Source organism: Wolffia australiana, chromosome 1 (genome assembly GCF_029677425.1).
Source record: "Wolffia australiana isolate 7733 chromosome 1, ASM2967742v1".
Taxonomy (NCBI): domain Eukaryota; kingdom Viridiplantae; phylum Streptophyta; class Magnoliopsida; order Alismatales; family Araceae; genus Wolffia; species Wolffia australiana.
Genome location: NC_135835.1, coordinates 13,473,707 through 13,543,744, shown reverse-complemented (window position 1 = coordinate 13,543,744; position 70,038 = coordinate 13,473,707). Strand labels below are relative to the sequence as shown.

At 43.2% G+C, this 70,038-nt stretch overlaps 6 protein-coding genes and 1 pseudogene across 14 annotated transcripts; 5 read left to right on the top strand and 2 right to left on the bottom strand.

Moving 5' to 3' along the window:
* Positions 1-17,507: 17,507 nt before the first annotated feature.
* On the bottom strand, positions 17,508-25,368 carry LOC144707643 (uncharacterized). Of its 5 annotated transcripts, XR_013582498.1 has the most exons (14): positions 25,191-25,368; positions 24,945-24,991; positions 24,727-24,874; positions 24,121-24,250; positions 23,647-23,832; positions 23,445-23,556; positions 23,333-23,366; positions 23,045-23,082; positions 22,936-22,967; positions 22,703-22,855; positions 20,522-22,590; positions 20,393-20,440; positions 20,175-20,326; positions 17,508-17,815 (listed from the first exon to the last, which is right to left on the bottom strand). XR_013582498.1 is itself a non-coding variant. In XM_078580863.1 (13 exons), exons 4-13 carry the CDS (start codon positions 24,189-24,191, stop codon positions 20,259-20,261), a joined length of 2,811 nt encoding a protein of 936 aa, XP_078436989.1. In that variant the 5' UTR covers positions 24,192-24,250; positions 24,727-24,874; positions 24,945-24,991; positions 25,191-25,368; the 3' UTR covers positions 20,096-20,258. The 5 variants fall into 5 exon arrangements, 4 of the variants coding, with proteins under 4 accessions (XP_078436989.1, XP_078437001.1, XP_078437008.1 ...); XM_078580863.1 differs by lacking the exon at positions 17,508-17,815 and having other exon boundaries at positions 20,096-20,326; XM_078580875.1 differs by lacking the exon at positions 17,508-17,815 and having other exon boundaries at positions 20,096-20,326; positions 24,727-24,867.
* On the top strand, positions 18,003-20,124 carry LOC144707671 (serine/arginine repetitive matrix protein, putative (DUF936)). The gene is made up of 4 exons (XM_078580896.1): positions 18,003-19,009; positions 19,074-19,223; positions 19,317-19,408; positions 19,481-20,124. Exons 1-4 carry the CDS (start codon positions 18,047-18,049, stop codon positions 20,064-20,066), a joined length of 1,791 nt encoding a protein of 596 aa, XP_078437022.1. The 5' UTR covers positions 18,003-18,046; the 3' UTR covers positions 20,067-20,124.
* A 1,019-nt stretch (positions 25,369-26,387) lies between the features above and the next one.
* LOC144707693 (uncharacterized) lies at positions 26,388-32,252 on the bottom strand. 5 transcript variants are annotated; one of them, XR_013582519.1, is made up of 10 exons: positions 31,795-32,252; positions 31,547-31,694; positions 31,315-31,465; positions 31,101-31,226; positions 30,935-31,015; positions 30,655-30,847; positions 30,312-30,579; positions 28,170-28,324; positions 27,902-28,089; positions 26,553-26,690 (listed from the first exon to the last, which is right to left on the bottom strand). XR_013582519.1 is itself a non-coding variant. In XM_078580912.1 (8 exons), the coding sequence occupies exons 1-8, from the start codon at positions 31,984-31,986 to the stop codon at positions 26,479-26,481; spliced, it is 1,371 nt and encodes a 456-aa protein (XP_078437038.1). In that variant the 5' UTR covers positions 31,987-32,249; the 3' UTR covers positions 26,388-26,478. The 5 variants fall into 5 exon arrangements, 3 of the variants coding, with proteins under 3 accessions (XP_078437038.1, XP_078437059.1, XP_078437051.1); XR_013582522.1 differs by lacking the exon at positions 26,553-26,690 and adding an exon at positions 27,430-27,856 and having other exon boundaries at positions 27,927-28,089; XM_078580912.1 differs by lacking the exons at positions 27,902-28,089; positions 28,170-28,324 and having other exon boundaries at positions 26,388-26,690; positions 31,795-32,249.
* A 192-nt stretch (positions 32,253-32,444) lies between these two features.
* Positions 32,445-35,313, top strand: LOC144707682 (Low temperature viability protein). The gene is made up of 4 exons (XM_078580902.1): positions 32,445-32,564; positions 33,237-34,116; positions 34,202-34,786; positions 35,104-35,313. Exons 2-4 carry the CDS (start codon positions 33,253-33,255, stop codon positions 35,233-35,235), a joined length of 1,581 nt encoding a protein of 526 aa, XP_078437028.1. The 5' UTR covers positions 32,445-32,564; positions 33,237-33,252; the 3' UTR covers positions 35,236-35,313.
* Positions 35,314-40,525: 5,212 nt separating this feature from the next.
* On the top strand, positions 40,526-41,578 carry LOC144701713 (uncharacterized). Its single transcript, XM_078573487.1, has one exon. The coding sequence runs from the start codon at positions 40,526-40,528 to the stop codon at positions 41,576-41,578; it is 1,053 nt and encodes a 350-aa protein (XP_078429613.1).
* A 21,006-nt stretch (positions 41,579-62,584) lies between these two features.
* On the top strand, positions 62,585-63,734 carry LOC144716486 (putative CCR4-associated factor 1 homolog 8). The gene has a single exon (XM_078591610.1). The coding sequence runs from the start codon at positions 62,683-62,685 to the stop codon at positions 63,628-63,630; it is 948 nt and encodes a 315-aa protein (XP_078447736.1). The 5' UTR covers positions 62,585-62,682; the 3' UTR covers positions 63,631-63,734.
* A 4,655-nt stretch (positions 63,735-68,389) lies between these two features.
* LOC144707636 (putative calcium-binding protein CML43 pseudogene) lies at positions 68,390-69,254 on the top strand (annotated as a pseudogene).
* Positions 69,255-70,038: the final 784 nt, after the last annotated feature.

The following is a 70,038-nucleotide window of genomic DNA, read 5'->3' as shown; positions in this document are numbered from 1 at the left end:
TTCGAGTGTTGAGTCCTATCTCTCCGATACGGATGTCGACGTCGAGCCGTGTCTTGGTTTATTTCATTTTGCCTTCTCCGGTCCTATTAATAATATCTTCCAAATTTGTGTCTCCGTCATGGATGCCTCGATTCATGTTTGTCCACTTCCGGATCTGTTATTATGTCTGCCTATTTCCCGATCGAGTGGCGGCTTGTCAGTTCTTCCTTAATTTTCATTGGCGTACATTATACACATCCAAAACTGGATATATCTACTTTCTGGTCTTCCCCTCTCTGGCGGTACCTATCATCTACGTTGAACTATTCTGTCTAATGTTTCTAGAGTCTTTGGGTATCCGATTCCCAAGCCTCCTATTTCACAGGGCCCAAAATCACAATGTAGGGTTGACGTCTTCTGCCTAGTCAGTCCATATCTATTGGATATATCATTGTGATGCTTTCCACTTTTTGATATCAAAGTCCTGGCACGATTTTGTCCTGCTGTATTTAAAACACTTCTCAGGGTTCATATACTTCTGAGATAACACGGGTCTCTCATTCCTCCCGTGTCTTGAGGGCGTGGAGAGTCGTATAAGTATTTTTCACTGTTCCAGAAACTATTCTTATGTAAATCAGTCGGACTCGTTATTATGATGAGATTTCGAGAAATAGTGACAGCATTGAATCGTCTGACAATCGACCTGACTGAATACTGATCTCAACTATCATTCCGAAACACCGCTTTAGTCAACATAACACAAAAGGATAGAACCAGCTGATGTCGTTATGTTACTTCATTCGAGCCAAGATGTGGTCTCGATGGTGATTTATGATGCACCACACAAGTCATGAAAACCGGATCTCACATTTATCGGCTTTCTAGCTCCAACCCTATGCAAGCAGAGTGTCCCTACCAACAGAACCCTTCGACGGGTGGTGTGGCAACCACATGTGTGTACAAAATTATGTCATTTGAAAACACCCGTACAAAAAGTTTGGGGAGTGAGGCCAGCGCAAAATTGAGCCGCAAATCCATCGTATAAGATGACCTTCCTTGATACTACATACCATCTCTACATTCTTACTTGAATTCGCATCTTCATACTCCTCTCACCTCATTTTGTTTTGATAAATCTTTTTATTTTGTTATCTTCCCGTTGGCTTAAAGGGTATTGGGCCGTTATAGTTATTAATTAGAATGCTACATAAGCCCAGGGGGTTACAAACATGATTTTTCGACGCTGGTGAATATGCTCAAAGATACACACTTTTATGAAAAATTCCTGGAGATTATAAACAAGTGAGGGTCACCAATTTTAGGTTCCCATGAAAGCTTGGTATGGACACCAATCCTCCTATATCTTATTTTTTCCTTTCAAAATCTCACCATCTAGAGAGATTATATAATAAGGAGATCCTCAAGGATTTCAAGCAAAGAAGCATGATGAGATCGAATGTTCTAAATATCATATGCATACATCTAAAGGCCTCGCATGAACGACTTGAAGAGACTCACCTAGGGAAACTATTTATAGTGAAATTTTGTTTGCACAAGGTGATAATATAATCTTATAATTTAACTTTAATCCCTTCAATTTGTTGATGGATATTATGTGGCCATCAAGCCAATCACACTACCATGTTTTGTTGAAGTTGATTTAAATAAATATTTATTCATTATTATTTCTATGTGATGTTTTGTAACGACCTAGTGAATCAAGATGAATCATAAAATAGCAATCATGATATATTTGTGTTTGATGATTTACCATACCCCAGTCATTCAGGGGTCTCACAAGGAGAAAGGATTATACATATAGGGTACCAGATGACATTAAAGTTTCTTTGTATCTTCAAGACCAATGGGAGGGTTCATTTGATACTTTTTTATCTTCTAAAGCATGAGCTGTAGCTTGGCAACCAGCGAGGAAGAAATGTAACCTATCGAATGGGTTAGATTAATACTCAGTTAATTAATTTATATGTTACTATAGTTTATTAATAAGATTGACTAATAATTGTTATTGGGACATTTAAGTTATTAACTAAATTGGTACATGGGCCCAGAGGGCCAGACACATAAGACTAAAAGGGCATTGATGCATATGCTTTATTTAGGGAATGATGATTTCAGTCTCGGTATTATCGCTAAACTTAAATACAGTCTCAGTTTGGTCAGAGATTGGTTTGATGCACGTAAAACCTATAAGTTCAGTAAAATTCATATGAAAAGAATCATATTGGAAATTTAAAAATCAAATTCAAAATTAAGGTAAAAATAGTAATTAAAAGAGTCAAATAAAAAACTTCACGGCAAAGATTCTATTTTTGTCATGGACTCACTATAGAATCAAAGGCAAATATGTAAATGCATATTTTCTATATTTAAATTTGAATTTATGTAATTACATACTTATATATTTACATAGTCATAGATTTACATATTTATATGTTTAAATGCATATGTATGTACACTATTACATATTTAGGTGTTTACATTTTCTGTGTAGTTATATATTTGAGTGTTTACTTATTCAATTAATTTGCATATTTATATTATTTGTGTATTTATGTTATTTGCATATTTTATATATATTATTTTTGTAGTTGTGTATTTTTCTTTATGTTATTTGCATATTTTTGTATTTTTGTATGTGTTACTTGCAAATTCATGTTTTTTGTAAGAATTTTGTCTTCATGAGATCTAATCTTTTTTTAGCATTTCTTAAATGATGAAATCTGTAGCACAGTTTGTTTAAATTCCTCGTGATTAGTGTGGGCATCCTGGGATCAAGTCATTGGTGATTCGAATTTCATGAATATGTTTTCCCTCTTGAGTTTCAATCTGGTTTTCAGTTTGGTTTGATCATGACACCAAACCTTGTTCCAAACTTTTGTAAACCTGTGATTCCCAGCTTACGTTATCGGTTTGGTCTGGTTTTACCAAAATTTGGTAAAAGTGGCAAACCCTAACTTTATTTAAGTTACTTTTTGAAAAATGTTTTAATTAAAGTATAAAGAGGGGAGTGGGATCCATTTAGGTGCCCATGCCAGCAAGATCTATCCCCCCTTTTCTTATCGCTTTCTCTTGCAACCAAAAAGACGGTCTTGACGGTGAGAAGTTCAACAAGGTATTCAACTAGTGTTGGATAATTGGAAGTGGAGATCAAAGAGTCCCTTGATTGTGTGGATACTTCTAGAAGCTGAACACATGAACAGCTTCAGAACACTCTCCCAGCGAGAATGTCAATGGTGGAACAAGTTCCTCTAAAGGTGCCAAAGTTTGATTACTTTTAGAGATCTATAGAGATTAATTTTAGTTTCTGCTTCATAGTAAATTGTTTTCCAAGGCTCACTTGATGGCCATAAAACCCAAAATTTGCTTCATTTTTCTGCTTGAACTGATTTAATATTGTAAACGTATCCTACAAAACCTAACAACAAAGATGCCGATGGCATCTATACAGAACACCATCAACGACGGTCATTGACGATGATTATCAAATGCAATGATGGTCATGATGGTGCATCATAAATATTGATGATCATCTTATCACTGACCATGACAATGAAAACATCCAAATACAATGGCAGTGACAAGAATACTATGCCACAAATGAGGATACTGATCACCATCCCTAGTGACGATTTATAACAACAAGAGCTGAGGAAGACACATAACGAACATGACCACAATGATTATTTGAAAATAAGGAACAAAATTTATGACCATGTCAGTGATGTCACATTGGAAAAAATGACAATGACCATCCTTATCAAATACCAATGGTGACAATGATGATCAAACTCGATGGATATATTGAATGTAAATTATTGCTTATTGAAATATCACTCTCTCTCTCTCTGTCCCCCAATCACTCTCTCTCTATCTCTCTCGCCCCAATCACTCTCTCTCTCTGTCCCACAACCACTCTCTCTATCTCTCTCCCCAATCACTCTCTCTCTCTCTGTCCCCAATCACTCTCTCTCTATCTCTCTCGCCCCAATCACTCTCTCTCTCTCTGTCCCCCAATCACTCTCTCTCTATCTCTCTCGCCCCAATCACTCTCTCTCTCTCTGTCCCCCAATCACTCTCTCTCTCTCTCTCTCGCCCCCATCACTCTCTCTCTCTCTCTCCCCCCCTCACTCTCTCTCTCTCTCTCTCGCCCCAATCCCTCTCTCTCTCTCTGTCCCCCAATCACTCTCTCTCTCTGTCCCACAACCACTCTCTCTCGCTCCCGCAATCATTCTCTCCTATGCTTCTTCTAGCCTGCGTTTTCGCTCTCAGTTTCTCTCTCTCTCTCTCTCAGTCTCCCACAATCATTATCTCCTTAGCTCCTTCTAGCCTGCGTTTTCCTTCTCTCTCTATCTCTCGGTCTGTCGTTCCCGTTTCTCTTCCTGTGTTTTGTTCTGTGTTCATCTCATGTTTCCCGTTCTTGCTCCGTCCCGTCCCGTTCTCTTCCCTCTCTCTTTATTACGCTCTATCTCTCTCAATCTTTCTGAGTGTTTTTTCCGCAATGACCGTCCCTTTGATGCAGTCCCGAACTCATCTTTTATCGCTCTCTAGGAGTCGGTGGGTCTGTGTCTGTCTCCGTGTCCCTCGCGCTCAGTCACTCTCAGTCTCTCTGGCTCTGGTTATTCTACGACTCATTCGCCATCCTTCGCTATACCCCTCCCTCTCTTAGTCTCCGCGTCTGCTTTTCTGTCACTCGGGCGTATGCTCAATCTCTCTCTCTCTCTCTCCGTTCTCTCTCGCCCACTGTCGGTCTCTCTTACGCGCTTCATGCGTCTTTTACTTCCTGTTACACTGTGTCTGTCGCCCACCGTTTCTCTCGCTTTCTCTATTACTCTCCCTAATGCGATCAATTTATCTGCGTCCCTCTCTCCCTCTGTCTTTTGCTGCCTCTCTCTCGTTTTCTCTCTCGCGCGCTCTTTCTTTCTCACCCTCGATATCTCTCCCTCACCCACGCTCACGCTCTGTTTTTCTCTCTCCTTCTCTCCCAGCCTCTTGTTTCCGCTGTTTCACTTTCTGTCGGCCTCTCTCGTACTCAGTCTCTCTATTTCTCTGGCTCTCTCCTCCATCGTCTTGTTTTCGCTGTTTCTCGTTCTGTCGGCCTCTCTCATGCTCTGTCTCTCTATTTCTCTCGCTCTCTTACGCAACCTTTTATTTTGCTTCTCTCTATCTCTCGGTGCCTCTGCGGTGTCGTTCTCTCTGCAGCGACAACCACTGGCCGCTGTGGCCGCCGCCACCGGCAGTAAGTCTGTGAGGAGAAAATTGAAAAAGGGGAGAAAGACGGAATTATCGTATGTGTGAGAAAGCGGGAAAGACAGAGGGACAAGGAGAGAGGGAGAGAGGGTTCGAATGCGCTTAAGAGCGAGAGAGACAAAAACAGAGGGAATAAGAAAAAGACAGAGAGAGATAGAGATAGCGACAGACGGAGAGAGAGAGAGAGTGAAGAGAGAGAGAGAGAGAGAGAGAGAGAGAGAAAGAGAGAGTTTTCGAGAGCAAGCCGGACATAGAGAAAAAGAATAAGAGAGAGGGGGAGTGAGAGAGAGAGGGAGGCTTGAGAGCAAGACGGTCAGAAAAAAAGAGGATGTGAGAGAGAGTGAGAGAGACAGAGAGAGAGAGAGAGTGAGAGAGAGAGAGAGAGAGTGGATGTCAGCAAGACGGTCTCACTAATCAGACGGTATTGTGAGAAATAACGGAAACTACGCCATATTCCAAACCTTGAACGAGTCCTATAATTTAATTTAGTCCGTGATTTTAGATATAACGTGTGCTGTCTTATCTCGAATACCCTACGTAAGCCTGCAGGGCAGCATTGGAAAAAGGGACTTGACCGCTCAAGCCTTAACGACCTGACCCATCAGTTTCGAATTCACCATATAAAATTTCATTCTTCGCTTGTTTGCTCAAAGCCTATAATTCTTACGTCAATAAGTCTATGATTCTTAAGTGTCGCTTTGTTTGAACTAATCCTTCAGCAGAATCCATCATCTGAGATGCCTTGCAAAATTCACACAAACTAATATGCCTCCCGCACTCTTCCCCCCGTCTCGAGAGCATATGGAGTCACACAAAATAATACTCCCGCACTCCTCCCCCCGTCTCGAGAGCATATGGAGTCACACAAAATAATACTCCCTCACTCCTCCCCGTTGCCTCGCTCTATTAGAGCCGAGATACACTCTTGCTCCGAATTCATTATGCGCCCCACGACTCATGGAAAACTGGATCTCACATGTCACTGCTCTTTGGCTCTAAACCTAGGTTTAGGGTTTAGGGTTCCCCTATAAGAAGTGGGATGCCCATAGTGAGAGAAAAAACGAAGAAAAAAGAGTAAAAAATGTAGTCTGTTCGGTTTTCCTTATTTTAGGTTTTTTTATTAGTTTTATAGTTTGAGAGACTTTATGAAAATACCCTCAAGAAGGGAAAGTTAGGGTGGGGCTAACACGTGTGTCTACCAAAATATTTTTGCTTTAAAATAACCCAGGAAGTGGTCTGTAGAGGGACATACCCTTTCGATAGTTCCTCTAAAATAAATCTCTATCCCCCGGTAACCCCGTGTTCCAGGATCCAGTTCGACAGTAAATTCAAAGGCGTATGGCTCGCTGGGGATTACACTTTATTTTTCACTCCAAGGCTCCCAACGTTCACAGTGCTCAGTTGGGCTTGTTGATGTGAAACCCTTTGATTCACTGTTCTAAATTACCATCATTAAGGAGGTTTTCGCGACTGCTCGGAGCGGCCATTCACTCGTAATAAACAAGGCACATTCACCTCCCTCGGGTTGCAGTAAAAAACCCTACGTATTTCTTTTTTGAAATTCATTTTTCATGTTCCCTCTCTCTGTAGTGGGACCGATACATGTTCTCTCCCTCCGGCAGTGATTCTCAGGTCCCGCTCGTCTTCGAACCAATCTATTTAACGTTTATCCTCTTATATCCTGCTTTGGATTCATTCTGATCCGTTTTTGTCGTTGATCTCGATTTTGGTCTTCCCCGAGTGGATTATACAGCCCGATCCGTACTCTTCGAGCCTTGATCTAGTGTCTTGTTCCCAAAAAAAATTTAAACTACAGCATCGGACCGTCTCTTATCTTGTCCTCGTTTCCCAAGCTCTTGGCTCCCTCTCTCCCCCATCGACTCTGATCTGGTCTGCCACAGTTTGTCCTTTTTCTTCCTCACGCCTCCATCGTGATAACGGAGTTAAAACTCCTTCAAGCGCCAGTCAAACGGAACGCGTGGCATCAAGACTCAGGTATGGATGAATAGGATATAACTTAAAGATTAGAGTAGTAATAATAAAACACGCACTTCATAGCCGTTATGGAATCAGCGGCTAGGATCAAATATAGGTCCACACATAGAACGGTCAGGATTAAACCTAGATAGGATTAAATTTAGAATAGGAAAACAGATCCAACGGTCACTATTCGTTTTAATATAGCCGTTGCGTGCTGTTATAACGGCTATGATTAAAACTAAGTAACTAACTATACAACGGATAGTTATATCAGTATAAATCACCCAACTTAATGTGGAGAACGGTGTGGATTAAAGAAAGATTCACGGCATAGCCGTTTCTCCTCTCGTGTTCTCTCCTCTCCCCTTCTCTCCTCTTCTCCTCTTCTCTTCTTCTTTGCTTCTCTCTTGCGCAAAGCCTTGAGTTCGAACACATCGAACATCAGAGATTGTCCTTTGGCATCGACTCTGGTTTCTGTTCCATCCCCCAGTTGTTTATGTTTTTGATTCGAGTGTTGAGTCCTATCTCTCCGATACGGATGTCGACGTCGAGCCGTGTGTCTTGGTTTATTTCATTTTGCCTTCTCCGGTCCTATTAATAATATCTTCCAAATTTGTGTCTCCCGTCATGGATGCCCTCGATTCATGTTTGTCCACTTCCGGATCTGTTATTATGTCTGCCTATTTCCCGATCGAGTGGCGGCTTGTCAGTTCTTCCTTAATTTTCATTGGCGTACATTATACACATCCAAAACTGGATATATCTACTTTCTGGTCTTCCCCTCTCTGGCGGTACCTATCATCTACGTTGAACTATTCTGTCTAATGTTTCTAGAGTCTTTGGGTATCCGATTCCCAAGCCTCCTATTTCACAGGGCCCAAAATCACAATGTAGGGTTGACGTCTTCTGCCTAGTCAGTCCATATCTATTGGATATATCATTGTGATGCTTTCCACTTTTTGATATCAAAGTCCTGGCACGATTTTGTCCTGCTGTATTTCGCAAACACTTCTCAGGGTTCATATACTTCTGAGATAACACGGGTCTCTCATTCCTCCCGTGTCTTGAGGGCGTGGAGAGTCGTATAAGTATTTTTCACTGTTCCAGAAACTATTCTTATGTAAATCAGTCGGACTCGTTATTATGATGAGATTTCGAGAAATAGTGACAGCATTGAATCGTCTGACAATCGACCTGACTGAATACTGATCTCAACTATCATTCCGAAACACCGCTTTAGTCAACATAACACAAAAGGATAGAACCAGCTGATGTCGTTATGTTACTTCATTCGAGCCAAGATGTGGTCTCGATGGTGATTTATGATGCACCACACAAGTCATGAAAACCGGATCTCACATTTATCGGCTTTCTAGCTCCAACCCTATGCAAGCAGAGTGTCCCTACCAACAGAACCCTTCGACGGGTGGTGTGGCAACCACATGTGTGTACAAAATTATGTCATTTGAAAACACCCGTACAAAAAGTTTGGGGAGTGAGGCCAGCGCAAAATTGAGCCGCAAATCCATCGTATAAGATGACCTTCCTTGATACTACATACCATCTCTACATTCTTACTTGAATTCGCATCTTCATACTCCTCTCACCTCATTTTGTTTTGATAAATCTTTTTATTTTGTTATCTTCCCGTTGGCTTAAAGGGTATTGGGCCGTTATAGTTATTAATTAGAATGCTACATAAGCCCAGGGGGTTACAAACATGATTTTTCGACGCTGGTGAATATGCTCAAAGATACACACTTTTATGAAAAATTCCTGGAGATTATAAACAAGTGAGGGTCACCAATTTTAGGTTCCCATGAAAGCTTGGTATGGACACCAATCCTCCTATATCTTATTTTTTCCTTTCAAAATCTCACCATCTAGAGAGATTATATAATAAGGAGATCCTCAAGGATTTCAAGCAAAGAAGCATGATGAGATCGAATGTTCTAAATATCATATGCATACATCTAAAGGCCTCGCATGAACGACTTGAAGAGACTCACCTAGGGAAACTATTTATAGTGAAATTTTGTTTGCACAAGGTGATAATATAATCTTATAATTTAACTTTAATCCCTTCAATTTGTTGATGGATATTATGTGGCCATCAAGCCAATCACACTACCATGTTTTGTTGAAGTTGATTTAAATAAATATTTATTCATTATTATTTCTATGTGATGTTTTGTAACGACCTAGTGAATCAAGATGAATCATAAAATAGCAATCATGATATATTTGTGTTTGATGATTTACCATACCCCAGTCATTCAGGGGTCTCACAAGGAGAAAGGATTATACATATAGGGTACCAGATGACATTAAAGTTTCTTTGTATCTTCAAGACCAATGGGAGGGTTCATTTGATACTTTTTTATCTTCTAAAGCATGAGCTGTAGCTTGGCAACCAGCGAGGAAGAAATGTAACCTATCGAATGGGTTAGATTAATACTCAGTTAATTAATTTATATGTTACTATAGTTTATTAATAAGATTGACTAATAATTGTTATTGGGACATTTAAGTTATTAACTAAATTGGTACATGGGCCCAGAGGGCCAGACACATAAGACTAAAAGGGCATTGATGCATATGCTTTATTTAGGGAATGATGATTTCAGTCTCGGTATTATCGCTAAACTTAAATACAGTCTCAGTTTGGTCAGAGATCGGTTTCGGTACGGTAAAACCTATAAGTTCAGTAAAATTCATATGAAAAGAATCATATTGGAAATTTAAAAATCAAATTCAAAATTAAGGTAAAAATAGTAATTAAAAGAGTCAAATAAAAAACTTCACGGCAAAGATTCTATTTTTGTCATGGACTCACTATAGAATCAAAGGCAAATATGTAAATGCATATTTTCTATATTTAAATTTGAATTTATGTAATTACATACTTATATATTTACATAGTCATAGATTTACATATTTATATGTTTAAATGCATATGTATGTACACTATTACATATTTAGGTGTTTACATTTTCTGTGTAGTTATATATTTGAGTGTTTACTTATTCAATTAATTTGCATATTTATATTATTTGTGTATTTATGTTATTTGCATATTTTATATATATTATTTTTGTAGTTGTGTATTTTTTCTTTATGTTATTTGCATATTTTTTGTATTTTTTGTATGTGTTACTTGCAAATTCATGTTTTTTGTAAGAATTTTGTCTTCATGAGATCTAATCTTTTTTTAGCATTTCTTAAATGATGAAATCTGTAGCACAGTTTGTTTAAATTCCTCGTGATTAGTGTGGGCATCCTGGGATCAAGTCATTGGTGATTCGAATTTCATGAATATGTTTTCCCTCTTGAGTTTCAATCTGGTTTTCAGTTTGGTTTGATCATGACACCAAACCTTGTTCCAAACTTTTGGTAAACCTGTGATTCCCCAGCTTACGTTATCGGTTTGGTCTGGTTTTACCAAAATTTGGTAAAAGTGGCAAACCCTAACTTTATTTAAGTTACTTTTTGAAAAATGTTTTAATTAAAGTATAAAGAGGGGAGTGGGATCCATTTAGGTGCCCATGCCAGCAAGATCTATCCCCCCTTTTCTTATCGCTTTCTGCAACCAAAAAGACGGTCTTGATGGTGAGAAGTTCAACAAGGTATTCAACTAGTGTTGGATAATTGGAAGTGGAGATCAAAGAGTCCCTTGATTGTGTGGATACTTCTAGAAGCTGAACACATGAACAGCTTCAGAACACTCTCCCAGCGAGAATGTCAATGGTGGAACAAGTTCCTCTAAAGGTGCCAAAGTTTGATTACTTTTAGAGATCTATAGAGATTAATTTTAGTTTCTGCTTCATAGTAAATTGTTTTCCAAGGCTCACTTGATGGCCATAAAACCCAAAATTTGCTTCATTTTTCTGCTTGAACTGATTTAATATTGTAAACGTATCCTACAAAACCTAACAACAAAGATGCCGATGGCATCTATACAGAACACCATCAACGACGGTCATTGACGATGATTATCAAATGCAATGATGGTCATGATGGTGCATCATAAATATTGATGATCATCTTATCACTGACCATGACAATGAAAACATCCAAATACAATGGCAGTGACAAGAATACTATGCCACAAATGAGGATACTGATCACCATCCCTAGTGACGACGATAACAACAAGAGCTGAGGAAGACACATAACGAACATGACCACAATGATTATTTGAAAATAAGGAACAAAATTTATGACCATGTCAGTGATGTCACATTGGAAAAAATGACAATGACCATCCTTATCAAATACCAATGGTGACAATGATGATCAAACTCGATGGCGATATTGAATGTAAATTATTGCTTATTGAAATATCAAATTTAAAATATTTGATGTAATTTTTTATTGAATGACTTGCTTACCGGTCTTCTTTACTGTTCATGAAAAAAATTCAAAATTTTTATAAAGTGCATTTCTTTGAAGCAAAAATATGCAATGAATATAATTTATCAAAGAAAAAATACACATGTGAAAGCTAATATTCATCCTATTTGTGTTGGTGTCATGTTCATCCTATTTCTCATTGAGACCATCCTTAGCCCATCAACAACACCTAAATTTTAGTTTTAGTTCATTCGCTCTCTACCGTCAACCTGGACCTCTTGTAGTTTTTTTTTTTTTTAATTGGCAAAAACACGGTGCCGGGTACGGCCAACCCTAGGGTTGTGCCCGTAGACCGATCCATCCGTGCCCTGGACGCCACCTAGGAGGTTTTTATTTATTAAGTGAAGTGTTTTTCAATGTTTTTAGGCGTGGAGCAAGTATATATATCCCAATTACACTCGGAACCCACTCGTCCACGCCCATAGTTTAGGAAAAGAAAAGATACATAACTGATACCTTGTACGCGCTCGGGGAAGTGTGGTCGTCATCGTCCCTCCAGAGCCGCCCGGCGGTATCGGTGTAGGTCGGGAGATATCCTTGCCTCCATGTCATCAAGCGGGGGCTGAAGTGCGTGGGGGGCGCTAGTCGGGGCGGGTACAATCCGCTCATCAAACTCCACCGTTCCACGCGATTCTCCAATCCCGCGGGCCTGCCTTCGCGTGGGTTCGCCGTGTGCGGAGGGTCGGTAGGCCGAGACGATCGACTCGGTAACATCCCCTAGCGGTAGAAGGAAGCGCCTGCCAAGAGAGAAAGACGGAGGAGGGGGTCCGTGTGTGTACCGTGTGATTGGCGAGGGCGTTAGCGGTCTGGTTGCCCTCTCGTAGCTAATGGCAAAAGCGCTTGATTCGATGACGACACCGCATGATATCCTGCCATATGCGGTGGAGGCGCCACTGGGAACATGGACCTGTATGAAGCATATCAACTAATACCCGTGAGTCTGACTCTACGACGATATTGTGAAGGTTCCGCTCCTCACAGAGGAGTAGACCATCACAGACGCCATAGCCTCGCCATCGTATTAGTCTGTCCTCCATAAAAAGAAGAGAAAGCGAAGAGTATACTCCCTGTATGATTCCGAAGGATACCGCCTCCCCCAGCTGGTCCCGGGTTCCCCTTGGCCGCGCCATCCACATTCAGTTTGACGATGTCAACTGGCGGTGAGAGCCAATAAACAATCCTGTACTGAATACGGGTAGGGGCATGGGTCACGGGCACCCTTAAGGATCCAAGGAGCTCGCAGGCAAATGCTGAGCTGCCGTCTCGAGGGGGGATGAGGCGGTGAATACGGCGTAGCCATAACTTGACCCAACGTAGGATGTCCACGGCGCGCATGGGTGTACCTGCAAAACGACAAGAGTTTCGCCCTTTCCATATCTCCCATAGTAGATAAGTTATGGTGATGTATAGGATGGGGCGTCGTTTAGAGTGTATTGGCGAGAGAAAGAGCTTGCCAAAACACTCAAACGGGGTCAGTGGACGCCAATGATCTGTGATTGGGCGCCAGCATGCCAATGCTACCTCACTATAAAAGAAAAGGTGATCCATGGTCTCTGTGTAGGGAAGTGAAGGACAGCAATGGCAGTGGGAAGGTAGCGAGTGCCCTATACGGTTCACTCGATCGTCAGCCGGGAGCCCTCGATGTAATAAGCGCCAAAGGAAAAAGGAGACTCGCGTAAGGATGGTTGGATGCCAGATACGGCGACCCCAATGCTGTATAGGGGATTTTGGGCGAAAGTGTTCCCAAGAAGAGTGGCACGTGTAGGTTCCATCAGATGTGAGTGTCCAGATAGCAGAGTCAGAACTCGAGTCCAGTGGTGTAGTCTGGACCTTAGGAAGTGTATCAAGGGGGAGACCGTGTTGCTCCCAAAGGTGTGGCGTATTGCCTCTGAGCAATTGAGTCACCGTGAGTTTCACTCGGTGTGGAACGAACTGGGGGTGGCAAGCGAGGGGCTCATCAACGTGCCAGGTATCATACCACGCGCTGATGTCACCTCAGCCTATATGCCAGCTTGTGACTTGAGCCATCTCAAGCCAATGTCGCTGCCACGCCCGCCACCTCTTAGATCCCCGAGATCTCTTGTAGTTGATGGCACGATGATCTACAAATAAGAATGGGTTGGATAGTTCACAAGTCACAATGACATTAGGACATGAAGTTGACGAAGGCACTGATAACTTGCAAATTAACAGGATTGATTGATGAATTTTACATTATATTTATGTGCTTTAATGACCATATTTGCATGTTATCATATAAAATTAAAGACTAATGAGTTACACTTTGATTTTACTATTATTTCTAAATTTTTATCATTTTCTACATGGTATTTAACCTCATTATATTGAAGAAATATTTTTTACAGGGCTTTAAATACTTGGCTAAAGGTTGATAAGGGCTCTCATAATTTTTCTGGAATTTTTCATATTTTTATATAATTTTCTGACCAATATTTAGCCAAGAAATAATTTTTTTCCTATTTAAATAATACATATTTTATTTATATCACATTTCAGAATTTTTTTTATATTTTATATTTATTAAATGGCATCCACGTCATTCGCTCGAAATTCGGGCGAATGACTGATGCATATTATTTAAATATTAAGGAGGGAGAGGAAAATGAACATAATGAGCCAATCATTAGATTTAAAGTACTTATAACGTGGCGCGGTTGCCGAAAACAATTAATAATGATAATAAATACATTTTCTTTTATTCGGCTAATCATTGACTTAGGAATCGATAACCGCGTGTATTTAATGCACAAGGGAACAGATTCCGCATCTATGATTTATTCCTCGTATGCGGAATCGAGTAGCCGCATGCATCAAATGCACGCGGTAATTGTTTCCACGTAAATTTTAAATGACGCCCGCTTTTCAATTTTTCGCGTGCATTAAATGCACGCAGAAATCGATTAGCGAATAGTTAAAAAAAATAGCGGTAATCTTACCTCTGTACTTTAATTATTATTTTTTGTTTTTGTAGGCGCTGACGAGTGAAGTGGCGTCCTCTCAGCCATTCAAGAGGAGATTCAATCAGCCAATGATTGCGGGTGGCAGACGCGGACAATCACGTGTCATAACGTGATCCGAGAAGGCGGAAAACGAGAAAAATCATGCGTCTGCCAATCAGAAAAATTGATTTTTTAAAAATAACAAGATGATCCAACGGCCTCGATTAATCTATATTAAAATGACAATATCTAGAGATCTAGATGTCAGATTGGGCTGAAATTTTGAGGGTAGGTTTGTCCTTTCTTCCTCTACAATCTAGCTGGTTGGATCTTTAAATAGAGGTCTAAAAAAGGACAAAAATCACTTTTTGAAGCTCTCTCCAAGGATTTGGCCAGGAAGGACACAAGAGTTGCGTTGGAAGTCGACAGTTTTTGATTCTGCACTCAAATTTGTAAGTTTCTGATTTGTATTTCAATATTCTTCTTGAACGATTCTAAAACGCCAAGGCATGGGCGAAATGTACATGCCCTAGAAGTGGTTTTAAATGAAATTAGCACTGCATTTTTATTCTGATTCAAGATCTGGGGTTTAATCTTTAATTCTACAAAAATTTTGAACATTTCTGCATTATTAGATTTTTAATTTTGGGTCGGATTTTATCCCTCCCCAATTTCTTCACTTTCTCTCTCTAGGTTAATTTGTCTAGTTTCTCTCTCTAGATTCTAATTTTTATTGTTTATAAATTTAATTTAATATATAAAAAACCTTAAAAAAAATTTATTCGAAAATTCATTCATCTTGAAGTCCAATTAAAAAATCCCTTTCTTGATTATTAAATTCCCAATTTTAATTCATAAAATTGTCTTAAAATTTTATAATAATTGGGAAATCAATAATCCGAATTAATCTGATCTTATAATTGAAATAATTCTAGTTTGAGCTTTTTGACCGAAATAATTAAAATCAAAATTAAGTTTTTTACTTGATTTTGATTAATTAAAAACATAATTAAGCATAATTAAGGTTTATTAATTCATCTTTGAATTGATTCCTTAAAATTGGATAAAATTTTTTATTTGGTGCCTCCCTGTGGTTCGACCCCTTGCTTGCTCTATATTCTATATTTAGCGATTAAGGGTATTCATAAATTTTATTGTATAAGTCTAAACATCAAATCAACGACATATTTACACACATTTTTAGGCTTATTAGGCACCTAAAAGGGAAGAGAGTTTAGAAAAATCAAATTATCTAAGAAATGAAAACTAACTGTCCATGGGAGAGCCAATCACACAAAAACCAAGTCTGCCAAATCATGATAAAAGTTTTTTAAATGAACCCAAATCAATGCATATTGCTGAAGTAAGCTAGAATATTTTAATTCATCATTCGATATCTACTGTTGTATAATCTCTATCCACTCAAGTTTTGTATGTTATTTAGGTTATAAATTATGGTTGTTATGGTTTCTTCAATATCCCTTTGAGTTGGACTCAAGGTAGTGGGACAATTGAAGCAGGACTTAAAAAAAAAGTCCATCTAACAACAACTATTTTTGCCGTTTTGTAGGAGCTTAGATCGCCAAAGGGTAGTATCTCCCTTGAGGCTAAATTGGGCAATAATCTTTATTTTTGTATTACATAGAAGGCAGAGTCTTAAGTTTTTGCTTAATTTATCTATACATATTGGAGAGTTTGCATTGGGAAAGGTGGAATATTTAATTGTAAACCAGTTCCTTTTGATCTTAATTTAGACATCCTCCTTTCTTGGGATAATAGACCTAAGGAGTCTAAATGGTTCCTAAAATAAATTGTAAAGATCCTTAAATATAATACTGAAGTAAAACAATATGCCCCAACAATATTTTGAATAAAACAATACATTTAATGATCTAAAATCTATATAACTGTGATTTTTTTTCATAAAAGCTGTAATTGTATCTTCCATATCAGTCTCTCATGCAACAAGCTTCTATACAACTAGTAATCTGTTTGAATTATGATACACAAAAAATTATTTCAGTAATGATGTTTAAGGTAAGGCACAGTGCTTATTCTCTCCATAAATAAGAGCCTATGGTTTTTAAGTGCATGACCACCACATTCAGGTTTCATCCTCACTTAGACAAAATAAAAATGAGTTACCTAGAGAATAAAATGATATCCCCTAGAGCGCAGAGATTTGATTTGATCAATCGAAAGATCGATTGGAGTGGGGTTTGAATGATCAAATCTGATAAAACCATAGTTCAAACATAAGTGATGCAATCAACAATCAGGGCTGTGGATTATTCACAGGTCAATCAGAAATTGGAAATTTGTGTTTGGAGTTCTATCAGTCTCCTTCTAAATTGAAATTATATATGTTTATGTCAGTAAAACTGCCTCTAAAAACCAAAATAAAACATCTTTTTACACTGCATATAAAATAAAATCCCTTTAATGCTTTAAAAAGTCGATACTATGGATAAAAAAGTTTAAAATCTCACAGAACACGGAGCCCCACTTGCAGACCCGTACCTGAACAGGTCAAATAATTTCAATCTGATTGACAATCCATGTAAGAACAAGCCAACATAAAGTATTGCGTTGCATTCCGGGCTACAATGTGGATCAAAAAGTTCAATCTGATAATCTGATATAGTTCCGGATCGTCCCGGATATGGACGATGGACGGGACGGGACAAATTCTGTCCCATCCTATGTCTGGATTCAGTGCAGGGACAAAGGACGGGTCGATTTTTTGTCCAGTGGTATGAAAACGGTCCCCTCCAGTCCTCGTGGGACGAATTTTCATCCTTTCCGGGGAAAAAACCATCTGGTCCTTCGTCCCAGACGAACTGTTTTGTATTTTTAATATATTAATATAGATTTTTCTAAGTTTTTTAGGGACATACGGAGGAGAGATATTGTGAAAGGACTTACGTACAATTATTTCTGAGCGGCATCAGTTTGCACGTGCACAAAAATTCAGAAACTTTGATGCAAATTATCATACAGGCTACATCTCAACCGTTGGATGGAATCCGGCTGTTTTTCATCCAGATTCGTCTGTCCATCGTCCGAGACCCCGGAGAGTCTGTTTTTTCGTCCCACGGGAAGAAAACAGTCCCCCTGTGATCCGCAGGCCGAATTTTCGTCCCGAATTTCGTCCAAACCCATGGAGGGGTCGATTTTTTCATCCCGGGACAGAAAAAATCGTCCGGATCGCGTCCCTGCGTTATTCAGAACTCAAATATGCGTAATTAATTTCAAGCAAAAATAAGAAAATAATTGACCAACGGGCGTTTCCCAATGGCTCTCACACTGAATGAAAATGGGCGGGAATTTTCAAAATTTGAAATCGCGGCCATAACGGATCTCTCTTCTCTCAAGTACCCTTGGCATCGAAAGGAAGCAGAAATTGGCAGCAGAAGGGAGGAACTCGGAACTCGGAAAAGACGGCCATGGCGTCCCTCACGCCCGGCGTCCTCCTCAAGCTTCTCCAGTCGATGAACACCGGCACAAGAGTCGCCGGCGAGCACCGATCCGCCGTTCTCCAAGTCATCGGCATCGCGCCGGCCCTCTCCGGCCCCGATCTCTGGCCCAGCCATGGCTTCTACGTTCAGCTCTCCGACTCCCTCAACTCCACATTCGTCTCCCTCTCCGACCGCGACTCCGACCTCATCCTCTCCAACCGCGCCCAGCTCGGCCAGTTCGTCCACCTCGACCGCCTCCACTTCGAGGGATCCCCCGTCCCCCGCGCCCACGGCGTCCGTCCGATCCCCGGCCACCGCCCTCACCCCTTCGTCGGCAGCCCCCAGCCGTTGATCTTGCAGATCTCCCCCAACCGCGACAGCTTCATCATCCAGCCCGCCGCGTCGCCGGATCTCGCCCGACTCCCCCCCGTGGCGAGCTCCGACACCGACCGGGTCGTGCTCGCCGCGACCGAGAACCTGGCGCCAATCAAGCGCCGGTTCTCTTCTCCGGCGAGAAAGATCGCGCCGGAGAAAGAGCCGAACCCTAAGATTCGAGCCCGGGCTTCTTCCCCGATCCCTTCCAAAGCCGAGGTTCCGAGCCTTGTCGCCGCGAAGGAGGATAATAGAAGATCCGCGAAGGAGCCGGCCGCCATTATCGTTCCTTCGAGGTACCGGCAGCCGTCGCCGTCCAGCGGGCGCAGGCCGGCCTCGCCTGTTGCGAGGCGGAGTTCTATGTCTCCTGGGAGACGGCTGTCCGGCGTTCTTAAGCTCTCTCCCATGGCCGGAGAGGGCGGCGGCAAGAAGAAGATGTCGAAGATCTCGGATGCTATGATGCTGTCGATGAGATCTTCGAGGAAGAACTGGGATGATTCGGCGTTGAGTTCTTCCGATCAGGAGAAGGCGGGTTCCAAGACGGGCTCCGTGGATAAGCAATCGCTCATCAGAACTCAGGTTTGCGGTAATCTTGATCTTTCGATTCATCGTAGATCTAGCGTGGCTGATTTCCAGTTGGTAGGCTGCTCTTGCGAACCGGCTGGCGGATGAACCGCAGCCCAAACCGGAAGAACTGAAACCTGCTACGAAGATCACTGTTCATGACAGAAAATGGACGGACGGGAGCGTTCGGCTCGACGGTCTCCCGGAAAATCTGATGAAACTGGGGAAGGTTGGTGGGCATTTCTCTGATGATCATTACTTTAATCAAAACTTCTCTTCCTGATTGATCATACCCGGAATTGCACTTCTCGGTAAAATTCAGGATGCTTTCCGCCGAAAATGTAATTTCGTGGCGGCTGCGGTGGAGGCTCTGGAAGAAGCATCTGCTACTGAGTCGATCTTACGGAGCCTGAGGTAGCCCAAGATTCTATCTTGATTCCAATTTTTCTCTGATCTCTGATTGTATTTTCTCATCCATCATGACAGCATGTTCTCTGATCTTTGCTCTGCGTCAAGCGCTGGAAACCCGATCCCAACCGTTGATCGCTTCCTTGAGATTTACCGAGACGTCGCCAAGTGGGCTGTCGACGCTTGGGCTGACCGATTTGTTCCAATCCGGCGCTTGATCGACGCTGCGTTGACCACTGACCTTGAAGTCGTCTCTTTACTGGACTTGGATAGCGGGTCTGGGGGACCCGCTATGCCGAAGGTACCCGAGAAGGTGCTGAAGTCTTGGAAGGCCGGCCGCCGGGACCCGCCTGCTGAAGCCTCTTCTCTGCTGGTGGATCTGGTCACCGGTCTTCGGCGCGAGATGCAGAGCTGGTTTCTGAGGTTTGTTGAGGAAGCAGTCGACGAAGGCTTCCAGCTGGCCGGGAGTGGCAGACGGGACACCGCCCGTGTCGCGGCCGTGCTATCGAGTTTGAAGCGGGTCAGCGAGTGGCTGGATGGCGTTGGGCAGGCGGCGGAAGACGATGCAAAGGCGTCCGTTGACCGGCTGAAGAGGAAGCTCTACGGGTTTGTTCTTCAGCACGTAGAGTCCAGCTTCGATGGCGCTGTGTCTATTTCTACTTGAAACCATGGAAGTTTGTGTGTTGCCAAATATTTAATAACAAAAAGTCTTCTTTTGATCACCCCACTTATATGCATAGATTTACCATTCATTAAGATAAAGTCAGTTCACCTTGTTAGGGAAGAACATGAGACGGCGCGCACAGGAGAAGAGGATAATGTTGATAGAAATGGCCTGGGTTTTTAAACGGAGGCGTCATCGAGAACTTGTGCTGCCGGTTTTACGGCTTCTGAACGATGAGAGGGAGAAGAAAGATCGACCCACTGAACATAAACAGACAGCGGTCAACATAAGTTTCTCAAAAATTCAGTCAAGAGAGAAAGAGGTACCTTTGTTCGATTGTCCTTCTCTCAGAGATGTTTGGTCTCCCAATTGAGCTGCAAAAAGAGCAATAATAATCACTGACGCGGCAAGAATAGCTATAAGGTAAAGGGAAAAAAATGAGCATGCAGCAGCACCTGATAGAACCTCGGCAGTGTTGGGAAAGTCAACGCTTCTGTTCTCAGGAGGCATGATCTTTACTTTTCCTGCCACTGAGCCCTTCTTGCCGTTGACTTTGACTTCTAGCTTTTCTTCCTCTCCATCGGACAAGACGGAGGGAGAGGAGAGGTCAGACAGGTTGACTTCCCCCTTTGTCTTGCGCCCAAACTTCAAAAGTTTCTTTAGCCCCTTGGGCGCATCTTTTTGGTAGACGAGGGCAGGGGGGTTTTCGGCATTTCCCCATTCCAGCACCTCAGGCTCACTGCTCTCGGCCAGAAGCATCTGGGACAAGGAATATCTCATGCGAGAGCTGCTCGATGAAGCCGCTGGCGCCGCATCAGAACCGTCCATCTGACGGCTGCTGCAGCCGTCTGATTCGTGGACCTTATCTTGGTCTACTTCTTCCCAGGCTGCTGACGAGATCACCTTCACTTCATCTCCCTGTGTCGCGTCCACCTCGGCTGGCGTGGCAACTTCCACGCTCTCTGTCATAAACAGACTCAAATCATTATCTAACTTTGTAACTTCCTGGTCCTCTGGATCATTTCCATGGGGTGTCGACGTTGATTCACCGACTTCGATGGCAGCAGAGACCTTTGGAGAATCTTTGGACTTTGATTCTTCGGGTTTAGCGCCAGGATTAGCCGGACTGTTGACTTTCTTCGAAGACTTTGACTCCAACGGCACGATAGTACTCTTCTTAGGCGCCTTGTTATGCGCTCTTGGCTTGGCACTAACTGCACTCGCTTCATTACTAGGGCGAGATAAAACCTTTGACTTTGCGGCTTTGACAGCTGCACCAGGCTTTCTGTCCTCAATTGTTCTTGGAGAAGCTTTTTTCCCCTCATTTAAAGCCAACTTTCCGCTCTTTGATGACGTCGGCGTCCTCTCCGTCTTCGGAACGGGTGCTGAAGGAGAGAGTGCGGTAGTCTGTGATTGACGTGGAGTCCCCACTGTTCTTGAGGAAGGAGACTGTGGCAATGAACTGCGGGTAAGAGGGGCTGGCTTCTTGCTAACTGTGGCTTTTGGCGCGTCCTTTTTGGATAAAACCGGAGGAGATGAATTTCTACGTGGTTTCTGTGTTTGGGCTAACGGTTCTGCCCTTGAGACGGCCTTCGGTTGAGGGGTTTTAACTGGTGTAATGGCCTTTTCAGGAGGCTTTCTTGAAGCTGAGATTTTTTCCTTTGGCTGTTTGGTCTGATCTCCTCTCTTCTGGCTCGACGGCGCAGCGGTAGTTCCATATTTTGATGGTTTCTTGGTTTCCATGAAATTCATCAGCATCTGGTTCAGCTCGGCCTCCTTCTGCCTGGACCACTCTGAAGCCTCAGAAGTTTTCTCCGGAGCAACTTCAGACATGTCAGTCCGGGTTAATCCCATATCGTTTGATGGATTTTCAGATTCTGTTTTCACTTCCTCTACCGTTAGAGCTACAGATTGCAGTTCTTCTCTGCTGGTCTCACAGATTCCAGAACTCCATCTCCTCAACACAGGCTTGTTAGGGACAAACGAAACCTCCCCAGAAGGCCTTCTACTGTGGGCAGCTGAACTTTGATCTCTCTGTTTGCTCTCAAAGAGATTGATTGCATCCTGAACGCTCATTCTTCTTGCAGCGGATTCTGATCTGTTGGATGCTTGATCTGGATCTTCATTACAGCTACTGTTTCCATCAGTGGTAGTATCCTTTAGTGGCGGCTTTTCCCTCGATGGAAAGTATGTCAGGCTTCTGATAGAGAGGGCAGCGGGCTTGCGGGTTCCCGATCTTCCGATTTGGACCCGCCGCATGGGAGAAGCAGATCTTCTCGGTGATGGGCCTCTTATCAGAGATCGGCTTCTCTCAGTGGAGTGCTTCTCTGCTTCGGCCGAATCAGAATCTTCACTTTCTGATGAGATCTGTCGCTCAGCCTGGGCCATTTTCGCCAACGTTGCGCTCTCTCTTGCCATGACCAGTTTTTCGTCATTTGAAGAAAGTCTTGTCCCATTCTTATTTTCCGAAATGGTCATATTTTCCCCGTTTGGAAGTGGCTCCAAGTACTTAACTAAAATATCCCTGGATAAAAACAACAAAAAGAATTATAACAATCTTTTCTGAGGTCAAACAACAATAATTTGGGATTCACACATTTGTAAACGAGACGATCAAAAAAATAGGGCATGAGTACCTAATCGTTAAAGCCCCGAAGTAGTCACAGAATGACCTCAAGTCTGATATATGATCAGCGGCAGGTACAGAACCCAGAGCTCTGCCAAAAGATGCAGAAAGCTCCTCCTTTAAAGCGGACAGCCTCACATCCATTGCCCGGAGCAATTCATTTCTGTGGCACAAAAATAATATGCACTTAGGTAAGTAAAAATCTTCAAATTGTGCAAATAATATCTAAGGAAAGAAGTTTACTTTGTGGGGTCGGATGACGCGTCAGACTGAACCTGCAACTCTTTGCCTTTGACCGTTAACAAGTATATGAGATTAGATGCGTGAAATAAAACAGAGGCAATGTACTTACTCTGGGTCTCAAAATCTCTCCTTCTGAGTTTCCGATTTCTGAAAGATTAAGATACATTCGGATTACAATCAAGAAAAGGGGATACAGCTACAACGACACGAAAAAAAAATGATGTAAAATTCATAAGTATTACACTAGAGATCCGTGATTTTCCAAAAAAGAAGTTGATGAGATTCAGATATGATGTCTTTACAATATAAAGGAAATCCAATATTTTGACGTATTTTCGGAATGTTATCCGTTAAAAATGCAAATCGTACAACCAGATTAGGCTTTGATGAAGCCTACCTATTGGTTCATCTTCTGAGGCCTTTGCATGGTCCTGAGAAAATTTGATGCTTGATAAGGACATAAAGATAACGGATCAAAAGAAATGAAGAAAAAATGGAAGTAAAAATACCTTGGCATACAAAGCAAGATGAAATTTCCTGGCATCCTCTAGTTGAGATATCTCATTTTCGATGGAACTAGCGCTCTTTACAAACTCAGGTGCAGATACAAGGCATAAGAAACTGAAATAACCATAGATTTATCAAAAATAAATGATGAGAGAACATGGTGATGCTCCGTATTTACACAGATTAAGACGCATAGATGGATACCGAGAAAGAGTGGCCTTGGTGAACCATGAGAAATCTTCCAATTCTGTTGTCAGTTCAAGCTTAAAGCATTCATTTTTCCCTCTCGGCTTGCTGTTAGTCAATCCAGGTAAATGAAATACTAGCTGATCAAGAATGCCGGATGCTATTTTCTCGTTCATTCCTTTGGAGAAAATGGTCACATCAAATCTGCAATAATAAAAAAGATAACCTAAGTTCAAAAAATACTGGGCAATGATGGAAAATTTTTCAGTTTATACTGAAGATATCATCTCTTACAAGCTATCCAATAAATGGGATGGGGGGAAAGAGTCTAACTAGGATTGTTATTTTAGGATAGTTTTACACGTTGTCCCTACTTCAGGTCATGTTTGATCCCTCTATTCTGGAGTCTCTCTTATTATTTATTTTTTTGAAAGAAAATCTTTCACTTGAATTAAGGGGATAAAATAAAAAATAAAAATAACAAGGAAATACCTGTTCTCTTCGGTAATGGTGTAAAATGCAACAGAATTTAACAACGCGTTATCGTCTAGTCCCCCTACCATATCTTCTACCTCGATCTTTGTCCACCAAATGCTATTCCAATCACTCAAACAGAAGGAACCTGCATAATTTATTCAATTAGTAAAATACCATTTTACCATCGTTGAGTAAATATACGTCCAAGGGCAGCGATTACCTGCCATAAATATTTTTATTAATTAATGCATTAAACGTAAAATAAGTTAAGAGAAATGCATAATTCATCGTCATCAAGACATTTTTCCCCAAAAAGAATATTTCACTTCCGCCAACAACAGCGTCTCTCACATTCAACATCAATTTTTTTGATATAAATGTAATGCAACGACCAGGTTGCTGTTATTTTGAGTAATTTCACAGGATAAAATGAAACATGATGCCTTTATTGCGTGTAACCAAATTAAGCAAAACGGCTAGTTGCACCGAAAAGATGCCATGATCGGACACCGCAGAAAAGAGGGATGAAAAAAGCTGAAAGTATGAATAGAACAAACAGTTGAAATAAACTCGCTCTGAAATAAGTGACCAAGTATCACGATTAAAGGGAGATTCGCTTACTTTTCGGCGGAAAACAGCTCAGATCATCCGTCAACTAGCCATCCAGAAGGTCCCCGCAGATCACAGCATTAAAAACAGACAGTTCACAGATGTCGAAATTATGACCACGGACCAAGCATAAGCTAAATGCCGCACTCCGCTCTGGCACCTTGCAAAATAAACCTAAGTAAGCACCAGCTTCTTGTGAAAAAAAAAAAGATAAAGAGCAAACTACCAACCTTCATCCCTCATAATCCAGAAAAAAAACCACGCATCGCAACACATCCTTCAGTAAAGGAAGAAGTCAGCCTAAGAACTCAGAATCCTCCGGCCACAGAACAAACGCGAAATCTTAGAAACGACAAGGAATGCGATCAAGCGATCAAACTCCGTCGAGATCTAGCAATCAATATACCGCGGAACAACAGAGAGAAACAATCGCGAACTACAATCCCTACATGATCCGGCGGAGATCGAGAGCTCACCAGATCTGAAATGCAGCCAACAACCGACTGAGGAGACTTCACCCTCTTGGCCCCCTCACTCTTCTTCCCTCTAGAGAGAGACAGAGAGAGAGATGAGAGAGAAAGCAGCAGCCAGCGCGCTGCCCGGCGGACGGAGACCACGGAAGCTGCCCCTTGACCAAATGCGACCGCAGGGGAGGAGAGATATTATATATTCCTTTATTGGATATAAAGCAGCTTTAGTAATTAATTAATGTAATTACGGGGTAATTATCGGTGACATGACGTGGACCAACCGGAAGGAGGCACGAGCTTAGCCGGCTTTTGCCGAGTGTCCTATCTGTCTTCGAATTCCTTCTTCTGCGTTCAGAAGATCTTCACCGCACGATGGCGACCGGGCGACGCATATCCACCGTCCGTTCTCGCCGATCGTTGCCAGGCGAGGGCGATCCATCCCCCCGACGTATGCCTTGCACCATTCCATGTGAGCGCCCATGTGCTCAGGTTTTCTCTCTCTAGTTCTCTTTCTACCTCTGTCGTTGTCTCTCTCACACTCACGATCTCTCTCTCTCTTCTCCCACTCTAGCTCGCTATCTCTCGAGTCGCTCACTCTCTCTCAAACTGTAGCTCTCTCTCTATCACACACTCTAGCTCTCTCAGTCTCTCTCTCTCACTGTAGCTCTCTCACAATCAAGCTCTAACTCTCGCTCCACTCTCTCTCGCTCTCTCCCTCACAATCTCACTCTCTCTAACTCTCGCTCCACCTCTCTCTCGCTCTCTCCCTCACAATCTCACTCGCTCCACCTCTCTCTCACACTCTTGTACTTTCTCTCTCCCAAACTCACACACTCTCTTTGGCTCTCTCTCTCTTCCAAACTCGCGCTCTCTCTCCCAAACTCGATCTTTCGCTCTCTCCCAAACTCATACTCTCTCTTTCGCTCTCTCCCAAACTCACACACTCTCTCTTTCGCTCTTTCTCTCTCTCTCCCAAACTCACATACTCTCTCTTTCGCTCTTTCTCTCTCTCTCACCCTAGTACCCCCTCTCTCTCTCTCTAACTCTACCTCTCGTTCTAGCTCTCTCTTTATCTCTTTCTCTCGCTCTCTCAATCTATCTCTCTGGCTTCTCTCTCTCTGTCCAATTCACTCAATCCCTCTCACTCGCTCTAGGTCTAGCTCTCTCTCTCTCTCTCTCTCTAAGAAAGTGAAGGCGTGTGGGTCAAAGAAAAATATTTCTCTTGGAAGAAATCGGAGAGGGCGGGGCCAACAGTTACAAGACATCATACCCATGCTTGACCGGTCAAGGCCGGTCAATTGGACCACACGTGGACCAGGCCCTGCCGGTTGCCGGTGTAGATCTCGTTCTGGTCTTCGTCGTAATAAAGCGCAGTAATGTCTTCCAGCGCCTCTTTGACCGTGTTCTGGAACCTCGACCGGCAAATCTGCGACCTCGACGTGTTTCCCCCGATCTTCGCCAGGCATCTCCCCGTTAATATGTTGCTGATGTTCAGCGATCCCGGCCCTGTAATCAATCAACGATCATCATCAAACAATACACCGATTCATACTCCGCGATTCTCCATCTAGGGTTTAGAAAGTTTTGTTTGTCTCAATTTTACTCATCACTTTTTCTTTATTCTTTCATTTATTAGTGTCTTTAATGTCTGTGGATCCAGATAATAGGATCCGTATTTAAGAGCATCCTTGTTTCAGAAATCTTTTTTTTTTTTCGTTTTCGTTTAAAGAAGAATGTTGGTCTACATCAACCTGGATGCTTCTTTCCTCCTCTGACAGCTAGGGTTTCGAATAAGCCGAAAGAACACTTCAGAGGTGGTTTAAATACCAGCCAATACAGCAGACAGCTAGGGCCCCCACAAAATTTAGCGACTTGTTCAAGATTGCTTGTCCCAGTAGTATTTAGGCATTTTGCTTGGAAAATCAGAGACATGATCGAGGTTAAGATGTGCCTAATCTTCCTTTCCGCCAGACTGTTCTGCTGAGGGGTATTAATACACGAAGGCTCTGGTAAAATACCTTGGCCACAGACATAGGGCTCACAGTGGAATTAAAATACTCTTTTGCATTATCAGTTCTAAACCGTTAGGCATTGACTTCAAACTGGGTTTTCATCATTTCACAGAATTGCAGAACGTGTTGGGGAATGTCAGCCTTCAACTTGAGAACAAAAGCCATATGAATCAACTCTTTTCATCACCAAACAAAAAAAATCGTCTGCAACCTGACCGGCCTGTGATCGGACATGGCCCCCAAAGCATCTCGCCTTCATTAATATAAAAGAGGGTTGTTTATACTCAGCAAACTGAAGAACTTCGCACGAAAGGATACTAAAACCATCTTCATCAAACAAAACAAGAAAACGTTCCCTGAACAAAACAGCCCATCTTCTCCCTCGAACTGGTCGAGCTCTTCACTGATGTGAAGCAGTAGGGAACATGATCTGCTAGCAGGTGTTGGCCCCTCTCTAGTCTTATGGATCCAATCTTTCTCCCCCAATTACTTATTACGCAGTTAAGCGCATGCAAAACTGCCTCCAAACTCCCAGCTTGCTGAATTCAACCTCACCAATTTCCATAATTGAAAGGCATCTACCACCAGCCGTGAATTGTGTTGTCAACAAAGTCATCTACCAGGTCAACCTGGGCAGGTCCGACATCCGGTAAATTCCATCTACAACAGTTAAATTTGCATAACCATTAAGAACATTATAGTCACCTGGGCAGGTCTGGGAGGTAGCAACCTGGTTCTTGGGCTGCACTTGCTCTCAACCTTCTGATGAAAAGACCCCATTTACATTTTTCAACTGCTGATTCTTGTTCGCCATCTTCTGGCAAGTCTCCTAAGTTCATCCCTTGAATTAGCCTCTTCTAGTTGCCTATGGCAGTCTTCATGTGGGCTCGTTCCTGCATAGCCGTGTTGCATCCCTGGTCAACGTCTTTTACCACAAATACCACCAGAGTTGACTTCAGGGTTCAAAACTAACCTTCAGGAAAGTCTCCTCTTCAGCCACTATTCCAATAGCTTGATCCAGATTTGGCACCTTCTCCCCATTGAGGATCTGACTCATCGCGCTCTCGTACTCAGGGTTTAGCCCCATAAGAAAAGGAAACGACCTCTGCTTCAGAGTACACCCTCTATCTGCAGAGAGACAATCCTCAACTGGCCAGAAATGATTCATTTTCCTCAGTATTGACTTTAGAAGATAGACATATATCATTTTCTATCAATCTTCAACTCGCACTCATTCCATGCACTGTTCAGGAGGCCACTGTTTAACAGCTTTGGAAACTCACGATGTATATTGAAATGACAGCTCTTTATGCCAAGAACACCGGGCCATTAACGTCCCTTCCTCTGGGAAAGAAGCCCATTGGATGGCCATAGGCATAACAATGAAGTACAAAGTGAATGGTAAATAAGGAATAGACTGTAAATAATACATTTGCCGCAGTGGCCAAGATGACTACTGTCAGAATCCTTCTCCTCAGCAGATAATTGACATTGGGAACTCTATCAGTTCAATGTAAAGAATGATTTTTTATCCGGCAACTTAAATGAGGAAGCTAATTTGAAGCCACCCCCAAGATATGATGCATCCCCTGGACAAGTTTCGTTTTTGGAAAAAGAAATTATGTAAAGTTTGTCACCTCTATCATGGCTTGAGAATATTACTCAAGCCATGTAAAAACTCGGCACTTGCCAAAGCGATGGTGATTATACCCTATTTACCAACATACATTCACCTTTGAATGTAGCCATCCTTATCATCTACGGCATTCTAATTGCTGGGAATGATTCCCTACGAAACACTAAATTAGGTCTGCAGCCTAATACCTGATTTGGCATCAAGAGCTTAGGGCCACTTAATAGTTTCTGGGTTTAGGGGTGGCCCATTCGTCCAGTGGTATCACCCCATCTCATCAGAGATACGTTTATGATCTACTTGATGAAATAGGACACCTACAATCCCAACCCCTATCCATCCCTTCGGAAGTAACCCTTAACCTTAGATTGGATGAAACTGAACATAATACTGATCCTTTGTCCTATCAACAACCAATCGGTGAACTTATGAACCTTACTCATACCAGGCAAGATATCTCTTACTCTGTCCATATCCATAGTCAACCTATGCATCAACCAAAAATTTCTCACTCGCAAGCTACTTGCAGGGGATAATTGGGCTTGGCCTCAATTTCCAACGTGGTAAGTCATTGACTCTAGAAATATATACTGATTCCAGTTATGCTAGATTGCAGGCAAACAGCAAGTCCACTATTAGACACTGCTCAATTCTGCATGGCTATCTGGTTACCTGGCAAAGCAAGAAGCAAAGTGTCGTCTCCCAATCAAGTGTGGTAGCAGAATTTAGATCTGTGGAGCAAGAGATCTGTGAAGTTCTCTGGATTCAGAGAATGCTCCAGGAATTAAGATTCCCACAAGCTGGGCCAGCCAACGTCAGTGTGATCATAAATCAGCCATCAATCTCGCACATGATCTTGTTCAACATGACCAGACCATGGATGTCGAACTCGATTGACATTTCATCAAATAAAAGCTAGAGTGCGAGATTCTTGAAATCGGCTAAACAACACTAGGCAAAAATTGGCTGATCTCCTGACCAAAGGGCTTTCCACGGACCAGCTTGAGATGCTTGCATCTAAGTCGGGAATGAAGGACATCCATTCATTACCTCGAGGGAAGATGTTATAAGATATAATCCATTTTTGTGGTTACTCATACTTCCCTCTTGTTTGCACATAGTTCTAGGCAAATACAGACATAGTACTTTACCGTTGTAAACCTGCTTAGCAGCCAATCTGAACAGGACCAATAAACCAGTATATATTATCTGTGTTAATGGAAAAGGTCAGTTTCTCTTTCTCTTTCTTTTGTGGAAAAAAGATCCAATTCTCTTTGTTCATCTTCATGTCTTCTTCCTCCCTTCTCCTTCGACTCTGAGACCTAGGTCACTTGACATGTCAAATGAGAAATAAAACATTTTATTTCATTTTCGAAGAAAAAACAAAAAAAATAGATAATCTAAAATATTCTAGAGTTTAATCGCATAGAAACGCTACTCATCATATCCTTGAAAAGTTTATCAAACGGAGATTCAACTTACCAACATTATCTGACAGACCACCAGGATCGGCCTTGCAGTAAGAAATGATAAGATCTTGGTCACTTGTTATGTAGATGTTGTTGGTATTGCAATCAGGATGCCACAGCAAATGATCCTCAAAAGACGTGACGAGTTCACCCCGGAAATTCCAAACAGAGGCCGTACGATTCCGAAATGTGAGAAACAGTTGATTTTCGTACAGAAAGATAAAAGCAGATGGGGTCATGAACTCTGACTTGTTTACTTCAATCAACTGGAAGTCCCGTACCTAGAAGAATTGTACAATCATTAAAAGAAAGCCATAGATAAATTCAATGAAATGATTTTCTGAGAAACAACTCACATCAAGAATCTGTAGATTTTCATCCTCTTGTTTGACGAGGAGCTTCTCATTAAACTGCTCAATAAAATCAACCTTCTTGTTTCGATGTAAAAGATGATTGAAGGCCTTCAGAACAGATCCATCCTCAATCGAGATAATTTTTAGAGGCACGTGGCTGGCAGCTCTCTTAAATATTAACAACATAATGCCAGGGCTGGATATCAACGAACGCAAAAAGAGAGAGTCAAGGAGGAAAGAAACGAGAAACACAGAGAGAAGAAAACATGGGGTAGCTAGCCACCTGATCTTGATTTCTTGTATATTCTTTTCAGATATAGAGTACAGCAGCGTGTAGTTCTTCAAGTCGAATACCTTGTAAACACTAAAAGGGCTAGATTTTTAGAGAGATTTTGGCCACATTTTTAGAGAGGTTCTTTCAAAAAAATTGATCAAAGAGAGAAACACACCTATCCTGGGCAGAAAATGTTAAAACTTTAGCATTGACATCGTCAAACTCCACAAATCCAGGATACTTTAAGGATTCTGTCTCGAAAAGCGCATATCCAGCATCAGGCACACCCCGTTTGATGTATCTGAAAAACCCAGACAAAATAAGTTTTTATGGATGAAAATTTGGAGGGAGAATTAATACGGAGGGAAATTAGTTGGAAGTGCACAAACTCTATCCTGGTTGTTCTACATTTCAAGGAGCTGAAGTTGTCCGAACCATAGACTGAGACCGTGATCAGTGACTCATTATTTTTGTTATAAAATAGGCTTCGAACAAGCTCATCAGGGCACACATTCAAAAAACATATCCTCCGATTAGTTTCTGCAATTAAAAATCCAGCAGGTAAGTTATCTCACTGAAAAATTCTACACGAATTGCTACATTGTCTTAAACTACCCCAACCTCTACTGAATGCAGCGCAAACACCGCTCTGGGTTAAAGCAAAAATCACACCCTGCACAGCTACAATCTCAACAATTTTAGATCTTTTTCTCAAGAACGGGAGCTGCAAGCAACCCACTCCCTTTGGATCATGGGTGTCGAGTTCATCCTGAAAACAAGGATTCGGAAAATGTAAAAATGTTATCACACCAATCAGATTAAAAAAACAAAAAAACAAAAAATAGAAGTAGATGAAAATACCAACCGACCTGCAACTGAACGTTCCTGAACCTCTCCTGGGCATTTACCATAGAGAAAGAACGATGCCTCTTGGAAGAAATCTCCCGTCGCAACAACTTCTTCACGCTGTTCGAAGTACTCTCCGCTCGTGGTCTCTTCCTGGCCAAGATCCGGCGGTTGCAACATGGCCGGTGAATCACAGTAAACCGCCTCTCCTCCATCGAGATCAAACCCTAAAAACTAGGTCCGACGCATGATCAACAATGGAATTGACAACATGAAACGCCGGAGAAAAACCCTCTTGCGAAAATTTCTATGAATTCGGACTTGGAGAATCTGGGACGACGCCGCTAATCTTCCGCCCGCGGAATCTGGCAAGAGAGAACGATGCGGAGAAGAATCGACTAGGAATACCGAGAAGTCGACCCATCAACGACCCAAACACTCAAAATGAATTATCTACAAAGGGTGATTCGCAGTTTAGAGGAAAGCGTTCGAATTTAAGGGAACCCCCCAAATGTTATGCCGGTATCCTCAGTCGCTGCTACTAGACGGACGACGGAAGACGGACGGAACGAGGGCGTTCCGGGTCCCGTTCGTTCGTCATCCTTCCGCGAACCTTAATATTGGAGGGAATTATTTATTATCCACAAAAGATTATATGAAAGCCCTATTTCTACGCTTTTAGTTGGAATTATATAAATCGAAAGCCCTCGCCTCAAAACCCATCGCTCGACTCTCCTCCCACCGTCTCCGAATCCCCGGGCTGATAACCTAATCGCCGCCGCGGGTGACACAGGTATGTGTGAATGATTTGTTTTTGATTACGTAATTGAGTGAGTTCGCATCGTAAATTCGACCCAAATGAGAGAGTTTTCGATAGTTTAAACCCCGGGTCGGTGTTCGAATTGAGGGTTTTTCCCCTGCAAACTGCACCGTGCAAAGGGGGAGGAGGATGGGAGGCCGCTGAAGGGGAGAAGTGGGAAGGATTTGGATGAGTTCTGTCATTGGAAATTTTTATTTTGAATGTCATTGGAAATTTCTGTCATTGGAAATTTTTATTTTGAATGAGTTCTGTCATTGAATGTTGTAAAAAGAATAGCTTTATTCGCCCTTCTCCGTAATGGACTGGCCAGGGGTAGCTCGTATGCTCGTAGAAAACCCCAAACTCCCATCGACCTCGGTCGAGACCATTCCGAAATTGAGGGGACAGGAGGGGCATGTCAGTTAATTTATAATCCTATTTTTTGTCGTAATTTATATTTCTTTGATTTAGTTATGCATTTGAATTAGTGAAAGATTGGTGTTTCCTTAACTCGTTGAACTTTACAATCTTTGTTTTTCATGTTATTGGCATTTTTCTTTCTTATTTATGGGGAGATTGAAGTAGAACTGGGGGTGGGCTTTTGGGGGAAAGATTGATTCCTCAATCTCAGTGAATAATTTTAACGTTGAAAGAGGGTTTCTGCAGTTGGTGGAGGACGATAATGGGGAAGAAGAAGTTCATTGAAAAGAAGAATTCGGCAACCTTTCAACTCTTTGCAAGAGATTCATCTTCCTGCAGCCCTGCCATTGCCCCTCCAGACTCCGTTGATGACGACCGCGTCTTCGTCCGTGTTGACAATAACACTCACTACTCCGGCCCGGGATTGTTCGCCGAGGAAGGAGATGATGGCAACGGCTATGATGCTGGCGGCGAGGAATTGGACAACAATTCAGTCTTCGCGGATGCTCAAGAGGGCTCTGATGAGGAGGAAGCTCCAAGTTTCCTGGCAAGGGGGAGATCTGGGGAAGCGCCTCTTCCGGATCATGTTCGAAGGGAGATTTTGGAGCTCGGGCTTCCAGATGATGGATACAATTATCTGGCACATCTTCGAGAAATTAGGAAATCGGGCGCCGGCTCTAACTACTACCAGAACAGCAAAGCTAAACTGGAAAGTTTGCCGCTCGATGTGAGGGCTTATGACGCGTCGCGTCTCCAAGTTAAGATGGAAGCAACTGATCCAGCTTCGATTACAGTGTATGATGTTGCCGCGAAGACTGTGAGTGCAAAGCTTGACAAGGTTGTAGATCCTGAGGTGGTTAGATTGCTTGATGATAGTGATCTGTCGAGGTTCGGGTTGGATGTGGAGGATCTGGAGGAAGATTTCGTCTTGAGAGCTAATTATGTGGAAGGGTTGGAGGAAGACAAAGGCTCGACATCCAAGAACTGCAGCAAGGACTTGATTTCTTTTCCACAGAATGCTGAATTTAGGAATGACTCTACAAATTCTCCAATTAAAAGAGATTCCGAGTTGGAAGTTGCTGATAAGCTGAGGCATCGAAGGCCGCTGGATGAGCAGTTTGATCTGGTAATCCCTCAAGACTTCAATTGCACTATTCTTTGATGCAATCAATTTAGCTTTCTAACAACTGTTCTTTCTCATTTACTTCCAGCTAATGTTATATGAATACGGGGACGACAGCGACAGCAACAGTGATAGCGATGGTGACTTTCATGTCCAAACTAATCGTGAAGAAGTCCTCAAGGAGTTCCCTCAGGATGAATTAGAGTATATTGCTCCAGCCGACTTATTACGCCAGGAGCAGGCAGCTATCGACCCGCTGCTAGCAGAATCTACGGCTGCCGTTTTGCTCAAGTGTACGGAATATGCTCAGATGTATGATCAAGAAGATGAGAACAAGGAAGATTTGGTACCATACGAGGAAAGCAGTGAGGAGTCTGAAATTTGGGACTGTGAGACTATAGTTTCTACTTACTCAAATCTTGATAATCACCCCGGCAGAATAGAAGCACCTGGAAAGCCCAGGATGAAACGCCAAGTTCCTGATCTTGCTTCTGCAGTCTTTGGAGAGAAGAAAACAGTGATTGCCCTTCGGGGCAAAGAAATGCTGCCGGTGGATTTCTTACCTCGCAGTCGAAAAACGCCTGCCGAGAAGGAAAGGAAACCAGCAGCTGTCGGGTGTGATCAGTTAAAGAGGAAGCCTGATGAATCAAAGGAAGAAAAGAAAGAGCGAAAGGTACCCATCATCCTTTTTATCAAGTTTATAATCCTAATAAGGTTCATTTGCTTGATCTTTCGCCCAATGGATTATTGTCTACTCATAATTATGTCTACTCATAATCCTAATAAGTTTATAATCCTCAACTTTGATAACAATCAAATCCTTAATTCTAAAGTAGTGACCATCTTATCATTTTTTCCAGCTTGTACTCATTGTAGTGTTAAATTCAGAGACAAGCGTGATATTGTTTTCTATTCGTGATCATCTATTCACATTAGTTCTAGCTGTCCTCGCCAAGTTTCGACTTTGATTCTATGTATCTGTGCTATCAGGCTGCGGTGAAGGAGGCAAGGAAAGAAGCTCGTCTTGCTAAAAAGCAACTCAAAGGATTGTACAAGTGCGAATCACAGTTAGCCCAGAAGGTTGCCGCTGTTTCTGGGCCTTCTTCCATTCGTTTCACGTGAGGTATTCCTGTAAGTCGGTAAAAAATATATGTTATTCTTGGGATACAATTGAGCGAGTACGTTTTTGTTCTTGGAGCTTGATTTTGATGCTGATGATCTGATAATCAGGATAAACTGATGACTGGAGGTTGATAGGGCTCTTAGTGACTTGAGGTTTAGATTGAGGTTGATGTATATTGAAGTTGGGTCGTGTTTTTGGTGGAATAAACTCTTCTTCATGCTCTCCCTTTTTTTGCTCATCATCTCACACTAAGATGAGCCTAGATGAGATGGTCCTGTCATGTGAATGATTCTGGAGATCTTAATTCGATGGCATCTGTCATTTTAGTGATCTTAATTCGATGGCTTGTTGTGTAACACTACAAGGGCAATGCTCTTCTGGATGCAACAGTGCAGGCTAGGCTTTGGAAAATAAGAACATCAAATTCGTAACTAAGAGATGACTGGCTTGAATACCAATTACAGGTGAAGGGCCCATTAAGAGTAAGTCAGTAATGTGTCAAGAATAATAGAGACAACATAAGTTATTTGGTATGAACCTAGTAACTTACAACCCAGTACCAGTTACAAGGAAATTATATAAAACACCATAGGGAATGATGCTTAGGGTTTGACTGTCCCAGTCCGCACCTTTAGCAAGGACCTAAACCTTACCTAAGGATCAGCCGGTTCCTATGGACTTGTCATCAAATGGAAACTCTATTGCAAACTCTCTTATAAAGACCATCTTAAAAAATAAAAAGAAGTATACAAAGAAAATAGAAAAAGGAAATATGATTGAAAGAAGAATAATTAACAATAGGAGAAGAATTAAAGAAGAAGAAAGGAAGATGAAAAGAAAGACGGCAAAGAAACATGATGAGAGATAAGAGAATCGGAAGAAAGAGGAAGAAGGAAAATAGTTTGAAAAATGTAGCGAAGAGGAAAAAGGTACAAGAAGACTATAAGAAGAAGAAGAATAATAAAATAAGAAGAAAAGAAGATGGAAAGAAGAATAAAAAAGAAGAAAACAATAATAAAGAAAGAGTAGAAAAAGAAAAGAAAAGGACGGATGATCAAAGGAAGAATAAAATAAAAAAAATAATAAGACTAATTTATCAACTAGTAGATATGCCTCTAGAGCTCTCGTTTGAAGTGTTTCTGGAATAAAAAATATGTGAGAATGGATAATAATAAATTCACTTAAATACATCTTTTCGATGGTAACACTGCTAGTTGATAAATTAGAAAAAAGGGGACTAAAATGGCGTTCAAGGTTTCTGATTAATGAAATAAAATATATATTGTTATAAGCACAAAGTGAGTAATGGTCGAATCCGTGGAGGCCAAATTCTGAAAAATTAAAATGGTATTAAATTTATATTCTATAAATTAAATTTAATTGAATCCAATGAAACTAGTGAAAACTTAAAAGAATTCGAAAAGTTGAGAAACTGGTTATCTTATCAAGTCTCATTTATAAATATTTCACAGAATATATTGGGAGTTATATTTAATTTTATACTAGGAAATACTAACAAATAGGGAATGGCATGTCCGGGACGTGACGCCCCGGATGTGACGGGATGGATGACGGAATGTGACGGACGGTGGCGTGATGCAACTTTCATCATGTCACCGTCACGTCACACGTCCCAGCAAATATAAAAAAGTCGTCCCTTTCGTCACGCATCCATGTATTGCGTGTCCCATCACGTCACCGTCACCGTGACGGCGTCACCGTCACCGGTGACGGAAAACCCCCCCTATATCTCGCTCTCTTATTGCTAATCTTTTTCTATGGTTCGTCTCTCCCGGCGACCCTCTCCCTCTTTCTCTCTGGCGCACTTCTCTCTCTCTCATTTATCTCTCAGTCTCTCCCTCTTTCTCTCTTGTCCCTCCCTCTTCTCTCTCTCTCTCTAGTTTTGCTGTCTCCCTCTTTCTCTCTTGTTCCTCGCTTTTTTCTCTCTCTGCAGTCTGCGTCGCTCTCTCTCGTTCCTCGCTCTTCTCTCTCTCTGCATCTTCCTCTCTCATTCCTCGCTCATCTCTCTCAAACATTCCTCTCTCTCTTTTCCTGCTCTCTCTCTCTCTCTTTCCTCACTCTTCTCTCTCTGGTTCCTCTCTCGCTCTTCTCTCTCTCTCACACTCTATCTCTCCTCGCTCTTCTCTCTCATTCCTCTCTCGCTCTTCTCTCTCTCTCACACTCTATCTCTCCTCGCTCTTCTCTCTCATTCCTCTCTCGCTCTTCTCTCTCTCTCTCTCTCACTCTATCTCTCCTCGCTCTTCTCTCTCATTTCTCTCTCGCTCTTCTCTCTCTCTCTCTCTCACTCTATCTCTCCTCGCTCTTCTCTCTCATTCCTCTCTCGTTCTTCTCTCTCTCTCTCCCTCTATCTCTCCTCGCTCTTCTCTCTCCCTCTCTATCTCTCCTCACTCATCTCTCTCTCATTCCTCTCTCCCTCTCTATCTCTCCTCGCTCTTCTCTCTCATTCCTCTCTCGCTCTTCTCTCTCTCTCTCTCACTCTATCTCTCCTCGCTCTTCTCTCTCATTCCTCTCTCGCTCTTCTCTCTCTCTCACTCTATATCTACTCGCTCTTCTCTCTCCCTCTCTATCTCTCCTCGCTCATCTCTCTCTCATTCCTCTCTCCCTCTCTCTCTCTCTCTCTCTCTCTCTCTCTCTCTCTCTCTCTCTCTCTCTCTCTCTCTCTCTCTCTCTCTCTCTCTCGTTCCTCTCTATCCCTCTTTCTCTCTCGAGCTATTATCTCTCTCTCTCTCTCGTTCCTCTCTCTGGCGCTCTTCTATAGCTCTCTCGTTCCTCTCCCTCTTCCTCTCTGGTGCTCTAGTCTCACCCTCTCAATCCTCTCTATCCCTCTTTCTCTCTCGAGCTATTATCTCTCTCTCTCTCTCGTTCCTCTCTCTGGCGCTCTTCTATAGCTCTCTCGTTCCTCTCACTCTTCCTCTCTGGTGCTCTAGTCTCACCCTCTCAATCCTCTCTATCCCTCTTTCTCTCTCGAGCTATTATCTCTCTCTCTCTCTCGTTCCTCTCTCTGGCGCTCTTCTATAGCTCTCTCGTTCCTCTCCCTCTTCCTCTTTGGTGCTCTAGTCTCACCCTCTCAATCCTCTCTATCCCTCTTTCTCTCTCGAGCTATTATCTCTCTCTCTCTCTCTCTCCTCCCTTTACTGTTCCTCTTTCTCTCCGGCGCTCTTCACTCGCTCGTTCCTCTTGTTGAAAATCTCTGTCTGTCCTTGTTGAGGAGGAAAGGAAGAAGATAATGACATGCCCCGAAACAGAGTACATAGAAGGGTATGTATACCCTAAGAGGGAGAGAAGGATAGTTGGGCTAATGGGCTTATAGAATAGGGCCCATTAGCCCATGAGGGATACTCTCTCACTAACACCCCCCCGCAAGCGAAGTATGGATGTCTTCCATGCCGAGCTTGGAGACAGCACGTTGAAGAAGGGGGCGGAAGAGTCCCTTGGTGAGGACGTCCGCTGCCTGGTCGGCGGAGGCAACAAAGTCCAGGTCAAAGATCCCTTCGTCCATTCGCTCCTTGAAGAAGTAGCGATTGCGCTCCATGTGCTTGATGCGGCCCTGCTGTCTAGCGTTCTTGGCCAACGCGATCGTCGACTTGTTGTCGCAGTAGAAGTGAATCGGGTCAGCATACTCCACGCGGAGATCGTGAAGGATGCCATAGATCCACTAGCCCTCAGAGGCCTCATTAGCGAGTGCGCGCTACTCGGTTTCGGCACTAGATGGGGACACTTTGTCTTGCTTGCTACTTTTCCAGCTGACGAGACTACCAAAGACAAACGTGCAGTAGCCCGTGGTAGACCGATGATCCACAACGGAGCCGGAAAAGTCAGCATCAGTGTAGACTTTCATTGTTTGGTCAGTGCTGCAAGGGAAGAGCAAGCCCTTTCCGGGGCAACCCTTCAGGTATGCAAGGACCCGGTGGCCAGCTTGACGATGAATCTCCCGTGGGGAGTGCATAAACTGACTGAGTAGGTTGACAGCGAAGGCGATGTCGGGCCGAGTGTGCGTCAAGTAGAGGAGCTTCCCCACCAACTGCTGATACCGGTGGGAATTCGTCAGCGGCGAATCCTCCCCTTTGCCCAACTTCACGTTGGGATCAATGGGAGTGCTCACAGGCGCACAGTCGGTCATACCTATCAGGGCCAGTAGGTCGACGACGTACTTCTGCTACGAGACAAAGATCCCACGGGCGGAGTAGGCCACCTCAAGATCGGACATGGTCCCAAGGGGGGAGCCGAAGGGGCCTCATCCAACGGAAGGCGGGATGAGGTAGAGTAGTCCCCAAAGTAGGGTTCATGCTCAACAAAGGTGACGTTTGCCAAGATGACGAAACGCCGAGAGGGCGGATGATAGCATCGATACCCCTTTTGGAGGGAAGAGTACCCCACGAACACACATCGGAGTGCTCGGGCATCGAGCTTCGTGCGTGCTGGAGAGGTGTCATGAACATAGGCGGTGCAGCCGAAGATATGAGGCAGGAGTCCCGTCCACAAGGAAGCATTCGGGAAGGCCACAGTCATCCAGTCCAGGGGGCTAGAGAACTCCAGGGGCGGGGTGGGGATACGGTTAACAAGATGAGTGCTCGTCAAAACCGCCTCTCCCCAATAACGCCATGGCGCCTTGGAGTCTAACAGCAATGTCCGCGCCGTCGAGGTAACATAGCCGATCTGACATTCAGCCATGCCATTCTGCTCTGGCGTGGCCACGTAGGAGGACTTGTGGAGAATGCCCCGGTCGGCAAAGAAGGTATCGAGGTCAGCGTTGAAGAAGTCCCGGGCATTGTCGGAACGAAAACGCTGGATGCCTCGACCAAACTGCGTCTGCACCATGACGCAAAAATGTCGAACATTCTGTGCAACCTCCGACTTCACAGTCAGTAGGTAAACCCACATATAGCGGGTAGCTTCGTCCACAAAGAGCATATCGACACGGATTGTCCTGTAATGGCAGTTCAAGGTCAAGGAGGTTATCGGCAAGGTCAGGGTGGCTATAGCAATCAAGGCCGACAAGGGAGAACTAATCACCCAAATACAAATTATAGCAGCAGTTCCCATGGATATTATAATAACGCATACCCACAGCCTGGAGGATACAGGAGGAACCATGAGCAGTCCTATCATGCTCCTCAATCTAGTGTCACTAAACAACCAGCATACATGTCGGGCCTGCCTGCACCACCCTTGGTTCCAGTGCTCCCAGCTCCACTACGACCTGCCCTCCCTGCACCTGAACCGCACCCTGCATCACAATCGGATCAAATAACCAACGTTTTAGCGCAAATGATGGATAAACTTAACACCATTTCAGCAAATATGGAAATGATGACCGAACGACAAGATCGGTCTGAGAGACTCATTGAGCAAATGAAGGGTAAAAAGGTCGAGTTATCCAATCAATTACCTTCACAGCCCACTCCAAATCCTAGAAATTTAGGACCATCTTCGTCGAATAAACCCCATAATGTGAATCATATTGATATAGAAGCAAATCTGGAGGACGAAGCACTGGCTATATCGGGTTTGAGAAGCGGCAAGATATTACCGGATCCATATAGAGAACTGGGATGCCATGACGATCAGGACACGAGGGCAGCAGACCCAACTAAGGCGGTGGTCAACAACGAGGAAAGTTCTGAAGAGAATCTTGAGGATGAAGACATATACCAAGAGAGACCCACCGACTTAGATCCCGATCCAGCTCACTATAAACCGCCCGTACCGTTTCTCCAAGCGTTGAATAGAGAAAGAGTGAAGGTGAACCAAAGCGAGGACCACCTGTTAGACACCCTCAAAAAGGTCACAATTCAGATTCCCTTGCTTGAGGCCATCCAGCACATTCCGGCCTATGCCAAGTTCCTCAAAGGAATGTGCACTCCTCAACGGAAGTCAAAGAGAATCTTCCTGAGTGAGACTGCTAGCTCAATCATGCTTGATGAGCTTCCGTTGAAGAAGGAAGATCTTGGAGCACCAATGATTGCATGTGAGATAGGACTAATGACATTCACTCGATGCTTGCTGGATACTGGGGCAAGTATAAACATTCTCCCCAAAGCCGTATTTGACCAGTACAGGGTAGGAGAGTTACAGCCCCACCTAGTAGAGTTATGTCTTGCCGATGGCTCAGTGCGGAGACCACATGGTATAGTGATGAACATCATCGTGAAGGTAGAGCATTGCCACTTTCCTGTAGATTTCCTTGTCGTGGATATGAAGGCCACAAGGAACCTTAGCAACGCCCCAATCATATTAGGAAGGCCGTTTTTGGCCACAGCACGGGCAGTCACAGACTGGGGGAAGGGTGAAATTGAGCTGAAGGTGACACACATAGTGTGAAGATCAACATCAATAAACTGATGAAATATCCTGCACAATCATCCGAGAATTTAGGTGCAGTGGATATCTATGAGGATGTGGAGATTGAGGATTGTGTAGAAGAGGTCATGGCCTCCGCGGAAGAAATGGACGTTGACGAACAACAAGGAAATCTTTCTTTGGAAGTCGAATTCCCACTTGAGCTCAAACCGCTACCGACATCATTAAAGTATGCTTACCTCACTCAAGATCGCTCTAAGCCAGTTATCATATCCTCTTCTCTTGATGAAGTGCAAGAGCAAAGATTACTTGATGTTCTGTGGGACAACGAGGAGGCCATCGGTTGGACCTTGGCTGATATTAAAGGATTATCCCCTTCGCTGTGCACACACCGAATCTTCTTAGAAGAGGATTCAAGGCCTGTCAGAGAGGCCCAAAGAAGATTAAACCCGAAGGTGTGGGATACAGTAAGAGAAGAAATCCTCAAGTGGTTAAATGCGGGCATCATCTATCCTATTTCAGATAGCCAATGGGTCAGTCCCATACATGTGGTTCCGAAGAAATCAGGGATTACAGTGACAAAGAATGACAGAGGAGAAGAGATCCAAACGCGTCTACCCGCGAAGTGGCGAGTCTGTATAGATTATAGAAGGTTAAATTCGGTAACGAAGAAAGATCACTTTCCTTTGCCGTTCATTGACCAGATCCTAGATAGATTGGCAGGTCGAGATTTTTTTTGTTTTCTAGACGGATACTCGGGATATAATCAGGTTGCTATTCACCCCGAGAACTAGGACAAAACCACCTTTACATGCCCTTTTGGCACATTTGCATTCCGACGGATGCCGTTTGGCATGTGCAATGCACCGGCGACTTTCCAAAGATGTATGACTGCAATTTTCTCTGAATTTCTAGGAGGGAGCCTTGAGATATTCATGGACGATTTTTCTGTTTTCAGTCAAGGTTTTGACAGTTGTCTATCCCACCTGACTAACATCCTTAAAGTGTGTGTGGACAAGCGTCTAGTCTTGAGCTGGAAAAAGTCCCACTTCATGGTGCAAGAGGGAGTTGTGTTGGGACATGTTGTCTCTAGAAAAGGACTCGAAGTTGATAAGGCAAAAAGTGAGATAATTCAAAAATTACCTCTACCTAGTTCCCGTAAGGACTTAAGGGGATTTCTCGGTCATATAGGCTTCTATCGGAGATTTATACAGGATTTTGCAAAGATCTCAAAACCATTGACTTCCTTGTTGAGTGAGGAGAAAGAATTTATTGTTGATGAACAAGGACAAGAAGCTTTTGAGACTCTGAAACGTGCACTGATCGAGGCACCAATCCTCCAAAGCCCCAATTGGGAGATGCCTTTTGAAATAATGTGTGACGCCTCAGATTACGCAGTAGGTGCTGTGCTAGGACAGCGATATGAAAAGAAACCGACCGTTATCTGCTATGCTAGTAAGACATTGATCGACGCTCAGGTTAACTACACCACCACGGAAAAGGAATTATTGGCTGTTGTCTTTGCCTTAGAAAAATTTAGACCATACATATTAGGCAGCAAAATCACTGTCTACACAGACCATGCAGCACTCAAATACTTCTTCTCCAAGAAAGAGGCAAAACCTCGACTCATACGATGGGTGTTACTCCTCCAAGAGTACGATCTCGAAATTAAGGATAAACGAGAAAGTGAAAATTTAGTGTCTGACCACCTTTCTCGCCTCCAACATGGAAATAAGGGTGAGATTTGTGAAACATTTCCGGACGAACATCTCCTTATGATAGCAAAGAAAGAACCATGGTTTGCACACATTGCAAATTACCTAGTGACCGGCTCCACCCCAAGTTTTTGGTCCTCCCACCAAAAAAATAAATTTCTCCATGATGTGAAACACTATTTTTGGGACGAACCATTTCTTTTTAACCTAGGAGTTGATCAAATCCTCCGACGATGTGTACCAGAGGAAGAACATTACAATATTTTGAAAATGTGTCATGCATCAACATGTGGAGGGCATTTTTCAGCAAGAAAAACAGGAGACAAAGTCCTTCAAAGTGGATTCTTTTGGCCCACTCTTTTCAAAGATGCTCATCAGTTTTGCAAGAGTTGCCTAACATGCCAAGCGGCATTGAACATTTCAAAACGTGATGAAATGCCTTTGCAGAACGTCCTTGAAGTAGAGATTTTCGATGTATGGGGAATCGATTTCATGGGACCGTTTCCTCCATCTGAGGGGAATGAATATATACTTGTGGCAGTAGACTACGTATCCAAATGGGTAGAGGCTGTCGCAATGCGAACTAACGACCACCGAGTTGTCGTTAAATTTATAACTGGAAATATCTTTGTACGATTCGGTTGCCCAAGAGCTATCATAATGATGGTGGCTCTCATTTCACCAATGCCAAGTTTCGCGCCATCTTGAAGAGATATGGCGTCCACCATCGTGTAACCACCCCTTATCACCCTCAAGCAAACGGTCAAGTAGAAGTTAGCAATAGGGAAATCAAAAATATTCTGAAGAAGATTATTCGACCTGACAGAAAGGATTGGGCTGCAAAACTTCCATATGCACTGTGGGCTTATCGAACAGCATTCAAGACGCCAATCGGGATGAGCCCCTACCGTTTGATTTATGGAAAAGCATGCCACCTTCCCGTCGAATTAGAGCATCGAGCCTACTGGGCCATACGACAGCTCAATCTCTCTTCTAACGATGCCGGAAGACAACGAACCCTCCAGCTCCATGAACTCCAAGAATTGAGAAACGAGGCATATGATAACGCTGAAATATATAAGTCTAAGACAAAAATTCTTCATGATAAACATATTAAAAGGAAATCATTTTTAGCGGATGACAGGGTCTGGCTCTATAATTCACGCCTTAAACTCTTCCCAGGAAAACTGCGCTCCCGATGGAATGGACCATATGTTGTCGTCGAGCCGTATGAAAATGGTTCTGTCCTTATTTCAGACCCACAAACAAATCAGCAATTCAAAGTCAATGGCCATCGTTTGAAACACTACATTAGTACCGAACCATCGACACCTTCATCTGTAGTTCATTTTGAGGCTAATGTGGACCCTCCAAGAAAAGAATTACCGTCACATTTTACTCTCCCTAAGCGAGCGTAGGATCATGCACTGTCTAGCTGAGGACGTTAAACGTAGCGCTCATTGGGAGGCACCCCAATGTTATCTTGTTTTTTCTATTCATCTTGTTAGTTTTTTTGTTTTGTTTGCTTGTGTTTTCTACTTTTTTTAGGGAGGCCGGGACTTCTGCGCAGGATTCTGCGTACATTGGACACATGAGAATGCTGACCAGGAGAACACACAAAAAAAAAGAGAAGAGCAGACTAAGTTTTTCTGAACCACTCTCTAATATCATTCAATCATCTTGCACGCCATTACCATGCACATCATTGTTTCTCGTGTACATGCATACTTTATTGGGGACAATAATCAATGAGTTTGGGGGGGGTGTAGGCTCACAAAGAAAACTGAACACCTTAAACGGTTGCCATTTTTGCCCAACTCTAGAACTCATGATCTTGTATACTCCATTGATATATCATAATACTGATGTATGCTCTAAGAGTCAAATTGTAAAGTGCATGTACCTAAAACTATGGAATCCATAAGATGATTCTCAACTGTGTCTAAGGACTCCGAGTTTAGCAGTCTGCATGTATCATGCCATTGACAATGTTAGAGTCCACGGATTCATAAGCTCATGTATTCCCTTGGTGGGGGCTTTGTTTCTTGGATCGTGTCTGGCCTAAGACCTCATAATACTCGCCGTTTCCATACCACTCTCATCTTTCTCATCGTTCATCTCTCTCTGGAGTTGGTTGACTCTGTCTTGTACGAAGAACTTAGTGGGTTGTAGACCTTGTGCCATCCCTTGGCCATATGCCTAAAACGCAAAATCTCTACATCTTCTAATCTACTTCTTTTGGCATGGCTAGTCCAAATCTGTATTCATGTTAAAGTTCCAAGCATGTGCTAAGCTGAAAGCCAGAAGAAAAGACAAGAATTTCAGTATTCAAGTTTTTCTCCTTCAACAAAAAAAGAAAAAAAAAAGAAAAAAAAAGAAAAGGGAGAAAAGAAAAAAAAGAGAAAAGATAGAAAGCACAAAAGTTATGCTTGGTCAAGTTCCTTATCCTCTTCTACTCACGGACTATAAAATGTAAAAGGGATGACACTTGTTCTACTTCTTGCAAGGTTTAGTAGTGCGAGCGGATTTGTACGGCACCATGGGTGGGATGAATTTGTTTCTACCTCATTCACATTACACGATTAGTATTAATATTAGTGCGTTGAGCACTGAGGTCTTGGGTCAGGCTGTGAAGGTAACAGAGACATTCCACTCAACGCAGTGCATCGAGATCTATGGTCCATGTACTTCAATCACTGTCCGGGCATCATGTCATGTTGCATGCTTTACCTGGGTGTTCCTTAAGCCAGTTGCTTGTCCTCTTATTAACTCGCTCACTTTCATCGCTAAGGGACTAGCAATGATCTGAATTGGGGGCTATGATAACTTTCATCCTTACTCTGAAATTCAGGCCTAAGTTAACCATTTTAAGGTATTTTAATCATGAAATTGATGCATGTTATCATGTTGTGTGGTCATTTTAAGAGGATCTTACTATTTAGAAGGGAGTTCCCAAAACTTCATTTAAAACAGAGATTTCCCTTTCGTTTTTAAGGAATTCATGCATTCAAGGACTTAGGAAGCCTCTTCAGTAAATACTTCTTCAGCCAGATGTTAAAGTTTATGTCAAATGTCATCACTATAATATTTTTTTAACAAGGTTAAAGTTCTTTTTTTTATATGCTCAAAATTCCAGGGAGGGGGGATGCAGAACCATAAAGAAAAGAGCTAATGAGAGGCACATATTAGTGCTCCATTGAGTGACATGGCGCAAGGAGAGGTGTGCAGATTGAATCCGATGGCGTGCAGACTCAAGGCGATGGCGGGCAGACTCGACTTACTTCTCCCGCGCATTCCTTTACTTTCTTTCTTTTGAGTAAAATTGTAAAAAAGGGGTAGGGCCGATGTGTCTACGTCCAAGCCGTTGGATCCCTCGAAAGGGAGATCCGACGGCCGAAAACCCATGGAACCCCTCCCCTCTAATACGCTGTTCTTCGTTTAGTTGAAGGATCCCCGTTTTTTTGAGTTTCTTGGCGGAGACGCGGTCAGAAAGCCAGCTCCCTTCGCCTGGCGGTGATCCTCGGGGCCCTTGTGACGCGATCGGAGAAGAAAAACTCCACCGGCGAGTCACTCAAACCCCGTGTACGTGAAACCCTCCGGACAAATTACCCTTGCCTCTCCTTGTGTTGTCCTTTTACCTCAACCCCGATTAGCATCGAGGAGGTTCAAGAAGAAACTTGGGAGAAGGTTATCAGTGAGAAATCCGAGAGGAGCATGCTAGATGAACTAGAATTTCCTTTTTTTTTTTTCTTTAATAGGCCCTTCATTTACATCCACATTCTCGATTGCGTATCTTCTCCTCATTCCACGATTTCTCTGTCGTTTTCCGTCCGATTCGCGCGATCTTGGGCGACAGAATATTCGTTTCATCTCTTTTCTATCTAAACATATACATTACCCAATATCAGCTCACCTAGTCTTCTTCTCCAATTGCTTAAAAAAATCAATACCGATATCCAACGTTTTTTTTTTGATTTCGACGCTAACTCCCTGAGGATTCGACCTGTACTCACCACCATGCTGAGTCGTTAGTTCAGTGAGTCAGAATTATAATTTGACACTGGAGCGTGTATTCTAATCGCAATTAGAATTCACACGACTGCGCGCTCGCATTTGTCAAATATCTCACTAAACTTGTTGCAAGATTCCCAATAGGCCGATTTCTGCTTTTTCTTCACTATTCTCAATCTAAATTCATTGTACCTTCAATGAATTTAGATATTCATAAATTTAGATATTCACTATTCTCAATCTAATTCACAAATTGCAAGACTCCCAATAGGCCGATTGATGCTTTTTCTTCCCTTACTCTTGAAAATAAAGGCTACACTGAAACAAGATTTTGAATGAAAACTGACACCTTTTTACATAAATTTTGGGGGGATCTATTTTATATTTGAGACAATGGATGGATAGAGGAGAAAGGACATACGATATCAAAACTTAATTGTAAAACTACTAGATTATCAAATATTGTGTTATAAGTTGGAAATATATGGGCCATTCACAGATCATGGATCACCTATGCAACATGAATACCTCATATTTCTAGAAGATTCGAATTGAGATCTGGATTTTTAAGTCATCTTTAATCAAATGCTAATCACCACCAAAAACTTCAAAAATCCCCAACGATTGGGATAAAAATTGGGTTTAGATTTCCCTTAAATCATGTTTCATCACATTTATATGAATAGTAAACGCAACTGGTAGCTAATAAAATTTGAATTCATGTTCTCCCATACCAAATTGTATGTATCCTAAGCACTATGGAAGGGAGTATTTAGTGAACTGAAATCAGAAAGTTTTTTCCACCTAACTTTGCTAACTATCTCTATCTCTATCTCTATCTCTATCTCTATCTCTATCTCTATCTCTATCTCTATCTCTATCTCTATCTCTATCTCTATCTCTATCTCTATCTCTATCTCTATCTGTATCTCTATCTCTATCTGTATCTGTATCTGTATCTGTATCTGTATCTGTATCTGTATCTCTATCTCTATCTCTATCTTTATCTCTTTTGCTATATATTCCAGTATTGTTCATTTTCCTTTGACTGTAGGGAGGTCCCTACTCTTGTGTATGCTGGCCTCCCCCACGTCTGCTTTGCTTGCATGTTTGTTTTTTGTGTTGATACTTAGGGCAGAGTCCTTGTTCGGACCCCTGAAAAGGTGGCCCATAAGGCAACCACTATATAAGAGGAAGGGTGAGGGAACGATGTTTTATTGGAGATCATTTGGAAGAAAAGATCAGTTTGTTGTTGCACCATGGGTATCCACCTCCCTGATCCATAGAGTAGTGGTCCTCTTGCTTTCACTGGTTGTCCCCAAAGAATGAGGATCTGACCGAACTGTTGACAGATCACATGTGATCGGAGTCGCTATACATCATCACGCCACATGGGTGCTACCTTGACACCCTGTCTGTCAACCATGATTCAGTTTTGGCTGTCGTCCTCCGCAACACAATGACCACAGTGGCACCACAGTACATACCATTCTTCAGTGATCGTTGTTGCTTCGCCACCAACTGACTTCCAAATCATCCTGGTCGACACTGATAATCTTTCACCTGAGAATGCGCGGAGCCCCCTTGAGAGCTGATCGGGCTAGCATGTCAACCCCTCAGCCGATGATCACCCTCCTCACATTACCCTTTTGTTGCACTAGATCACATGCTACGGTCAATCGTGCGCCGTCCCTCCAGTTCTGGACTGCTGGTTGAGTGTTGTGATCAAGAGGGAACGACACTTCTGAGACGTGATGTCTCGGGTGTGATGATACGAATGACAATTGGTGACGGCTGGTGAAGGATGGTGACGTGAAGAAAATTTTACATGTTACTGTCACGTCACGCGTCCCAGGATATGCAAAAAAAATCATTACACACTCGTCACGTGTCCCTCCAGCGGCGTCCCATCATGTCTCCATCACTGTGATGGCGTCACCATCACTGGTGAGGGATAATCATTTATAAGAGCTTGCAGGGAAGAACACTCTTCACTCTGCTAGGTCGAGATCTTCCTTTTTGACCGCTCTTGAGAGTAACATGTCCCAAACCCGTGATTTTTCATGAAGGAAGTGATGTAATCCTGAGACTTCTTCTCTTCAAAGAAGCTTCCGCGAGGCTTCTTCTTTGCTATAGAAGTGACGGAGAGAAAAAGCCCCGGGTTGACAGCATTGCTGGACGACAGAACGCCAGAATTATTGTCGGTGAGAGTGTGGTCGTGTTTGCCTTTGTAGGTCGCCACCGGCATCGGGTTATCTTCTGCGCAGCGTTGTACCTGCAAACTCTAGCGAGATCCAAAACCCTAATCATCCGTTTGTGTGAACACGTTGAGTTATTCGTTCGATAAGTGGAACCCTAATTCTTGATCTCTCATTAGTTTGTCAAAAGTTTCTTTCGGATAGTGGATAATCAAACCCATATCAAGAGAGAGTTTATTTAGAGAGATTTTTTAGACATGCTAGATCATTTGTTGAAAATCAAGAGGTTTTATCTACCTGTCCTAGTATTTTATGGGAAATGGAGACGAAAATTATAGATCAACTCATCAAGTTTCTGTATTCAGTGAAGAATGGAACCCATATCAATAAAGAGCTTATTTATTTGTTGGAAAGATTTTTCAACATGTTAGATCATTTGTTCGAAATAAAAAAAAGTTATCTACCAGTCGGTGTATTTGATTGGAAATGGAATCTTAATTCTAGATCTCACATTAACTTGTCGAATTTATGTATTTGGTTGGTAAGCGAACCCATATCAAGAAAGAGTTGACTTAGAAAGATCTTTTGACACAAGCTAGATCTTATGTTGGACATCAAAATATTTTATCAACCTGTCACAGTATTTGGTGGGAAATGGAATCCTAAATCTAGCTTAACTCGCCAAGTTTTTGTAGTAGGTGAGTAATTGAAGCCATATCAAGAAATGAGACATGCCCGATCATTTATTTATAAAGTGTTTGAAAAATGTTAGATCATTTGTAGGAAATCAAAGCATAATCATCTATATTTCATCAGTTCTTAAAATTTGTCACTCAACAACTGTTATTGACATATCAAGAAATGATCTCGTATGGTAAATTATTTTTTGTCAATAAATTGCTTACAAAAATTTATTTTAAAATGTCACTAAATCCTTAATTTTTACCCCAAGAAATTAATTATTCAATTAATTATATTCACAATTTTCAGTCAATAAATTATTTATGAAAATGGATTAAAACAAACGTCATTAAATCCTTAATTTTTGCCGTCAAGAAATTAATTATTAAATGAATTATATTCATACTCTTACATCAACAAATTAATTATTAATATATATAAAAAACATCACAGATGTGATATGTGACAGCCATTATGTCACATCACGCTTCCAGAGCAACTCGTCACCGTCACGTCACCATCACACCATCATCATCATTCATCACCATCAGTGTCTCCAACTCTGAAAACCATCACCGTTAACGTTACATCATCTGTCATGTTTCCGTCACAGTAGCATGTGACGTGACGGATGAAGCTTGTCGTTCCGTAGTGATTAGTCACAAACTTCCCCCCACATTGCCTCATCTTCGACCGTCATCTTGGATCTCTCCTGGACAATAGTGGTGCCCTCTTGTTCGGAAGTGGGCGGATTCTACCAAAACAAGTTAGTAGCCAGAATCTTGGTTGCATGTCGAGGCGCAGCACCCCCGCCTCCCTCCCCCTCCGTCCCCTTTGCTTCGTTCGTCATACCAGGCCATTCGTCTCAACAACCACCGAATGTTCAAGGTCTTTCCTCACCACCTCAAGCGTCCATCGGGGAAGTCCTTTACCCCCATAGACGGGTCTTTTCCATACTAATAGTGACCACTGCCACGATATTCCACCTCGTGCCCGTGACCTCCACACACAGTCTTCGTTGGTGAGCATTCAACTTTCCCTAACCGTGGTTGTTTGTTGTTTTGCTGACCACTCTCGCCCTCAGTCTGCGCTGCCTGTGTCGACCCTAAAGTCGTCCCTCGGCTATTCAACAACTGTTGCTATTTGTCTTGAACGCCCGGGCCCAAGCCTCTAGGTCACATCTTCTTTCCTCGTTTTACAGTATATGTGGAAATATCTGTGGCCGACAGTATATGTGGCCAGCAAGCCAATTACACATTCCACATCTCGTTCAATGTTCATTTGTAAAATATATTCATTATAGTGCACATGTGATGTTTATAATGAGGTTCGTGAATACATGATTGGATTTAATGAACTATGATGACATCGTAATACGAAGATCACTAGTCTTTATGCCTGTGTTCTAAACATTCATATTCAAAGGATACACGAGAAGGACATCAAAGTATGTGGATAGAATAGCACTATCTATCCTCATTCATGTGGTGAGTATGGATGGTCCGGTAGCCATTAGTGTAAAGACACCAATGATAGATAATGGGTGCTCTTTAGTGGAAAGAGTTCACTGAATTGATCCGTACAAATCCATGAATGGTATTATACCAAACTATCAATCAAGTTGATTCACGTCACAGTTGTGTAAGTGCTCCCTAGACCTGAGACACCATTGATATCTAGGGGACGGGCAGTTGTACTTTGACTATGTCCAACGAGTCTCTATTCATGGGATTCTAAACTGTCTTTGTTCGGGTACATCAAGAAGTTCACGAAGATGGTTGAGTTGTCAAGATGGGATCCTCCAACCTTAGTATAAGAGGTGATACAGGTCATAGAAGACGATGTGATGAAGTCCTTGGCCAAGGCACTGAAATATTAGAGAAGAGTTCTCTGATGATTTCTGAATGCATCAGTACTAACTCGGATGACTGATTAGGGTTTGACAGTTAACCATTTTGTAAGTCTTCCAAGGAGCTTCAAGTGGATGAAGAACTATATATACACAATAAATCATGATGAATAAGTTCCATGTAGTGAGTCGATACACAATCCTTTGTATCTTCTAGAATACAAGGTGTAGCCTTGCACCCCACGTGTTGGAGAATCCCCTTGTTTTTTGGGTTAATGATGCCATTTTGAGTTCGTTCAAGGCTTCTACTATGTAATGTTTTGATTTTTTATCCATGTCGAGGCCTCTAGAACCCAACAATTATTACGTTCTATAGTGTCTTCCTCGATTGCCCCCACAACTCGAGTTTATATGTGTGATAGGACTAGCGGCCCCACTTGTGCTAGGGACTTTTCTTATTCGGTGTCAATCCTGTTGAGTTTGGTGCCTATGCTCGTCCATGGAAAACAGATTTTAATGGATGCAGAAGCGTGTGTATTGATTCATAATTTATCTTTAAAATAAAACATCAAATCTACCTTTTGGGGAACTCGTTCCAGCCTTGACATCGCTGCTCCGAGATTGCTCTAAAGTTGTTCATACATTTGTGCTTTAGAAGTATCCTCGCGATCACTAGGCCCTTGGATCTACATGTCTTTTTCTTCGACTCTTCCTGAAAATCTAGAGAATGGAGAAAGGGAGGGCTCTTAAATCAGGCTTGCATGGTTAAAATGAGACATCTTTCCCTTTTATATTCCACTTAAGATTTATTTATATAACCCTACAAAGAAAAATATATCCACCAATGACATTATGACCTTGTATGTTTGACCTTTTAGGCCCATGTATCATTCTAGTCAATAACTTTAGTGGCCCAACAATATTTCTTGACCAACCTGATTAATTAACTATATGAACAAATATATCAATAAATAAGGATCAATTTGACAAAATTGATTGGTAAAGTTTCTAGCCCGTTGGGTGCCAAGATGCACCTCTTTCTCTTGAAGATACCGAGTAGTCTCAAACTCTCTAATGGAACCTTTACCATGATGGGTTATCATATATGTATAATCCATCATCCCCTCGAGACTCTTGAACATTTTAGGGTATGGTTATATTCAAAGCCTAATACATCATTCGATTAATACTGATGCATAACAGGGATCATTGGAGAACTCCTTATCCAATATCCTCACTAACCTAGCCTCACATTTTCTGCATCTTCTTCCTTGAATTAATCACCTATTATACCAAGGCAGATGATCCCATCTTGACTGCTCAATCATCTCTGTGATCTTTTTACTACATCGGAGCTATGACTTGTTTGAATAACATGATTAGAGGCTCTTGAGTCCTATTCAATATATAGCCATCCATTCACGAGATGTCCTTGGTGTCTAAGGCCAATGGATCACTTATACAACTGTGACATGAATCAACCTGATTTACGCTTAGGTCTAATACCATTCTGGGATTCGTACGGATCAATTCAATGAACTCTTTCTCCAAAGAGAGCCCACTATCTGTGCTTAGTGTCTCCACACTAATCGCCACAGGATCAACTATACTTATAGTATAACTATGACCAATTAGTGCTACTATATATGAATAATGCAATGTCTGTCTCCACTATCCATCGAATAGGAATATTTAGAATACATGTTTAAGGACTAGTGTATTATGATATCATCATAATTCACTGAGTCATCGTACATATTCATGGACTTCATTGTAAACATTACACTGAATAATAATGAACGTTAATTTTTTATTCAATGAACCAAAATTAACACGGTAGTGTGATTGTCTTGAAGGCCACATAATATCCATTAGGACCTGCATCGTTTACGGTGAAGTTTTGAACAAACACATTAATTGATTCATATTGCACCACACATTATTTCACGTTCCCTTTGGTGTGACACTTTTCATTCAGTCCTAACATTTGGAATTACATCATATTAGCATAAGAGCTGATCATGATAACCTCTACGCGTCGCCATAATAAGAAAGAAGCTGGCGAATCAGCTGGATGAGCTAATATCTCAAGCGCCCAACAATTATTATTCATGGGAAAGTCAAAGATTCAATTCGGATTTCGTAGAGCCGGTGCTTCTGCTGTCTGCGCGTAGAGCCAGCAATCTCTGTCAATTGATTCTCATTTTTGCATCGAATTGCACGTATCGCATATTTTCAAATTCATTGCACGTGCATACATATATCACGTCATTCCATCCTTCTAAACAAAATACCCCAGATTACAATTTATATGGCCATAGAATGGCCCAGCGGTCGTGCCTGCAGCCTTCGCGCAATAAATTTCTCCCGCTTAGTACGGTTAGTACAATACACTGCCGCCGCTTGCACCGAGGACCGCATACTTGTTAACCGGAAAAATTGCACGACAGAATTTTTATCCTGCTGAGTCAATTTTGGCAGCCACTTTGACGCCAAAAACCCAGAGACCTATATGGGCAACAAGACGTCAGGGAAAATCAGCCTGCCCATCATCACTATGATGATGACGATAGAGATCATAGAATGGAGGCACACCGTGCCATGATTCAGAAGAGAGTAAGAGTTGAGGTTCTCGTATACGAGGTTATGCGGAACACGAAGGATTATATGGACTAAGAGTCTGACCTAGAGAGTTACTTCTAGTGGTACGACATAGAGGATGTCTTATGCATCTCGTACACTGAGGCCAGACTCCGTGGCCATGCAAATATATTCTGGGAGAACGAGAAGGACACTTAGGCGATGACAATAGCCACCGATCACTTAGGAAGTCATGTCGAGGAGGCACAAGAATAAGTATATCTTTAAGCTCTATATGACGCTACTCCTATTGCAATCAATGGATCTCAAGTAGATCAAGTGCAAGGAAGGCGACTACGTCAAGGATTTTGAGGAGTACCGAATGAACTGTCACTTTGTCAAAAGCACGTAGATCCAGATCACACTTTTTGTGCACGACCTCCGAGTTGAGTTGGGTGCTGTGTTGGAGCAGAACCCATCGACTCTAGTCCAGGCCTGCAACTTAGTGGAGAGGAATGAGTTCTCTATTGAGCACTCAATTCTGACGAAGATCCTGACCTCCCAATCAATCTCCATCATCTTGACTACAACTATCAAGTCATCCCCGATCACTAGATTGATGAAAGATGCAACCACAACAGCACTAACTTTCTCTTCCATTGTGTCGACTGCCCTCGCCCCGACCAAGACCCAGGAGCAATAGTAGTGCTTCAAGTGTAAGGGATTTGGGGATCGTCAGTCTGATTGCCCTTCCCTCTAATATATGGATATTAACGGGGAGTGGCCCAAGGATGATATATGCAAGGTGCATTTTGGAAAATATCCAGATCACCCCTCCTGCTCCAGCGCCCATTTCACAAATGGTGAACCTCCAGATCCAACAGCGAATTCAAAATTCAAAGACCCCTAGTGTTTGACGACCCGCTTTGGCCTCGTCGTCAACACCACGAGCCATACCCCTAAGGGCTGTAATCAATGCCCCTCAGGTGCCCCCAACCTTTTCTAGGCTCACATTAATCTTCTATGTGTACATCAAGATCGGAGGACACACGTGTAAGTTTATCGAAGATAGTTTAGTTGCCTCAATGCAATTGATGTAACACGTCCTGCCGGGTTCGGTCGGCGAGTGTTACACCACAACTAACGTATTCCGATTCGTTGAATGCTAGAGATTTTGATGATGAAATTTTAAAGAAACAACGACAAGTACAAAGTAACTCTCCGTCGAATTCAGCGATTAGCTAAATTGGCAAAGTTCGATTGATCACAATCGACTTCCCAACGTCCCTTTGGACCAAGTCCAAACGCGTAAGATGAGGGACAATAACACTATCCGAAGGCGTCCGATGTTCCACGAAGGAAATAATGCGCTACTAGAAGAAATTAAAACCTATCCACTCTTCTAGGGTTATAAGACGGGTCTATAGGGCTCTATCTCTCGAGGCACAAAGCAACAATGAGAAAATACTGAAAGAAATAATGATCCGCTAGCACTGGGAAAAAAGATTCCTATGTACCTGGAGGGGTGTAGCAAAGAATCCGTCCTTCAGCAGTGGGCCGCATCAGGTTCTGGCGTGGCCTTGGCAACACTAGAACAATATCCGGCAGTCAAGAACGATGGTGATGACGATCAAGTTGACCACCGATGGAGAATGCTGCTCACAGGCCGGGCACGATGTGTGGACACGACGAGCGGCGTGACACAGCGTGGGGATGCTTTTCGGCGTGAGGGGTGCGGGCGCGGCGTGCGGCGGCAATGCAGCATGTGGGCGAGGCATGGCTCGCGGAGGCGTCGCGGCGCGCGGAGTGCGGGCGCGGCGCGCAGGGGCGCGGTGATGCAGGAGCACGAGCATGGCATGGTAGTGCAGACACGGTGCGCGCGATGTTGCAGCCTGTGGGGCCGACGCAGTGCGCGGAGGCGTCTTGCGGCGACGCTCAACGGCGGATGCGCGGTTGCGGTAATCTGCCTGGAGTGCTTGCGCGAGGGCGACTGACGCTGGAAGGGTTGGGTTGCAGCGAATTGACGATGTCCCGGTGGCGCAAGTCTCTGATGGCGACGATTGGTGACGATGCTCCAGGAAGGCCTTCAAGAAACACGTTCTTGATGGCGTTCTTGACTTGTAACTGCCAAGATCTTGAATCCTTGCGAGCAAACCATGACTCCCACATTCTTGACAATGCTGTTCGATACGAACTACCTCTGGGCTAGAACTAAGAAATCAAATTAAAGAGACACAATACTGGAATTCTTCACAATAAGCCTTGTCCATCCTCTTGGGCATGCCGTCCTTATATAGTGGCACGGGCATGCCCAATCAGCACAACTTGAGAAAACCGCCTTAGCACGAATGGTTTTCTCTAAAACGAGAAAATAAAATGAATGAGATGGACGAGGCCGAAACACGACGGCCTGGTCCAAAATCCGGCGATGAAAATACAACAAAGATACGAAGAAAATAAACATAGAAAACATGTGTGCAGCTTTGACTCTACTTCGAGTACTTGAAGGTTGCATCATGGACGTCGGCTTGAGCGGCTCGGTGTGGCTGTTGGCGGTGGGTCTTCATGCTGTTGACATGGTCCCCCATCAGCAATCGTCAAAGATACTGCAGTCAAACTCGGCCTCATCTTGGTACCACACCCGACTCCTTACAACATGTTGTGGATTAGTATCATCTGCGACAGTGTCATATACCGTGGAAGATGAGCAGGTGTTGTGTGATGTTCTGCCCATGAGGATCAATAGGGTGATACTAGAACGGCCATGGTTGTTCAACAATGAAGTTCAACTGGCGGATCGAACAAACATGTGCTCGTTCATATATGATGGATGACATTTGTTTTTGTATTGGTCAGTACGATCGCCCACTCAGCCGGAGCTGACTGACCCAACACTGACACCCCATCCTAAGGCACAGTTGATCACCAACGGGTGCGTATTTCGACAATAGCTGGACCGAAAGCGAAAGAACTTCTCTGTATTCTTCACTCCCACTCCAGGCATCCTCCCCAAGGACTCACCTCCCATGCCCGATGCTCTCAAGTTGACAACACTTAGGGGCGATTTTGGGGATGTCTTTCCTGTAGAGCTCCCCGATGAGCTCCCACCCATGCGTGGTATACAGCACACCACCGACCTTGTTCTGCGCACCTCGCTCCTGAACCTAGGACACTAGAGAATGGATCCGGTAAAGTACAATGAGCTATATAGACAAGTGAAGGAGCTCTTGTCAATGGGCCTCACTATTGGCACCCACAAAAGATGAGATGCGGTGCATGTGTTGGGACTCTCTCACCATCAACACGATAACGATAAGTACCAATTTCCTATTCCCTGGGTACAGAATCTGTTTGACCAAATGACCTAATTCTGAATACTGATCGAATTCAGCTCATAGAGTTTCTTCCAACCCGGCCAAGATCAAGGCCGTTACGTTGTGGCCCAAGCCCAATAACGTCCATGATGTGCATAGCTTCATGACTTTGATGACCTTCTACCAAAGGTTTGCCCTAGATTCAATAGTGTCACTATGCCGATTACAGATCTCATCAGGCACAACAAGTTTGAGTGAATGAGGGCATCCAAAAAGGTCTTCGAGGACATTAAGTGCCGCATGACCGAGGCGCTTGTGCTGCGACTGCCCGACTTCAAAAAGGGTTGTAAAGTTGCATGTGACGCCTCAGGCATAGGTATTGGAAGTGCCCTTAGTCAGGACGAACATCCTGTGAAACTAAATGATACTAGGTGACGTTAAAACAACTAAGATTGACAATTCTATGCCTTAGTCACTCCAATTTCCACACAATAACCTCCTACCTAGTGAGTTCATGCTATTTTCAGACCATATTGCACTAAGAAGCATGCACGACCAGAAGAAGGTCAACGATTGGCATGTCTGCTAGATCACCTATTTCCATGAATACTTATTCATCATCTAGCACAAGAAGGGAAAGGACAATGCTGTAGATGATGCTCATAGTCGGAGACCAGTTTTCCTCAACATGATGGGGACATGAGTTTTGGGGTTTGACCAACTCTCACGTGATTATATTGAGTGCCCCAAGATCAAGAAGATCATTTGTGCTATTCATGATGTCCCAAAATTTGAATATCAACGCTATTATATTTCTGACGGCTTCATGTTCCATAAAAAGAGATTATGTGTACCCCACACTTTGTGATGCCGACAGTCGTCGGAGACGTCATCCGATGGGTGTTGAGACAATGCTTTGATACCAAGAGGATGTTTGCAGCCATCAGTGACATAATCTGACAGGTTAATCTATGAGGGAAGTGAAACTACGTGATGCACTAAACTGAGGTGGGTGTACGTCTAGGCCCCGACTCGTGGTGGAGTGACGATGATGACTACGATTGTGGAAGAGCCTTTTCTCTATACCCATCACAGTGGAAGAGCATGGTCTGACATCAGCGATGATGTCAAACCGTGACGAAAGACTGATGACAATGATGATGACCTTTAATTCCTTGTTATAGTGACAATGGCGACTATGACGCAGAACGAAATAATTTTGTAGGCGCTCACACGTAACGAACGGGGTTGGCCCATTCTAAATAACTCACTAAAGTAAAAGTTCCCAATATATAAGCTCTAACCTTATCTGACTGTGAGTGTGGCGGAGTGAACTTGACAATATACTAAAGACGGTTATCCAACTAACACGTAGAGAGGAACGACGTACCTGGTCGGTAGTGACGTGCATGACCAATATAATGGATGACTTACCTTGAAGGCAAGCACATTGTTACTGAACAAGAAGCACAGTTGCGGCGCTAGAGCAGGATGCTGGGGGTCAGAGGCAAAGAGGAGGGGGGAATGACAGTGAGTTGGTGGCAGGAACGTCCAACCGCCTCTTGGTGGGCGCGATCATAATGGTGGATGTGTGCGGGCTGAACAAGTGGCGGCATTCAATGGTGTGGAGCATAGTCACAGCTGTTGGCTCGGTGAGGAGGGCATGACAGGTGCAGCGTGGGCACTGCGGGTGGCGTAGGCTGCACGTGCGACGGGGGCGGTGTGGGCTTGTGGAGGTGGCACTCATCACACGTGATGTTCCGGCGGCATGGAACACAAAGATAAATGTGCAACACACAAAAGGCGTTCCTAACACAGGGTAAAGCCAAACAACGTTACAACGGGTGGCTGACCAGCTGGTCAAACGAGCAACTATTGCATCTGCCTGAAGAGGCAGCGACAAAGGGTGATGCACACGCAGCAACACGTCACGACATTCGGTGGGTGGAAGCAAGGATAGGCGATGAAGTTGGGTGTTTGGAGATGCAGACCGCATCAGCGCAACATAATGCGTCAACCGGGGATGTGACGCAGGCTACAACTATAGCATGATCAACTAGTGGTGACAGTGTGCTGGCAGCAGCGTCAACACGATCGTTTGGCAGGATAGAGGGTCAAGCAATGGCGTCTATGACCGTCAAGCAATAGAGGAGCCATCAAGAAGTAGAGGAGTCAAGGGACTTGCCCGGCAGTGCATACGTGAATGTGTGGGTCGGGCAATGGGACATCACGGCAAGGAAACCAGGCGTGGTCAATTCTCGAGGCATGGGTTGAAGCTTGTAGTTCAGCAGATCCATGTAGGCAACCTAGTGAGCTTCCCCTTACGCGTGGGTAGTGCGCAATGCATGTATGAGTATAAGGGAAATCTCGAATTTGGATGGTGATCAGCAAGGCTGGCTGATGGAGCGTGTCAGCCCACCCCATTCAAGATGTATTAGGAGGCACCATCTTCATCATTGATAGCCTTGCCGCTGATGGGGGACCATCCGGACAATGCCAGGATGAGACGTATCCAACCACACTAGGGCTGCTCGCGCCGACGCTCACCATTTGGAGTTCAAATACTCTCCGTAAGTATCTTCCCATTTTCGTGCTTTATTTTGTCTTGTTTGGTTGTATTTTCATTCATGGACCTTACAGACTGAGTCGGTGTTTGGGCCTTGTCCATGTTGCGTTTTTTTTCTTTCTTTTCTCTTGTAACCGTTTAATAGAGGATGAACCACGTCTCGCTATGGTTCCTCATCTAAACGATGTCACTTGGCACCTATCCTCACTATATAAGGGGATAACGGTTGGGTTCTAGAGGCCTAGATCTAGATGAACAAATCAAAACGATGCGCAACGGAAGACCTTTTGCGAATTCAACGACATCAATAAAACATTGAAACAAAGTACCTTTGCACAAATCTCATTCAAGATTTCTTTGATCCCGAAGCCAAACGAGTCAAGCTGCTCAAGTGTGCAGCCTCTAGATGTATCTACGCGGTCCTCGTCACCTCAGATCTCCTCCTCATAGACGAGCCCCGTTCTTCCTCCGTCCGCGTCGTTACGTCGTTCCGATCACATCATGGATGATGAGGGGGTGTGGGGAGATGGGCCCCTAATGGGCCTAATGGGGTCCTTTTGGGGAGCCCTTATAAATGGGCTCCACTTTACAAACATAGATGAGGATAAAAGGGGAAATAAAGGGAAATAAGGGGAGAAATGAAGAAAAAGAGAGGGGGAAGAAACAAGGAAAAGAGGGGGTTGATAGAGACCCATTCCCCTTGACGGAAAAAATACGAAAGATGACCGTCGCGGGAACGACAAAAACACAACGACGAATCGGGAAACACAAAAACACAAGAAAAGAATGGCGAAATCAAAAGGCGACAACGAGCATCTTTCACCCAGTCTTCAAGGTCGAGGACGCGCAAGGCTCGGATGACGTCGATGACGACTCTTGAAGGCGTGCGCCATCAAAATTGCTAATAAATTTAATTGATTGGGTGGACAAAAAAGTATTGTATTGTGCACCAGAAAATTTATGTGCGACCAAAAGGTAAAATTCATACTCAAGCAGTTTAAGGTTGATATAAATTAAATTTTGAATATTTATTCACGCGACACACGTAGCATACGAAGGGAAATGATTTCGGATAAAGGTGTCATCACGTGCCACAGTATCCAAGCTGAACCATAGTTGTGTGAAAACGCGAAAATAATTAATACTTTTTTTTATTTCTAGATAGGTGTGTCGTTTGACAATGCCGGAATCAGACGCAAATAACAAACCACAAGATGTTTTAGATGAAGGTGAAATGTGTGTGACAAATTTACCATACTCGGAAGGATTTGGATTTGGTTTCCATGCTTGACTTGTGAAATCTCACGGGCCCCGCACATATTCCTCCAACTTCCACGCTAAATATCAATTCAAAAAAAGATATTTTTCCCGATTGGAGGGAAAGATTTTACCTCTTTCCTGTAATACAAAACTTTTTAAAAAGAGCTATCTAAAAATAATCTCAAATCAATCTCGATTAGGGTAAAAAGTGCAAAGTGACGAGTTTCTTCAAAAGTATGTTTTAATTCTTTGGAAATCCGAAACACATTATTTGGTTAGGCATAGGACCACACAAAATTGAAATGGAAGATGTAAATATTTCTGTTTAAACAGAGGACCTGATACCATTTGACAAAATTATGAGAAAACTATTGATGTCGTGAAAAATGGAAAGTTTGTGCATTCAATTTAGATTAATGTGTGTCTGCTCATTCTATTTCTCTAAATAAAAACACGGGATTGGGAAAGCTTCTGAATTAATTTCGGTTTCATGTTTAAGAACAATCTCAGATATTTGATCCTCGAGAACAATCTCGTCCAAGTAATTCATGGTACGTAGCGGTGAGATAAGAGATGGGTGGGTTCCTACTTCGTTCTGCCGTCCAAACTCTGGCCCAACGGCATTCCTTTGATATTCCATTTGAGCAGCGCGCATACTTGCAAATACAAAGAACGGGTTTCGCGGGGAAGCCCGAGAAGAACGGGCGGGCACGACGGAGTATGGGGGTGGATATTCCGAAATCTCGTCGTCGTCTTCGTTCCAGAATGCCCGGGTCAGCCGCTTCCACGCATATCGCAACTCCGAAACAGACGGTTTTATTCGGTTGTCCCCCGTACAAATAAGGGCTTGTCGTCGCTTGCAAATAACGGCGAGAGACCTCGCTTTGCCATTTGGGAAGGAAAAAGAGAGACTAGCCTAGACAGCGCTTCGAGGAGAAAGCGAGAGAGATGGCGGGTGCCAAAGCGCGAGGGGTCTGGGCGAGTAACCTACACCAAGAATTCCCTCTCATGATGCAGGCGCTGGGGGAGTCCCGCTTCGTGGCCGTGGACACCAAGTTCGCCGGCTTCGTCCGCCACATCTCCTCCTCGGCCGGCTCTCACGAGCTCTACGAAGACGACCGGCGCAACGTGAACGGCACGAAGATCATCCAGCTTGGGCTCTCCTTCTTCGACGCGCACGGCCGGAGTCGCACTTGGGAGATCAACTTCCGGGACTTTGATTTGTTGTCCCCGTCGGATCTGCGATGGCCGCCGGCGATAAATCTGCTGAAGCACATCGGGATAGACTTTGTGAGGACGAGAGAGGAAGGCGTTGACTCGGAGGACTTCGCGGGGCTTCTGCGACGGAGCAAGCGGTGGACGCGGGGGCCCAAACCCTTGTGGGTGACGTTCCAAGGCTTCTACGACGTGGCGTACCTGCTCAAGCTCCTGACCGGGGCGCTCCTTCCGCGGTCTCTTGAAGGGTTCGCCCGACTGGCCAGGCGGCGCCTGGGCAGAATCGTGGACGTGAAGTGCCTCTTGAGGGTCTTCCGAGTGTCCCCGCTCCCCCTGGCGCGGATTTCGCACTCGCTCGGCGTGCCCGCTTTCGTCGGGGCGGTGCTCCAGACGGGCGTAGCCAGCCTGCTCTCCGGGATGGTGTACGGGGAGATCGCAGCGCAGCTCGGCGGGCTTGAAAAGGGAGTTGAGGGGATCCTCTGCGGGCGCAAAGACGAGACGATCGTCGTCCCTCTTCTTCGCAAGAAGCGTGCTCAGAGGGCAGCAGCGCAGGTGGTGCGGCCTCCTCGCCACGTCCACGGCGGTGGGCGCGCACCTCTTTCCCCGAGGATGGTTGCTTCGTACACCCTGCCGCCTCCTCGCGTTGCGGGGTTCTCTAGGCCGAACCAGACTTTAATCTGAAGTCAACCGCTTACTGAACCAGGTGACACCCATTTCCTATAGACTATGATGTATCCGAGGATACATTTTGGTTTGTCTGTATGAACATTCTACAAAAGTCTTCTCCAGCCATATGGGCTGCTTTCTGCTGGATCGCTCAAGTTTAAGAAATGGCACAGAATAATGCAAGGACGGTGAAAAACTCAAAGACTGAAGAAGCAAGGAGCACCGAGAGTAACGAATTTCGTCTTACAAATAGCAAATTCAGCGAAAAGACCCGACGAGTAATGCTCGTGAGGAAATTGCCAAACTTCTTAAACCGAGGGACTACCAGGAGTCGTATGGATACCGATCTTTCAAGTCCTCGTACAGTGTCAGGCCTACGTGAACAGGTTTAACGAGAAAAAATATTGAAGTCATATCGGAAACATATTACGCTCTTGCCTAAAAATATTAGAAAATACATCTGAACGTTAGCGGCGCAACCAAAAGTAAAAGAGCACGTCATATTTTCGTTTTATACGATGATCAAGAATGATAAGCACTTAGAAATTTTCTTCTGGTAGACATAACTTAGTTGTCGCCGGTATATTTTTATCTGAACGGTTGCTTTTTTATGGCTCAAAAATTCGCAAATTAGATCGAAAGGTGAAGTGTCTTGAATCAATTATAATTTCCGTAAGAATCATAAAACATTGGTTTGTGTTTTGCGATTGTCTCAAACCACACGATCAGTCGATTAAAATGTGATTTGTGACTGAGACAGGGATGAGCTAGTTCATTAATATGTTTTGCAGTCGCACTGAACAACTAGACCACCTTATTAGTCCATGGTCACAACTCACAATTTCAGACATGATTCACCTTCCATGGGAGATATATATAAATGATATCATAACGAATAGAAGCAACTATCATAATTAAATGGATACGCGTAGTCAAACAGATGATTGCTCATTAACTGATAATAGGGGGATTAGTGATATGATCTGCCATCAAACCGTCGAATGGAAGAAGGTGCAACAGTAGCCCGACCCAGACGAGTTTCAACTTAAGCCTGATAACTACGGAGGTTAAGGTGGGAAATCATATAGTAAGTTCTCCCTTGACTATCCTCTCTGTTGGAAGCTAAGAGGGGGGGGTGAATTAGCTTATCTACTTTTAATTTTCCTAAATTACTTTTAAGATTCCTTGGATTGTCGCTCACCTTCTTTCTCTCAAACACAAGATTTACTTGGTTCCTCGATCCGCTAGTGATCGAGTCAATCCAAGGCCCCCCCCCCTTCGAGTCCAAATTAGGACTCAGGATAACCTTACTAAGGATCCTCCCTTGTAAGGCACCCTATCCCAACTCACCGAGTTGCCTCTGCAGAGGAGTCTTCCGATGGTACGTCACGTCCTTGGGTGCACGAGCTTCACCCCCGAATCGCCTTCGGGTAGACCGTCACGAGCTCTTCCTCGTACGTCCACTTCCCTCGTCACCGTCACGTCCTTGGTGCCACCAACGTCACCTGCCTGCCTTCTCGATCTTCAACACCTGTTCATATTAGTAGAAGAAACGATATACCGCTCCCTGTGATTGATCAAAGGTCAATCACCGCTCTCAATGATGTATGAATGATCAAACACACTAAGATTCAAATGTGATATCAAGATCAATTCTGAAAACCTGTCTCATAAGTACTTTCAAGATCAACAAATCAATTCCTCTTAATCACTTTCAAAAATAATATCAATCCCTTCACTATCCTTCACAAAATCTCATAAAAATCACCACTAACTCAATGATTGTAGAGGAAACTATCACCCTATTCAGTAAATGAATGAATGATGAAAATGAAAAACTTCCCTTGAGAGTCGAGAAGCACAAGCACACTGATTGCAGGGGAAGAACTTCACAAGAGGGAGCACTTTCTTCTTCAAAGAGGAGCTCAAGAGAGATGGTTTTCAAAGTGGATGCCTCAACCCTTTCTATGAAGGGGTATTTATAGGGATAGAGGGGTAGATTGTAATTTTCTGAGAATTTAAAAAAAAAATCGAGCTCAAAAGGAGCTGTAATTAATTTTTTATGATCTTTCAAAGTTTTATAGAAAGTTTCCTTAATTAAAAATTAATTATAGTAATTAGTGCTAATTAAAGTAGTTAGGTTTAATATAGGAATTCCAAAAGTCAGAAAAAATATGATTTTTAGAAATGACAAATGAATTTTGGAAAGTCAACCGTCGGACGATTTTGGAATAAATCGAATTTCCTAATTCGATTTATCTGGTCTGAAGTGAGTTAAATATAGAAATTTTATATCTATACTAAAGTGCACACGTGGCGCACTGATCAAGCGCCACGTTGCCAGGGCGGAGGTTGCAGGTTCGAATCCCGCCCGCCCCGTTTTTTTTTTTCTTTGGACACCGCTACGCGGGCAACCGGTTGCCCCCGTCGAATCTTGGGCAACCGGGACACGTGGAAAAAAAACTACGTGTTGGCCCAGGATTGGACCAACCAGTTGGCCAATTTTTTTTGGCGCGCTTCTTTCGCGCTCTCTCTCTCTCGCCCATTTCATTTTACTATATTCTCTCTCTCTCTTCCCGGTGATTCTCCAACCTCCAGAAAGCCCCGCCACCAGTCACCGCTGCCGTCGCCTTCTTCTCCAACACCGTCGAGGGCGACATCACTGTCGGCATCACCACTTCGGCATACGAAATCACCACTCCGGCATCACCGTAAGCTGATCCCTGCATACAAAAGCTTGCACGAGGCCGCTGCGAACATGCAGATCGAGGACAGATCCGAGTCTTTGGAATCGTTCTTGCGGTTGGAAGTGGAATTTTTCTCGATAAATTTGAGTCATCATGTGGAGAGATTCCTCATCTTTGGGGTCTGCGCCTGAAAGACAAACAAAATCACGCATCGTTTGAGTAGTTCTGTGGATAATTTTGGGGTTTGAGGATAAATTTGGGGTTTCCGGTTGGAACTCAAGTTTCGTTTACACCAAAAAATAGTTCTGGTTTAAAATCAAAATCGATAAAACCAGAACTACTCAAAATCACGAGTCATTCTGTGGATAAATTTGGGGTTTGCGGTTGGAACTCGAACGACTGCAAAATCACGAGTCATTCTACGGCTAAATTTCGTTTACACCACAGAATGACCGCAAACCCCAAATTTCTCGATAAATTTGAGTAGTTCTAGTTTAAAATCAAAATCAAAGACAAACAAACCATGCGGCGTTTTACACCGTAATCGAAGAAATCCTTTGCTGCGCCAAAGTCACGAAATCACCGTAATCGAATGACCGCAGAACTACTCAAAATCACGAGTCATTCTGCGGATAAATTTCGTTTACACCACAGAATGACCGCAAACCCCAAATTTCTCGATAACTTTGAGTAGTTCTGGTTTAAAATCAAAATTGAAGACAAACAAACCATGCGGCATTTTACACCGTAATCGAAGAAATCCTTTGCTGCGCCAAAGTTCCGAAGACAAATTTGAGATTCAAACTTTCAAGGTTTGTCTCGTTCACCAGTCCGTAAAATAGTTGTTCAATATATTTATGGACACCGCTACGCGGGGGTTGTTTCGTCGGAGAATTGCCAGGCCTTGGAGAATCGCCGGACGAGCGTATTTTCGCCGGAGAAATGAAATAAACCATATTTTTTTGGAGTTCTTTTTCCACATGTTCCGGTTGCCCAAGATTCCTTTGGGGCAACCGGTTGCCCGCGTAGCAGGGTCCTTTTTCTTTATTTAAACTTTCTACTGCGGACCCGACCGCGGACTTAACTGGTTAAGTCCGCCCGTCGGGTCCGCCACTAAGGCTAATGGGCTCCGCCCATTTAGGCCTTATTGGGCCCTTTATAACCCAAAATAAATAAATAAAAGTGATTAAAAAACCATTTCTCATTCAATAAAAATTCTTTTAATTTCTTTATTATTTTTGACATTTTAAAATATAAATCAATGTTTTAAAGACATTTTAAAACCTAAAACGCCCTTTATATTATTTAAAACATTTTAAAAACATTTAAAAACATTTTCAGAATATTTAAATAGCATTTTTAATTATACAGAAGATTTTAACAATTTCTTTAACAATTATATTAATAGCTCTTAATATTTTAAAACATTTTTTTTAAGCATTCAAAAACCTTTAAAAACCTTTGACTTCAAGGAACTTATTAATTTATAAAGTCATGATTACTATTTTAATTTAATGTACATTAAAACACAAAAACCTCAACACTCTCCTCTTCTTGACCCGATCATAATCCCGCTCTCCTGATTATCCCTCTCCTTCACTATGAATTGCTATTTTCCTACTTATTTAGGCATAATAAAATATCAAGAAGCTCTCCCAAAAGGAGACATTTGGTGTTTTAAATGGTTGGTTGAACTAGATTCTTTTTTTTTATAATAAAAAACCTTCCCAAACTGTAGCCCAACATCATTCCCCTAATGAGCAGCGATCATTCGTGAGTGATCCTTCGCCATCCTCTGGCTATTGCCTCTATTCTCTCATTATCACAGTAACTTCTCTCGTTTTTCTCTCCCTCGTGTTATCTTCTTTGTGCTACATTGGATATTTTGGTTATTGAAAGATCGATAAAGTTCCTATCCAAAAATGTATTATCTGGATGATTTTTTTTCTGTTTTACTTGAAGTATGACTAAATCTCGTGCAGCTTAAAATTAAAATTAAAAGTAAACCATAATCAGTACTGTTTCTAAGACAAGTCCATTAAAAGAAAAAGGAGATTTTTATTCCTGACACTTGAGAGAGAATTCCTTCTCTCTTAAGTTCTTAACCAGTCAATGCCGAGAGTCGAAGAGCGCGTTGCCAGACCCGGTCACGACGACCGACCGAGTACTGACCGGCCTACCGATCAAGAACACGCATTTCTGATGATTTATAGTTCCAAAGTGGCAGCAATTACCTCCGCGCGGCTTCCCAGTTTCTCTTCTTCCATATCCGAGCGTCGATTTCTCGTCTCCGGTTCGTTCATCTTCCGCCAAGAGGCCATGGGAAAGAGGGTCGCGGAGAAGTGCCGCTCAGTCCGGCTCCACCAAGTCTTCGACCTCTTCGACTGCAACCGAGACGGCGAGATCACGCCGGCCGAGCTCGGCCAAGTTCTCTGCCGCCTCGGACTCGACGCCGAAGCCCAGGAACTGAAGACTTCGATGGAGGCCTTCGTCAAGCCCGGTCACGGCGGCCTGGACTTCGATGATTTCGCCACCATGGATGGCGCCATGGAATCCTCCGTCTTCTCGGGGATTGACGCCGGGGAAGACGCTGAACCGTCCGATCTCAGAGAGGCTTTCCGCGTGTTCGACGAGGACGGCGACGGATTCATCTCTGCCGGGGAGCTGCAATCCGTGCTGCGGAAATTAGGGTTTCCGGAGGGGAGGAGCATGGGCCGGGTGAACGAGATGATCTCCTCTGTCGACGCCAACCGCGACGGCCGCGTGGATTTCCAGGAATTCAAGAACATGATCCACCGCATTTCACCGATGGGCTCCTCCTGATCATCACCTACCGCGACCTGAAAATTGAACTGTAAATTAATAACGGTTGGGTGTTATCATCATTCCTCGGTATTCGACTGCAAATTAGGGTTTATTAATGTTAAATGTTCATCAACTGTTCAGTGAAAACGTCATTGGGGCTTCTCGTCTTGCTAAAGCCATTACACTGACTGTCAAGGAAGATCCAAGGACTGAGGTTGCTTATTTCGTTATTGTTAAAGATAGTCCCGTATTGTACTTATTTATTTCACTGCCTAAGTGACTTATGTACGGGAATTAAGTCTCTTAAACTCGGGTCTGGCCTGGGTCCAAGCCTCCTAGTGTACCTCACAGGTATTTAGATGTCAGCCAGAACTAGGACAAAATAATGTATAATCCATGTCATATATACACTTTATAATTGTCATCACGTTTGGTATTGAATACTCAGTATATTTGAGTACAATAACAGTCTATAAGTATATCCATTTAGTAGATACATCTGCAAAGTGGAAGGTAATGCCCTAGTGTATCATTGGTCCTTAGATTCTTTTTATATAATTGGCAAAATCACGGTGTCGGGTATGTCCAACCTTACGGTTGTGCCAGTAGACCGATACATCCTTGCCCTGGATGCCACCCAGGGGGTGTTTATTTATTAAATGTAGTAATTTTCATCATTTTTAGGCGTGGAGCGAGCTTACATGTCCCAATTACACAAGGACCCTACTCGCCCACGCCCATATTGCAGGAAAGAAAAAGGTACATAGGTGTTACCTAGTGAGGCTGGGAGATAGTCACTCGTGCCAGCAGGAGTTGGGGGAGCCCTCGTAGCGATGTGAAGTGTGTATTGTGTAGTCCACTGCGCCGTTCGCAGATGTTATCGTGGAGGTGCGGAACTTAATGAACTATCAGGCGAGAGGGTGAGCTCTCC

Bases quoted from the DNA above. Each gene is read 5' to 3' on its own strand.
- LOC144716486 (XM_078591610.1), top strand. From the start codon at position 62,683: ATGGCGGGTGCCAAAGCGCGAGGGGTCTGGGCGAGTAACCTACACCAA.
- LOC144707682 (XM_078580902.1), top strand. From the start codon at position 33,253: ATGGGGAAGAAGAAGTTCATTGAAAAGAAGAATTCGGCAACCTTTCAA. The intron at 34,117-34,201 runs GTAATCCCTCAA...ATTTACTTCCAG, and splicing joins TGGATGAGCAGTTTGATCTG to CTAATGTTATATGAATACGG. The intron at 34,787-35,103 runs GTACCCATCATC...CTGTGCTATCAG, and splicing joins AAGAAAAGAAAGAGCGAAAG to GCTGCGGTGAAGGAGGCAAG.
- LOC144707693 (XM_078580912.1), bottom strand. From the start codon at position 31,986: ATGGAGGAGAGGCGGTTTACTGTGATTCACCGGCCATGTTGCAACCGC. The intron at 31,227-31,314 runs GTTTGTGCACTT...TGGGTTTTTCAG, and splicing joins TGTAGAACAACCAGGATAGA to ATACATCAAACGGGGTGTGC. The intron at 31,016-31,100 runs GTGTGTTTCTCT...TAGCCCTTTTAG, and splicing joins ACATTTTCTGCCCAGGATAG to TGTTTACAAGGTATTCGACT.
- LOC144707671 (XM_078580896.1), top strand. From the start codon at position 18,047: ATGGCGTCCCTCACGCCCGGCGTCCTCCTCAAGCTTCTCCAGTCGATG. The intron at 19,010-19,073 runs GTTTGCGGTAAT...TCCAGTTGGTAG, and splicing joins AATCGCTCATCAGAACTCAG to GCTGCTCTTGCGAACCGGCT. The intron at 19,409-19,480 runs GTAGCCCAAGAT...CCATCATGACAG, and splicing joins TCGATCTTACGGAGCCTGAG to CATGTTCTCTGATCTTTGCT.
- LOC144701713 (XM_078573487.1), top strand. From the start codon at position 40,526: ATGATGGATAAACTTAACACCATTTCAGCAAATATGGAAATGATGACC.
- LOC144707643 (XM_078580863.1), bottom strand. From the start codon at position 24,191: ATGGTAGGGGGACTAGACGATAACGCGTTGTTAAATTCTGTTGCATTT. The intron at 22,856-22,935 runs GTAAACTTCTTT...TTTGTGCCACAG, and splicing joins GCGTCATCCGACCCCACAAA to AAATGAATTGCTCCGGGCAA. The intron at 20,441-20,521 runs GTGCTGCTGCAT...CTCTTTTTGCAG, and splicing joins CACTGCCGAGGTTCTATCAG to CTCAATTGGGAGACCAAACA.